This window comes from Rutidosis leptorrhynchoides, chromosome 8 (genome assembly GCF_046630445.1).
Source record: "Rutidosis leptorrhynchoides isolate AG116_Rl617_1_P2 chromosome 8, CSIRO_AGI_Rlap_v1, whole genome shotgun sequence".
Lineage (NCBI taxonomy): Eukaryota > Viridiplantae > Streptophyta > Magnoliopsida > Asterales > Asteraceae > Rutidosis > Rutidosis leptorrhynchoides.
This window is the reverse complement of record NC_092340.1, coordinates 35,917,091-35,989,179: the sequence shown is the minus strand read 5'-3', so window position 1 is coordinate 35,989,179 and position 72,089 is coordinate 35,917,091. Positions and strand designations below refer to the sequence as shown.

Here is a 72,089-nt window from a genome sequence, read left to right as displayed (position 1 = left end):
ATCGTTAGTCGTTACATGTAAGTGTTGTTTTGAAACCTTTAGGTTAACGATCTTGTTAAATGTTGTTAACCCAATGTTTATAATATCAAATGAGATTTTAAATTATTATATTATCATGATATTATCATGTATGAATATCTCTTAATATGATATATATACATTAAATGTCTTTACAACGATAATCGTTACATATATGTCTCGTTTAAAAATCATTAAGTTAGTAGTCTTGTTTTTACATATGTAGTTCATTGTTAATATACTTAATGATATGTTTAATTATCATAATATCATGTTAACTATATATATATATATCCATATATATGTCATCATATAGTTTTTACAAGTTTTAACGTTCGTGAATCACCGGTCAACTTGGGTGGTCAATTGTCTATATGAAACATATTTCAATTAATCAAGTCTTAACAAGTTTGATTGCTTAACATGTTGGAAACATTTAATCATGTAAATATCAATCTCAATTAATATATATAAACATGGATAAGTTCGGGTCACTACAATATATCTGTTCATCCTCCACTTCTCGGATTTTAAATAATGTACAGATCCTATTAAATGTACGAAGATGTTCATTTGGATCTTCCTTCGGCGCACCACTAAATTGGCATTGATTAGTTACCATGTGTAGGATTTGTCCTTTGATTTCATAATCTGGCGCATTAATGTCTGGTTGAGTAATCGCGTGACCTTGGCCAGTGTGTGACTACCCGGAAATTTTCGACCAAATTTAAACCTAACTTTTATATGTTTCCGACACGATAAGCAGAATTTGTAATGTTGAATCTCAAAAAGTTTGGAACTACATTCATGTAATCAATTACCCTTTGAACGTGTTCGACGATTCACGAACAATTATGTGTATATAGATATGTATATATAATATATAATAACTGAAAACATTAACAAAGTATTTGATATATATGATACTTTACATAAACGTATTTGTTTCGATATATTTATCAACAGAATTAAGAGATAATATCAAATGATTGAATTATCAGATACATTATGATATGATTACGGGCCAATGTTATGAGGTCCACTGTAATTTAAGAAATCTATTCTTTTTGACAATATTCGGAAAATGGTAAAGTGATCTATAAGTAAGAACGTGGAGTGTAAATAACTTAGGTGTTGGATATTGACAAGTTAAGTAACTCGACATTTTTCATTAAGATGATTTCATACGTTTATTAAACCTTTGGACTTTATCTCATGCTTCACCAACAGACTGTAATTTAAAAACTTGAAACCTATTATGAATATATATAATTCTACTTTTCTAAAATGTTTTATGATATAACGATTTAAATTAATATTAAATATATTTATACGCGTATTATACGTACATAGTTTTATACTTTTACTATACTTTAACTTTACCTTTACTTTACTTTTACTTTACTTTTACTTTACTTTAACTTTAATAATTCATACTTTAATAATTCACTTTAATAATTCATACTTTAATAATTCACTTTAATAATTCATACTTTAATAATTCACTTTAATAATTCATACTTTAATAATTCACTTTAATAATTCATACTTTAATAATTCACTTTAATAATTCATACTTTAATAATTCACTTTAATAATTCAAAAATCTATTATAAATAGAATTCAATAGGTTTCATTATTTCATAGAAACTTGAAAATATATTTCTCTAAACTCTCTCAATCGAATTACATATATATATATATTTACTTAGTATTATTTCAAGATATTATTAGTATACATAAAATACTACGACAGAGTTATATTCAGACGATTTCAAAATAAGTTTTCAAATGGGATAGAGCTAAGGAAATTATGGGTTATAGCTATGGAGGTTATGGGTATTGTTCAAGGGTATTGCTCGTGAGGTCAACCTAACGTTTATCATTTTCGTTGCGTCTACGTACTTTCCTGCAATATTGAATCACAATATTGATACGTGAGCATTCATATCTTATCTTTTATATATTAATAGTGTATCCCTGACTAGTGCTCGAGTATATATGATTATGCATGTTTGTATGCTTAGTTTCGTCGTTAAATAGTTTATGATAAATCACAAATTTAATACATATGCTACTGAGATAAGGTATATGATATGCATGTCGTTGAAAAGCTAAAGAAAAATTAATAGCTTTTCATTTAGAAATCGTGTGGGTTCAATGAACGGATTAAAAGATATGGTCAAATGAATTATTATTAATTTTAATATTTATTACTAAAAATTAATATTTTTATTGAAACTATCATTTTATTATTTTTATCATTATTATTATTATCAATATTATTTAATCAAATAAATATGCGTATAAAGATATTTTTACCACACGTAATATAATTACATTAATAATACATACCACTATATTTTTATGATATTAAGTGAATTTTATAAATTTTATTACTTGAGATATATAAAAGTATATTTTTATCATATATGAATTTAAATATAAATTTTTATTTATTAATAAATGACTTGTATTATTTAGTATAATAAGATCTGATAAATATATTTAAATATATAAAACGACTATATATAAGTTATATAATAAACATGTATAGATTTTGGAAGTCATTTTGGGTCAAGTTGACTTTTGTTGACTTTTGCATGTCGGTCTCGAGCATTAGGATCGTGATACACTACGACTTGACCTAAATTGTTAGACAGATATTGACCAACATATAAATATATATACTTAATATAGGTTCGTGAATCCGAGATAAACCCTGCACTTGTTCAGTGCCGTCATATACATAATTGCTACGAAATACAGTATTGTGAGTTTCATTTGCTCCCTTTTTAATTGCTTTTGCAATATATGTTTTTGGGCTGAGAATACATGCGCTGTTTTATAAATGTTTTACGAAATAGACACAAGTACTAAAACTAATTTTATGTGGGTTTAAACCAGAAATATACCCTTAGCTTGGTAACATTAAGCTACTTGTCTATGTACGGTAGGCGCGAATCCTAAAGATAGATCTATTGGGCCTGACAAACCCCATCCTGACTATGGGATGCTTTAGTACTTCGAGGTTATATTAAACACACCTGATCTGGTGTACTTCAGAGGGTAAAACATGAGCGTTAAGGCTTGTTACCGGGTGCTTACAACTTATAGAATACTTTTATACACTTGCGAGTGTACATATATTTATAAACAGAAATCTTGTGGTCTATTACTATTACGGAAATGATTGATTATGATAAACTAATGAACTCACCAACCTTTTGGTTGACACTTTAAAGCATGTTTATTCTCAGGTATTAAAGAAATCTTCCGCTGTGCGTTAGCTCATTTTAAGGATATTATTTGGAGTCATTCATGACATACTTTGAAAGACGTTGCATTCGAGTCGTTGAGTTCATCAAGATTAATATTAAGTCAATTATAGTTGGATGTAATATGAAATGGTATGCATGCCGTCAATTTTAGATGTAAAGAAAGTTTGTCTTTCAAAAACGAATGCAATGTTTGTAAAACGTATCATATAGAGGTCAAATACCTCGCGATGTAATCAACTATTGTGAATCGTTTATAATGTATATGAACGGGTCCTTTCAGTTGGTATTAGAGCGGTGGTCTTAGCGAACCAGGTCTTGCATTAGTGTGTCTAACTGATAGTTGTTAAGATGCATTAGTGAGTCTGGACTTCGACCGTGTCTGCATGTCAAAAGTTTTGCTTATCATTTTTAGTCGGAAATCATCTACTTACCATCCTTAGGAAATTACCTGCTTATCATTCTTAAGTCTAGACGCATTTTCCTACATTTATTGCATAATAATGTATAAACGAATTCTTATCTTAGCATATCTGTTACTGTGAACTTTGATTGACATCTTTCAAAGATTCCTCCGTAATTTATGGGATTTTGGTATTATATATACATATGTAAATTATGTATTGAAGAATACCAAATCTAAATTCTACAATCTATTTCATACCAAAAATTCTTTCCCTGATCATACAAGATGGATCCCTCAACCAGTTCGAGTTCCTCGGATTCCGACAGCTATGCCGATATGGATTTTCACATGAGCTCCGAAATCAGTGTGACCGGAATGGATCAACCAATTAGCCATCATCTATTTTGGATGAATTGGGGATGGGTTCGTAATCTACTTAACCATTGGAGACAAGAAGAAGGTGATCCCTTTCATCCACCACATTGCCCTCTTGGCAATGAACCTGAAGCACTTACCGGCAAACCTGTCCGAAACACCATTTTCTCTCTCATTTCCAGAGTATCTCGTCATGATTATATACTACACCAAATTCTAGATCTTACCTATCCACTCGTCCGAACCGACAATCACCCCGGTGTAATAGAAGAAGTCAACGAGCTTCGCGCTCGGGTAGTGGCTTTGGAGAATATGGTGCAAAGGTTACAAACACCAGTAGCAGCACCAGCAGCATAACCAGTACCACCATCAACAACATCAACAGTACCATTACCACCACCAACAACAACCGCATCGCAAACCTCAACTTCACAATCTGTCCCACGAGCATCGACGTCATACGCCATGTAGATACCAAGGAATACCACAACGATGAAGTATTGATTCATAACTTCATTAGAGAAACATTCTATGACGATTATGTAATTTCTAAAGTTTAGAAATTATCTATCCTAGCCTTAACGATAAATCAAATGAGTTTAATTTAATATTAACTCATTAAATCTATATTACATCTGAAGAAATATACACATATATATTTAAATAAAGACTGTAATAAAATTCTTTTGTATAAAATATTAATTGTGAATTTTTTTTAATGGGTAGGTAATACCCGAGAGATATATAAATTCACAATTAATATGTTATATTCTTCGAATCTGATTCAGCAAATCATCCATTATACTCCCTACTTTCACAACAATATACATTCTTTTATAGAAATAAAAACAACCATATTCATTCAAAATCTAATTACATATTCTGATTTTGAAATCTCAGAATTCGATTCAAGATATAACTGAAATCATCACTCTTAGATTTCTACATCTTTCAAAACTATACTTTGACTTCAAAACTGTCCTAGAACCTCATTTCTATTCATGGAACTCACAAAAATATTTGTATCATTCAAAATCTTAGAACATCATATGTATATTAACAATTACAATATGTGTTCAAACACTTCGAAATTCTTAAAGACATACGAGATGATGATCCAACCACATATTACCCACTGTCATGCACCTGAAAAGCTCTCGAAACAAAAGTTATAGTTTAACACGTATCCGTGTCAGATCCTTTGATATTTATTACCAAATATAATGTTTCAATCTCTTTCCAAAATAGACAGTTTTGTCATAGCTTCAACAAATCACCTTCATTTGTTTATACGAATAAACCTTATTATAACAATTACCCCTTCATCATTGTTACCGGGAACCTTTCATATCTCGCCACATTAGCAGTAAACTTATCAACAACTTCATTAACCTTCGACTTAAGCCTCTCCGAAAAGCCACTATACTTATTCATTAAAACCCCATCATGTACTCACCTACATCCTGCAACAATAATTGTCACACCAACTACTGGGAATTAGCAATCAGTATTTTGAATTTCGCAACAATTTTACCTCAAAAGTTATATGTATACATATAACGTCTATCTCCTAGACTTACATACTTCGAATGTGAATTTTCTGAAAAACATCCCAAACTATGAACTAGTTCTCCGAAATTGGAAAAATGCTGATGAAGCAGCAAAAACTGTAAACGACTTTAACAGTCAAAAGTTTGATGATAAAGAATAGTATGGTGGTAAAGCTGAGAAAAAGAGAAGGTTTGAAACTGGAAAACGGATTGAGCAGATCATGAAGGAGGCTGTGGACAAATCATAAAGACTAAACCTGCCTTCAAAGGATCCAAATGATTCAGTGTCTACTAAAATCGTTAGCAAACACCTTACTTCTTATTCTAAACCTTCACAGACAAATCTTCTTCATCATCCATCTATGTTAAGAATTCTAAGATATCGTCGTATCTTTTATTATAAATATCTTCGATATTCCTGAAGATATTTTCACAACTATTCTTATCCGAAATCTTCAATCTATTCGCAATATCTGCGTTACAACATAAAAAGAAACTGTGTTAGTTTCTAAATTATGAAGAAAAAAAAATTCGAATTTAAAATAGGAATGTTTTTGAAGTAGTGTTGGGAACTGAAGCATGAGTTAGTATAATATAATGACACTTGATCAATGTGATTATATTACAGTAAGTCATACTGAGTTTCTAAAGGAACGTGATGATTCACAGAACATACCGTCATCATGTACTATTTACATGACTCTTACATTCTACCCAATTTCCAAACATATTAAGAACATATCATCTTGATAGCTCTATATTTTCGGATATTCTGATAATTTGCCAAATCAAGATCGAGCCATTACGATTTTCTTCTTGGAACATTAACTATGTTCATCCAAAAATTCATATCTACAAATTCTGGACCATTATCCGCTTGACTTAAGGTCGGGAAGAGAAAACGAAAGCATGAAGCTCCGAAATATAATGGAGAATATAAAGCCCGATAACAACCCCGAAATTACAAACCTAGTATATCAATGCGTATAGCAATATAAAGACACGGGAGAATGAAAAACACAATAACCCCAAGGTAATGGTAGAAGAAAATAACTTCCTCCGGTGGTAGATGAAAAAGAAGAATGACAGATATGAAAGTTAAGAGTATATCAAGAATCAATACTGGATGAAGCATATTAATGAATGCTTTAAAGTATGAATTGGGGAGAAAGACTAGAAGGTGTGAGCTGTGGAAATAAAGAAACGAAGGGGGTGGATTTATAGTAAAATATCAGACAGAGAAATCGAGACAGATTATCGCATTTAATCAAATAAGATCCTGATTTCCTTAATCGCCCAAGAACCAATTCTTATTGCAAAGATTTTCTTTAAATTCCATGAATTCTAGAAATCAATCATAACTACGTCATCGGTTAAAATGAATATACGTTTACTCATTTCACTCTCTTGCGATAACTTCACTTATACTCTTCGCGTAATCAAATCGTTTTATCTAGATTACACAATGATGATAAAACTCTATTTATAAACTCATATTCGTCATGAAAACATTTTTAAAGTTAGCCATGACGACCTCGATCAAATTTCGGGACGAAATTTCTTTAACGGGTAGGTACTGTGACTACCCGGAAATTTCCGACCAAATTTAAACCTAACTTTTATATGTTTCCGACACGATAAGCAGAATTTGTAATGTTGAATCTCAAAAAGTTTGGAACTACATTCATGTAATCAATTACCCTTTGAACGTGTTCGACGATTCACGAACAATTATGTGTATATAGATATGTATATATAATATATAATAACTGAAAACATTAACAAAGTATTTGATATATATGATACTTTACATGAACGTATTTGTTTCGATATATTTATCAACAGAATTAAGAGATAATATCAAATGATTGAATTATCAGATACATTATGATATGATTACGGGCCAATGTTATGAGGTCCACTGTAATTTAAGAAATCTATTCTTTTTGACAATATTCGGAAAATGGTAAAGTGATCTATAAGTAAGAACGTGGAGTGTAAATAACTTAGGTGTTGGATATTGACAAGTTAAGTAACTCGACATTTTTCATTAAGATGATTTCATACGTTTATTAAACCTTTGGACTTTATCCCATGCTTCACCAACAGACTGTAATTTAAAAACTTGAAACCTATTATGAATATATATAATTCTACTTTTCTAAAATGTTTTATGATATAACGATTTAAATTAATATTAAATATATTTATACGCGTATTATACGTACATAGTTTTATACTTTTACTATACTTTAAATTTACCTTTACTTTACTTTTATTTTACTTTTACTTTACTTTAACTTTAATAATTCATACTTTAATAATTCACTTTAATAATTCATACTTTAATAATTCATACTTTAATAATTCACTTTAATAATTCATACTTTAATAATTCACTTTAATAATTCATACTTTAATAATTCACTTTAATAATTCATACTTTAATAATTCACTTTAATAATTCAAAAATCTATTATAAATAGAATTCAATAGGTTTCATTATTTCATAGAAACTTGAAAATATATTTCTCTAAACTCTCTCAATCGAATTACATATATATATTTACTTAGTATTATTTCAAGATATTATTAGTATACATAAAATACTACGACAGAGTTATATTCAGACGATTTCAAAATAAGTTTTCAAATGGGATAGAGCTAAGGAAATTATGGGTTATAGCTATGGAGGTTATGGGTATTGTTCAAGGGTATTGCTCGTGAGGTCAACCTAACGTTTATCATTTTCATTGCGTCTACGTACTTTCCTGCAATATTGAATCACAATATTGATACGTGAGCATTCATATCTTATCTTTTATATATTAATAGTGTATCCCTGACTAGTGCTCGAGTATATATGATTATGCATGTTTGTATGCTTAGTTTCGTCGTTAAATAGTTTATGATAAATCACAAATTTAATACATATGCTACTGAGATAAGGTATATGATATGCATGTCGTTGAAAAGCTAAAGAAAAATTAATAGCTTTTCATTTAGAAATCGTGTGGGTTCAATGAACGGATTAAAAGATATGGTCAAATGAATTATTATTAATTTTAATATTTATTACTAAAAATTAATATTTTTATTGAAACTATCATTTTATTATTTTTATCATTATTATTATTATCAATATTATTTAATCAAATAAATATGCGTATAAAGATATTTTTACCACACGTAATATAATTACATTAATAATACATACCACTATATTTTTATGATATTAAGTGAATTTTATAAATTTTATTACTTGAGATATATAAAAGTATATTTTTATCATATATGAATTTAAATATAAATTTTTATTTATTAATAAATGACTTGTATTATTTAGTATAATAAGATCTGATAAATATATTTAAATATATAAAACGACTATATATAAGTTATATAATAAACATGTATAGATTTTGGAAGTCATTTTGGGTCAAGTTGACTTTTGTTGACTTTTGCATGTCGGTCTCGAGCATTAGGATTGTGATACACTACGACTTGACATAAATTATTAGACAGATATTGACCAACATATAAATATATATACTTAATATAGGTTCGTGAATCCGAGACAAACCCTGCACTTGTTCAGTGCCGTCATATACATAATTGCTACGAAATACAGTATTGTGAGTTACATTTGCTCCCTTTTTAATTGCTTTTGCAATATATATTTTTGGGCTGAGAATACATGCGCTGTTTTATAAATGTTTTACGAAATAGACACAAGTACTAAAACTAATTTTATGTGGGTTTAAACCAGAAATATACCCTTAGCTTGGTAACATTAAGCTACTTGTCTATGTACGGTAGGCGCGAATCCTAAAGATAGATCTATTGGGCCTGACAAACCCCATCCTGACTATGGGATGCTTTAGTACTTCGAGGTTATATTAAACACACCTGATCTGGTGTACTTCAGAGGGTAAAAAATGAGCGTTAAGGCTTGTTACCGGGTGCCTACAACTTATAGAATACTTTTATACACTTGCGAGTGTACATATATTTATAAACAAAAATCTTGTGGTATATTACTATTACAGAAATGATTGATTATGATAAACTAATGAACTCACCAACCTTTTGGTTGACACTTTAAAGCATGTTTATTCTCAGGTATTAAAGAAATCTTCCGCTGTGCATTAGCTCATTTTAAGGATATTATTTGGAGTCATTCATGACATACTTTGAAAGACGTTGCATTCGAGTCGTTGTGTTCATCAAGATTAATATTAAGTCAATTATAGTTGGATGTAATATGAAATGGTATGCATGCCGTCAATTTTAGATGTAAAGAAAGTTTGTCTTTTAAAAACGAATGCAATGTTTGTAAAACGTATCATATAGAGGTCAAATACCTCGCGATGTAATCAACTATTGTGAATCGTTTATAATGTATATGAACGGGTCCTTTCACAGTGCGTTTAGCTCGCATTCGGTCTTCCATACTTAAAGGTTCTAGATTCTCCATGATTGAATTTATTGAATCTGAATCACTAAAGGATTCTGATTTGATGGTAGGTTCCTCAACAATCTCTGTTTGAATGATTGGTGGTTCTGGAGGAAAGATTAATGGTTCAGGATTTCTGAATTGTCCCTGAATATCCTCCGGATTCTCAATTGTGAGGTCGGGTTCAAAAAATGGATTATCGGAAATTTGAATTGGAGTACTTGGTTGACTGGATGACGATTCTAAAGAAAAATCAAACGGAGACAATATTTGCTAGATGTCTTGATCGTGTTACAGGTGGTGAACGTACAAAAGGTGGTGAACGTTTTGCTCGGTGCATTCACTGAATATCCTATTAGTTATAAAAGATAAAAATTATATAAGTTATCAAATTAATAGACTTTTCTGCTTTTGCTCACGTTTCGAATAGCCAATAGATGCAGCAGAGAGCCAGAACCCTTTAAATCGGAAGCTCACAACTCAGCCACTAACAAATTCAACTATTACTACTAAGCAGAAAATTTGGATGTCTATCAATTTAACCACTTAAAATAATTTTTCGTTGAAATTTAAAGAAATTTAGAGAGAAAAAATAGAAAATTCTATGTCCTAAAAACTAGAGCGGCGAAAAATAAGAAAGAAAAAGAGCGCGTCGAAAAACGTTGAAAAATAAAAGGTCGAAAAATAATAAAAAGAACGTAGCGCGTTGAAACTTAAAAGTCTAAAAACTAAAAATTAAAAGTTGCGTCTAAAATTATTAAAGCTTAAAAAAATACTATATCTCAAATGGCAATAACTTAAAAAGTACTAAAATATAAAAACGGCGTCGCAAAATTCTAAAGCACCTAAATCTTAGTCTAAAGAAAAAGCACTTAAGGGATTTTACGGCAAAGCCTAAAAATCTAGAAATAAAAATAACTATGGCAAAAACTATGACTTAAAAGTAAATACGAGCGAAAAATACAAATATTACGCTAAAACAAATAAAAAGATACAAAATATAAAAAAAATAATCTTAAAGTTGCAAAAACTACAATTTTTATAAAAATATTATTTTTATATTATTTATTTTATAAAACTATTAATTTTATATATTAATAAAACTAATTAAACTAAAAATACAAATTAATAATAAAAACTAAAACTAATTAATTTAAAATTAACCCTAATTAGGGTTTTAATAATAATAATAAATAATACTCTATAATTAATACAGATTTAGGTCAAATGTGGCGTGTCAGACAGGGCCATGCGATCGCATGGTCCTCACGTTAAAAATCCATGCGGTCGCATGGATAAGGGTTTCGGGTCAGGTTCTGGGCTGCTACAGTGTAGTGGCCCGAATGTTTTTTTTCTGTTTTAATTTTCTGTATTAAAATTTATAAAAAGTATAAATTAAATAAAACTTATATTTTTACAAACTAAAAATAGAAATAGAAATATTTTATAATTTTATATATATATATTTAACAAACTCTTAAAAATATATATATATATATTGTTATTTTTCTTTTTATATTTTTGTATTTTTTTTATTTTTTTAAAACGTATATTTTTAATAAAAACTTAATAAAATTCTAATAAAATCTTTTTTTTATATAGCATTGCGCTTCTGGCGTTTTAGTCTTGTCCCCGGCAGCGGCGCCAAAAATACTTGATGTTAAAGCGAAGGGGTATAAAATACTATTAATTTTACAAGGAAATACTATTAAATACTATACAATTTTACACAAGTGATTTATTTATTTATAGAGTGGATATACCTAAACTTTGCTACAACACTTATAGGCAGTGTACCTAATCGTACAGTAGTGTAGTTTTTAGTAAGTCCGGTTCGTTCCACAGGGATCTTTAGCCAAGCTTAACGCTATATTTTTAACTTATAATTGTAAAAATACAAAAATATATATAAGTAGTATTATTATTATAAAAGGGGTTTTTACCGTTTAATGACCGGTTTGTCGATTTTTAAAACTTTAGTCGCAGTTAAAACCTAATGTAAAATATTAAAAATAAATATAACTTAATTTTAAGCGTAAAGTAAATAATGATAATGAAATTGCGATAAATAAAAATGACGATAATTAAAGAGTACGATAATTAAAAGTGCAATTAAATACAATGACAGTAAATAAAAGTGCGATAATTAAAAGTGCAATTAAATATAAAATAAAGAAATTATGCTTATTTAAACTTCCGTAATCATGATGTTTGACGTGTTGATTTTAGTTTTATTACCATGGGTTAATTTTCCTTTGTCCTGGATTATTCAATATGTCCGTATGGTTTTTGTCCATAACAGTCCATCAGTCATAAATATAAAGTGCGAGTGTCCTCGTCAAATTATCCTTATATCCGAAGTCAAATATTCCAACTAATTGGGGACTTAAACTGTAACAAGGTCTTAATACTTTGTTTAATAATTACACCAGGATATCGACTGCGTGTAACCCAATGTTTTAATACTTTGTTAACAATTACGCCAAGTGTTCTTGTACATAATTCATCCCTGTTTTAATAAGTCTATTAACTATTAATTCATTCCCGTGTCTGGTTAAATGAACGATTATTCGTACATATAAATATCCCGCCCATCGTGTCCGATCGAGTGTATGTGGTTATTTATAGGTACGTCTAATTGTAAATCTTTATTTTAAATTAACAAACTATCATTTAGTTAAACAAATATAAAGTCCATTAATAGCCCATAGTCTAATTTCCACAAGTGTCGTTCTTTTGTCCAAACCCTAATTATGGTACAAAGTCCAATTACTCAATTTTAATATTTTAGCCCAACATCATGATTACTTCGTCTTAAATAAGCATAATAATAATTTAGCTACGAGACATTAAATTAAAAAGGTTGAACATAACTTACAATGATTAAAAATAGCTTAGCGTTACACGGACAGAATTTCGACTTACACCCTTACAACATTCGCTAACATACCCTTATTATTAGAATTTAAAATTAAAATTAAAATTATAATATAAATATAAATATATATATATACGTTGATAGATAGGAAGAGAAAAAAGATGATTTAATCGATCACCAAACTGCGAATTTATAGGCATGTGGCCTGATACTGTACACCATGCGATCGCATGGAATTATAGCCTTCAGGCCATGCGATCGCATGGCCCTTTTTCCAGCTCACAAGAGTTTGTTTCCTAGCTTGCCGACGGATTAATAAATAAATATAATATATAAATAATTTTAAGAGTTATTTAAATATTATATTATATTTATGTGCATAGTTGACTTCTAATTTTTAGTCCGTTGCATCGAGCGTTGAGAGTTGACTTTGGTCCCGATTCCGGATTTTCGAACGTCCTTACATACAATTTAATATCTTGTATTTTGCGTTTTGCGTCTTGTACTCTTGTAAATTTGAGACGTTTCTCACCAATAATTTGAACCACTTTGATTGTACTTTGTACTTTTGAGCTTTTTGGTCGTTTATGTCTTCAATTCGTCGAATCTGTCTTTTGTCTTCACCTTTTATTATTTAAACGAATATCACTTGTAAATAGAACAATTGCAACTAAAAGCTTGTCTTTCTTGAGGGATAATGCTATGAAATATATGTTCGTTTTTAGCATTATCAATTATCAATATTATTAGTATTATAAGTATTTTCATTTTTATTAACATTATTATTATTTTAACATTATCATTATTATTAAATTTCTTTATTTTATTAAATTTATTATTTTATATATAGTTATTAATATTTAATGTTATAAAATAATACAACTTAACATTATTGACTTTATTATTATCATGGTTTCTATTTCTGTAATTATTATTATTATAAATATTTACTATTATTATTATTATTATTAAAAGATAATACAACTTTTTATTTAATATTATTAATTTATCAATGAAATATTAAAACTATACTCAATACCTATAACTTAACAATATTACTATTTTTATATATAAAATGAATATATTTAATTTATTAAGGAAGCCTATAATTTTTTTTAGGGGTTATCACCAAAATGCCCAAATATTTTTTACCCCTTGCATCAGAGCCTAAAAAAAAAAAAAATTGACAAAATGCCCTCGCAAGGCGCAAGGCACCTTGCGACCTTGCGTGTTTGCGTCTTTTCTAAAAAAACTACGGTTAAATGACATTTTTCAACCTGTCACTCCACACTTTCATCCGATTCGCAAACACGCAAATAAAGTCACACAAGCGATACGCAACAACGCAAGCACAAACGCAAACCCTCTTCAATTACTACTACCAGATTCTCCTCCTTCATCATCTCCACCACCACCTAACCCCTCTTGCTACCACCGTGACTTCTTATACTAGCCTACAAGGGTTTCCACGAAGTATTAGGGTTTTCACGCAAAAGAAATCGGGTTTTCACGAAGTAATCAAGCAAATAATCAAGGAATCAAATTTGCAACGATGGCAAGCACCCAGGTTAGTGATTACTTTATTGTTTATGTGTGTGTTATCTGTTTATTTTATCTTCGATGCGAATTGTATAAATGTGCACACCAACTGCTCGATGAAATGTCTGTTCGAGGTGTATTTTTGTTTAACGAAGTACAACCGTTGTTTTATGACATGCAACTGTATTTTGAGTTATATGTTCGAGTGAAACATACATTAACTGCTCGTAGAATTAGGGAAATTGACCAGACGCAAGACCTAGTTTGCGTGCTTGCGTACGCAAAGCTAATGGACGCAAGGTTGGTACGTGTGTTTTTCGTTGTGGTTGGTGTTTTTCGTAGTTTCGTTGTGGTACGTGTGTTTCTGGGTTTCGTTGTGGTAGATTCATTCGTACTTTCTCAACAACATAAATATCAATCGGAGCATTTACAATTGCATATTGTAAGAACTCTTGAAAGTCTTCATAATCATCCGTAATATCAAAAACATGGTTATTATAAATGTATCTCATTGAAACAGGTGAATTGGGTGGCATTTGTATTTTTTTAAGAACATTTTTTAATAATATTCTCTGATTCATTAGTTTTACAGGTGCAACAGGTAGTTTTAGCCGAATTCTAAAACAATCTTCGGGTAAATACTTGGGAATGTTGTTAATATACTCAAAAGAACCCCCACAACATATATGAACAACAAATTTATCTTCATTAACACAATTCATAAATATTTAGGTAGTGAAAAAATGCTTGAAAATGTACCTTGTGTAGCCAATAATCACTGAAATTCTTTTGGAATGAGTTATTAGAAAATGATAAATTTCAAGTTCCCGGGACATTCTTTATATAGGATCGAAATTCTATCCATGAAAATCTAGAAAATCTAATGAAATCTTATCATGAAAATCCTTTCCTGATAAGATAAAGGCGCAAGGACGCAAGGACGCAAGGAGGATTGTGTAGTGACCCGAACTTTTCCATGTTTATATATATTAATTGAGATTGATATTTACATGATTAAATGTTTCCAACATGTTAAGCAATCAAACTTGTTAAGACTTGATTAATTGAAATATGTTTCATATAGACAATTGACCACCCAAGTTGACCGGTGATTCACGAACGTTAAAACTTGTAAAAACTATACGATAACATATATATGGTTATATATATAGTTAACATGTTTTTATTATAAGTATGTATCTCATTAGGTATTTTAACAATGAGTTATATACATAAAAATGAGACTATTAATTTAAGAAACTCGAAAACGATATATATAACGATTATCGTTATAACAACGTCTTACTAGGTACATATGAATCATATTAAGATATTGATACACTTGGTTAATTATGTTAAATGATAAGTAAATATATTATTAAGTGTATTAACAATGAAATACATATGTAAAAATAAGACTACTAACTTAATGATTTCGAAACGAGACATATATGTAACGATTATCGTTGTAACGACATTTAACTGTATATACATCATACTGAGATATATTATATATCATAATATCATGATAATATAACAATTTAACATCTCATTTGTTATAATAAACAATGGGTTAATAACATTCAACAAGATCATTAACCTAAAGGTTTCAAAACAACATTTACATGTAACGACTAACGATGACTTAACGACTCAGTTAAAATGTATATACATGTAGTGTTTTAATATGTATTCATACACTTTTGAAAGACTTCAAGACACTTATCAAAATACTTCTACTTAACAAAAATGCTTACAATTACATCCTCGTTCAGTTTCATCAACAATTCTACTCGTATGCACCCGTATTCGTACTCGTACAATACACAGCTTTTAGATGTATGTACTATTGGTATATACACTCCAATGATCAGCTCTTAGCAGCCCATGTGAGTCACCTAACACATGTGGGAACCATCATTTGGCAACTAGCATGAAATATCTCATAAAATTACAAAAATATGAGTAATCATTCATGACTTATTTACATGAAAACAAAATTACATATCCTTTATATCTAATCCATACACCAACGACCAAAAACACCTACAAACACTTTCATTCTTCAATTTTCTTCATCTAATTGATCTCTCTCAAGTTCTATCTTCAAGTTCTAAGTGTTCTTCATAAATTCCAAAAGTTCTAGTTTCATAAAATCAAGAATACTTTCAAGTTGCTAGCTCACTTCCAATCTTGTAAGGTGATCATCCAACCTCAAGAAATCTTTGTTTCTTACAGTAGGTTATCATTCTAATACAAGGTAATAATCATATTCAAACTTTGGTTCAATTTCTATAACTATAACAATCTTATTTCAAGTGATGATCTTACTTGAACTTGTTTTCGTGTCATGATTCTGCTTCAAGAACTTCGAGCCATCCAAGGATCCATTGAAGCTAGATCCATTTTTCTCTTTTCCAGTAGGTTTATCCAAGGAACTTAAGGTAGTAATGATGTTCATAACATCATTCGATTCATACATATAAAGCTATCTTATTCGAAGGTTTAAACTTGTAATCACTAGAACATAGTTTAGTTAATTCTAAACTTGTTCGCAAACAAAAGTTAATCCTTCTAACTTGACTTTTAAAATCAACTAAACACATGTTCTATATCTATATGATATGCTAACTTAATGATTTAAAACCTGGAAACACGAAAAACACCGTAAAACCGGATTTACGCCGTCGTAGTAACACCGCGGGCTGTTTTGGGTTAGTTAATTAAAAACTATGATAAACTTTGATTTAAAAGTTGTTATTCTGAGAAAATGATTTTTATTATGAACATGAAACTATATCCAAAAATTATGGTTAAACTCAAAGTGGAAGTATGTTTTCTAAAATGGTCATCTAGACGTCGTTCTTTCAACTGAAATGACTACCTTTACAAAAACGACTTGTAACTTATTTTCTCCGACTATAAACCTATACTTTTTCTGTTTAGATTCATAAAATAGAGTTCAATATGAAACCATAGCAATTTGATTCACTCAAAACGGATTTAAAATGAAGAAGTTATGGGTAAAACAAGATTGGATAATTTTTCTCATTTTAGCTACGTGAAAATTGGTAACAAATCTATTCCAACCATAACTTAATCAACTTGTATTGTATATTATGTAATCTTGAGATACCATAGACACGTATACAATGTTTCGACCTATCATGTCGACACATCTATATATATTTCGGAACAACCATAGACACTCTATATGTGAATGTTGGAGTTAGCTATACAGGGTTGAGGTTGATTCTAAAATATATATAGTTTGAGTTGTGATCAATAATGAGATACGTATACACTGGGTCGTGGATTGATTCAAGATAATATTTATCGATTTATTTCTGTACATCTAACTGTGGACAACTAGTTGTAGGTTACTAACGAGGACAGCTGACTTAATAAACTTAAAACATCAAAATATATTAAAAGTGTTGTAAATATATTTTGAACATACTTTGATATATATGTATATATTGTTATAGGTTCGTGAATCAACCAGTGGCCAAGTCTTACTTCCCGACGAAGTAAAAATCTGTGAAAGTGAGTTATAGTCCCACTTTTAAAATCTAATATTTTTGGGATGAGAATACATGCAGGTTTTATAAATGATTTACAAAATAGACACAAGTACGTGAAACTACATTCTATGGTTGAATTATCGAAATTGAATATGCCCCTTTTTATTAAGTCTGGTAATCTAAGAATTAGGGAACAGACACCCTAATTGACGCGAATCCTAAAGATAGATCTATTGGGCCTAACAAACCCCATCCAAAGTACCGGATGCTTTAGTACTTCGAAATTTATATCATATCCGAAGGGTGTCCCGGAATGATGGGGATATTCTTATATATGCATCTTGTTAATGTCGGTTACCAGGTGTTCACCATATGAATGATTTTTTATCTCTATGTATGGGATGTGTATTGAAATATGAAATCTTGTGGTCTATTGTTACGATTTGATATATATAGGTTAAACCTATAACTCACCAACATTTTTGTTGACGTTTAAAGCATGTTTATTCTCAGGTGAATATTAAGAGCTTCCGCTGTTGCATACTAAAATAAGGACAAGATTTGGAGTCCATGTTTGTATGATATTGTGTAAAAACTGCATTCAAGAAACTGATTTCGATGTAACATATTTGTATTGTAAACCATTATGTAATGGTCGTGTGTAAACAGGATATTTTAGATTATCATTATTTGATAATCTACGTAAAGCTTTTTAAACCTTTATTTATGAAATAAAGGTTATGGTTTGTTTTAAAAATGAATGCAGTCTTTGAAAAACGTCTCATATAGAGGTCAAAACCTCGCAACGAAATCAATTAATATGGAACGTTTTTAATCAATAAGGACGGGACATTTCAGTTGGTATCCGAGCGTTGGTCTTAGAGAACCGGAATTTTGCATTAGTGTGTCTTATCGAGTTTGTTAGGATGCATTAGTGAGTCTGGACTTCGACCGTGTTTACTTGAAAAATGATTGCTTAATAAATTTTGTTGGAAACTATATATTTTTAACATGTGAATATTATGTGATATATTAATCTCTTAACGCGTTTGATATTATGTGATAGATGTCTACCTCTAGAACAAGTTCCATTGACTCACCTAATAATAATGAAGAGTCAAATGTAAATTGGAATGATTCGTGGACTGATTCACAAGTTCCCGAAGAGGAACCGGAAGAAGAGTCGGAACCGGAAGAAGAATCGGAACCGGAAGAAGAATCGGAACCGGATGAAGAAATAGAACCGGTGGGGGAAATAATAAAATGGTTAAGTAAAAGAAAATCCTCAACCAACCGACCAAGGTTAATTATGGTCAATGGTGTTTCCGCCAAGGAAGCAAAATATTGGGAGGATTACCAATTCTCCGATGAATCGGATTCCGACGAGAATTCCGATGATGTTATAGAAATTACCCCAACTGAATTTAAAAAGGCAAAAGAAAATAATAAGGGAAAGGGCATAAAAATAGAGAAATCTAATTCCAACCCCGATGAACTTTATATGTATCGTCAACCCCCGAAGTCCTTAAGTTGTAACAATGACCCGGGAACCTCTAAACCACCAGGTTTTTCTAAACCAATGTGGATCACGACGGCTCGTATTAGGGGAACATCATATATCCCTAGAAACTTGGCAAAACGAACCAAAACCGAAGAAGAAGAAACAAGCGAGTCGGAATAAGATAGTTGTATTCGTGTGGTGTAATATATGTAATATAGTGTGCTTATGCTTTATGATATATGTAAAAATTGCTTGTATTAATAAGTATATTTTTTTTTTATGAATCTAACTCTTGTCTATTTTACAGTATAAAAACACAAAATGGATAGACAACCCAATATTTTAAGAGACCTACCCGGAGACATGATTGATGAAATCTTGTCTAGAGTCGGCCAGAATTCCTCGGCACAACTATTTAAGGCGAGATCAGTTTGTAAGACATTCGAAGAACGTTCCAAGAATGTCTTGGTTTATAAGAGACTTTCGTTTGAAAGATGGGGGATATCACATTGGGAAACCCATAAGTTACGATGTGTTTACTTTGACGCATATATTGCGGGGAACCCAAATGCTATTTTACGCAACGGGTTAAGAAATTATTTTGACTCAATATATCCGAATATTGGACTTCGTGATTTAGAAAAAGCGGCTAACATGTAACATAAAGAAGCATGTTATGCTTACGGATTAGTAATGTTCGCTTCTCACCAAAGTGAGAACAAGAACATCGGGCTACAACTATTAAACAAAACGTTTCCACAAGTGACGGAGTCGGTAATTGGGGTAAGAAATGAGGTTTTTAGATTATTACGGGACTGTTGGACATTACGTAACCCTCGTCCCTTTGACGATGTTACAACACGCTGTCTTATCAACGGCCATAACGGTTATGTTGCACAAGACCAAGGATGGGAAGTAGTCCTAGTAAAACCAGAATGCATGACTTGTTTCTGGACGTATGAATTACGTGTCTTTATTGCCTTTGCTGAACGACTTGTGTACTAGCTAGAATTATCTTCACAACTATCTTGTATCAAAGTTATTGTGTGCTATATTTCATGCTTTATGTAAAATAAGCGGTATTGTAAGTTTGTAAAATATTGTGTAAAAGTTTGAACGCGAAATATTATTATAATCAGTTTTTCATATAGAATTGAAGTAGTTGAATTGTATATTAGCTACTAAGTATGAACTTAACGGGTAAGTACTACCCGAATTTAAACTTATAAAATGCTAATATGAAGAAAAAGCTTTTATAAATGAGTTCATATTATGCTACGAAATACTATTAACTACTCTTAATATTCTGTATGATTAACTTGTTCCATTTGACTATTTTGAAGGAAATGGCACCGACTACTCGACACACCGTGAATATGAATGAAGAGGAATTCCGTACTTTTCTAGCTTCAAACATAGCCGCAGTACAGGCTGCGCTACATACCAACAATAACCTTGGATCTAGCAGTACAGGAAATCGTGTAGGATGCACCTACAAAGAATTCACTGCCTGTAAACCTTTGGAATTTGATGGAACCGAAGGACCGATCGGATTGAAACGGTGGACCGAGAAGGTCGAATCGGTGTTTGCCATAAGTAAGTGTACTGAAGAGGACAAAGTGAAGTACGCTACGCATATCTTCACAGGTTCTGCGTTAACATGGTGGAATACCTATCTAGAGCAAGTGGGACAAGACGATGCGTACGCACTACCGTGGTCAGCATTCAAGCACTTGATGAACGAGAAGTACCGTCCGAGAACCGAGGTCAATAAGCTCAAGACAGAACTTAGAGGGTTACGAACCCAAGGATTTGATATTACCACGTACGAAAGACGATTCACAGAATTGTGCCTATTGTGTCCGGGAGCATTCGAAGATGAGGAAGAGAAGATCGACGCATTTGTGAAAGGATTACCGGAAAGAATCCAAGAAGATATAAGTTCACACGAGCCCGCCTCCATACAACAGGCATGTAGAATGGCTCACAAACTCGTGAACCAGATTGAAGAAAGAATTAAAGAACAGACTGCTGAAGAGGCCAATGTGAAGCAAGTCAAAAGAAAGTGGGAGGAAAACGGTGATAAGAATCACCAATACAACAACAACAGCAATTACAACAATAATCGCAACAATTATCCCAACAATCGCAACATCAATCGCAACTACAACAAACGGCCCAACAACAACAACAATAATAACAACAGCAACTACAACAATCATCCCAACAACAATAATAACCGCAACAACAACAACAATCAGAAGCAGCTATGCCAAAGGTGTGAAAAGAATCACTCGGGGTCTGCACCAAATTTTGCAACAAGTGTAAAAGAAATGGTCATAGCGCGGCGAAGTGTGAGGTCTACGGACCAGGGGTTAATAGAACGAAAGGAACAAATGGTGTCGGAACGAGTAATGGCGGAGCAAGTAGTGTCGGAGCAAGTTATGCCAATGTAGTTTGTTATAAATGTGGAAAACCGGGCCACATTATTAGAAATTGCCCGAACCAGGAGAACACGAATGGACAAGGCCGTGGAAGAGTTTTCAATATTAATGCGGCAGAGGCACAGGAAGACCCGGAGCTTGTTACGGGTACGTTTCTTATTGACAATAAATCTGCTTACGTTTTATTTGATTCGGGTGCGGATATAAGCTATATGAGTAGAGATTTTTGTGCTAAATTAAGTTGTCCATTGACGCCTTTGGATAGTAAATTTTTACTCGAATTAGCAAATGATGAATTAATTTCAGCAGATAATATATGTCGGAATCGAGAAATTAAACTGGTTAGCGAAACATTTAAGATTGATTTGATACCAGTAGAGTTAGGGAGTTTTGATGTGATAATCGGTATGGACTGGTTGAAAGAAGTGAAAGCGGAGATCGTTTGTTACAAAAATGTAATTCGCATTATACGAGAAAAAAGAAAACCCTTAATGGTGTACGGAGAAAAGGGCAACACGAAGCTACATCTTATTAGTAATTTGAAGGCACAAAAACTAATAAGAAAAGGTTGCTATGCTGTTCTAGCACACGTCGAGAAAGTACAAACTGAAGAAAAGAGCATCAATGATGTTCCCGTCGCAAAAGAATTTCCTGATGTATTTCCGAAAGAATTACCGGGATTACCCCCACATCGATCCGTTAAATTTCAAATAGATCTTGTACCAGGAGCTGCACCAATAGCTCGTGCTCCTTACAGACTCGCACCCAGCGAGATGAAAGAACTACAAAGCCAATTACAAGAACTTTTAGAGCGTGGTTTCATTCGACCAAGCACATCACCGTGGGGAGCTCCTGTTTTGTTTGTCAAGAAGAAAGATGGTACATTCAGGTTGTGTATCGACTACCGAGAGTTGAACAAACTTACCATCAAAAATCGCTACCCACTACCGAGAATCGATGACTTATTTGATCAACTACAAGGCTCGTCTGTTTATTCAAAGATTGACTTACGTTCCGGGTATCATCAAATGCGGGTGAAAGAAGATGATATTCCAAAGACTGCTTTCAGAACACGTTACGGTCATTACGAGTTTATGGTCATGCCGTTTGGTTTAACTAATGCACCAGCTGTGTTCATGGACCTTATGAACCGAGTGTGTGGACCATACCTTGACAAGTTTGTCATTGTTTTCATTGATGACATACTTATTTACTCAAAGAATGACCAAGAACACGGTGAACATTTGAGAAAGGTGTTAGAAGTATTGAGGAAGGAAGAATTGTACGCTAAGTTTTCAAAGTGTGCATTTTGGTTGGAAGAAGTTCAATTCCTCGGTCACATAGTGAACAAAGAAGGTATTAAGGTGGATCCGGCAAAGATAGAAACTGTTGAAAAGTGGGAAACCCCGAAAACTCCGAAACACATACGCCAGTTTTTAGGACTAGCTGGTTATTACAGAAGGTTCATCCAAGACTTTTTCAGAATAGCAAAACCCTTGACTGCATTAACGCATAAAGGGAAGAAATTTGAATGGAATGATGAACAAGAGAAAGCGTTTCAGTTATTGAAGAAAAAGCTAACTACGGCACCTATATTGTCATTGCCTGAAGGGAATGATGATTTTGTGATTTATTGTGATGCATCAAAGCAAGGTCTCGGTTGTGTATTAATGCAACGAACGAAGGTGATTGCTTATGCGTCTAGACAATTGAAGATTCACGAACAAAATTATACGACGCATGATTTGGAATTAGGCGCGGTTGTTTTTGCATTAAAGACTTGGAGGCACTACTTATATGGGGTCAAAAGTATTATATATACCGACCACAAAAGTCTTCAACACATATTTAATCAGAAACAACTGAATATGAGGCAGCGTAGGTGGATTGAATTATTGAATGATTACGACTTTGAGATTCGTTACCACCCGGGGAAGGCAAATGTGGTAGCCGATGCCTTGATCAGGAAGGACAGAGAACCCATTCGAGTAAAATCTATGAATATAATGATTCATAATAACATTACTACTCAAATAAAGGAGGCGCAACAAGGAGTTTTAAAAGAGGGAAATTTAAAGGATGAAATACCCAAAGGATCGGAGAAGCATCTTAATATTCGGGAAGACGGAACCCGGTATAGGGCTGAAAGGATTTGGGTACCAAAATTTGGAGATATGAGAGAAATGGTACTTAGAGAAGCTCATAAAACCAGATACTCAATACATCCTGGAACGGGGAAGATGTACAAGGATCTCAAGAAACATTTTTGGTGGCCGGGTATGAAAGCCGATGTTGCTAAATACGTAGGAGAATGTTTGACGTGTTCTAAGGTCAAAGCTGAGCATCAGAAACCATCAGGTCTACTTCAACAACCCGAAATCCCGGAATAGAAATGGGAAAACATTACCATGGATTTCATCACTAAATTGCCAAGGACTGCAAGTGGTTTTGATACTATTTGGGTAATAGTTGATCGTCTCACCAAATCAGCACACTTCCTGCCAATAAGAGAAGATGACAAGATGGAGAAGTTAGCACGACTGTATTTGAAGGAAGTCGTCTCCAGACATGGAATACCAATCTCTATTATCTCTGATAGGGATGGTAGATTTATTTCAAGATTCTGGCAGACATTACAGCAAGCATTAGGAACTCGTCTAGACATGAGTACTGCCTATCATCCACAAACTGATGGGCAGAGCGAAAGGACGATACAAACGCTTGAAGACATGCTACGAGCATGTGTTATTGATTTCGGAAACAGTTGGGATCGACATCTACCGTTAGCAGAATTTTCCTACAACAACAGCTACCATTCAAGCATTGAGATAGCGCCGTTTGAAGCACTTTATGGTAGAAAGTGCAGGTCTCCGATTTGTTGGAGTGAAGTGGGGGATAGACAGATTACGGGTCCGGAGATTATACAAGAAACTACCGAGAAGATCATCCAAATTCAACAACGGTTGAAAACCGCCCAAAGTCGACAAAAGAGCTACGCTGACATTAAAAGAAAAGATATAGAATTTGAAATTGGAGAGATGGTCATGCTTAAAGTTGCACCTTGGAAAGGCGTTGTTCGATTTGGTAAACGAGGGAAATTAAATCCAAGGTATATTGGACCATTCAAGATTATTGATCGTGTCGGACCAGTAGCTTACCGACTTGAGTTACCTCAACAACTCGCGGCTGTACATAACACTTTCCACGTCTCGAATTTGAAGAAATGTTTTGCTAAAGAAGATCTCACTATTCCATTAGATGAAATCCAAATCAACGAAAAACTTCAATTCATCGAAGAACCCGTCGAAATAATGGATTGTGAGGTTAAAAGACTTAAGCAAAACAAGATACCAATTGTTAAGGTTCGATGGAATGCTCGTAGAGGACCCGAGTTCACCTGGGAGTGTGAAGATCAGATGAAGAAGAAATACCCGCATCTATTTCCAGAAGATTCGTGAACACCTTCAACAGTTTAAAATTTCGGGACGAAATTTATTTAACGGGTAGGTACTGTAGTGACCCGAACTTTTCCATGTTTATATATATTAATTGAGATTGATATTTACATGATTAAATGTTTCCAACATGTTAAGCAATCAAACTTGTTAAGACTTGATTAATTGAAATATGTTTCATATAGACAATTGACCACCCAAGTTGACCGGTGATTCACGAACGTTAAAACTTGTAAAAACTATACGATGACATATATATGGTTATATATATAGTTAACATGTTTTTATTATAAGTATGTATCTCATTAGGTATTTTAACAATGAGTTATATACATAAAAATGAGATTATTAATTTAAGAAACTCGAAAACGATATATATAACGATTATCGTTATAACAACGTCTTACTAGGTACATATGAATCATATTAAGATATTGATACACTTGGTTAATTATGTTAAATGATAAGTAAATATATTATTAAGTGTATTAACAATGAAATACATATGTAAAAATAAGACTACTAACTTAATGATTTCGAAACGAGACATATATGTAACGATTATCGTTGTAACGACATTTAACTGTATATACATCATACTGAGATATATTATATATCATAATATCATGATAATATAACAATTTAACATCTCATTTGTTATAATAAATAATGGTTTAACAACATTCAACAAGATCATTAACCTAAAGGTTTCAAAACAACATTTACATGTAACGACTAACGATGACTTAACGACTCAGTTAAAATGTATATACATGTAGTGTTTTAATATGTATTCATACACTTTTGAAAGACTTCAATACACTTATCAAAATACTTCTACTTAACAAAAATGCTTACAATTACATCCTCGTTCAGTTTCATCAACAATTCTACTCGTATGCACCCGTATTCGTACTCGTACAATACACAGCTTTTAGATGTATGTACTATTGGTATATACACTCCAATGATCAGCTCTTAGCAGCCCATGTGAGTCACATAACACATGTGGGAACCATCATTTGGCAACTAGCATGAAATATCTCATAAAATTACAAAAATATGAGTAATCATTCATGACTTATTTACATGAAAACAAAATTACATATCCTTTATATCTAATCCATACACCAACGACCAAAAACACCTACAAACACTTTCATTCTTCAATTTTCTTCATCTAATTGATCTCTCTCAAGTTCTATCTTCAAGTTCTAAGTGTTCTTCATAAATTCCAAAAGTTCTAGTTTCATAAAATCAAGAATACTTTCAAGTTGCTAGCTCACTTCCAATCTTGTAAGGTGATCATCCAACCTCAAGAAATCTTTGTTTCTTACAGTAGGTTATCATTCTAATACAAGGTAATAATCATATTCAAACTTTGGTTCAATTTCTATAACTATAACAATCTTATTTCAAGTGATGATCTTACTTGAACTTGTTTTCGTGTCATGATTCTGCTTCAAGAACTTCGAGCCATCCAAGGATCCATTGAAGCTAGATCCATTTTTCTCTTTTCCAGTAGGTTTATCCAAGGAAATTAAGGTAGTAATGATGTTCATAACATCATTCGATTCATACATATAAAGCTATCTTATTCGAAGGTTTAAACTTGTAATCACTAGAACATAGTTTAGTTAATTCTAAACTTGTTCGCAAACAAAAGTTAATCCTTCTAACTTGACTTTTAAAATCAACTAAACACATGTTCTATATCTATATGATATGCTAACTTAATGATTTAAAACCTGGAAACACGAAAAACACCGTAAAACCGGATTTACGCCGTCGTAGTAACACCGCGGGCTGTTTTGGGTTAGTTAATTAAAAACTATGATAAACTTTGATTTAAAAGTTGTTATTCTGAGAAAATGATTTTTATTATGAACATGAAACTATATCCAAAAATTATGGTTAAACTCAAAGTGGAAGTATGTTTTCTAAAATGGTCATCTAGACGTCGTTCTTTCGACTGAAATGACTACCTTTACAAAAACGACTTGTAACTTATTTTTTCGACTATAAACCTATACTTTTTCTGTTTAGATTCATAAAATAGAGTTCAATATGAAACCATAGCAATTTGATTCACTCAAAACGGATTTAAAATGAAGAAGTTATGGGTAAAACAAGATTGGATAATTTTTCTCATTTTAGCTACGTGAAAATTGGAAACAAATCTATTCCAACCATAACTTAATCAACTTGTATTGTATATTATGTAATCTTGAGATACCATAGACACGTATACAATGTTTCGACCTATCATGTCGACACATCTATATATATTTCGGAACAACCATAGACACTCTATATGTGAATGTTGGAGTTAGCTATACAGGGTTGAGGTTGATTCTAAAATATATATAGTTTGAGTTGTGATCAATACTGAGATACGTATACACTGGGTCGTGGATTGATTCAAGATAATATTTATCGATTTATTTCTGTACATCTAACTGTGGACAACTAGTTGTAGGTTACTAACGAGGACAGCTGACTTAATAAACTTAAAACATCAAAATATATTAAAAGTGTTGTAAATATATTTTGAACATACTTTGATATATATGTATATATTGTTATAGGTTCGTGAATCAACCAGTGGCCAAGTCTTACTTCCCGACGAAGTAAAAATCTGTGAAAGTGAGTTATAGTCCCACTTTTAAAATCTAATATTTTTGGGATGAGAATACATGCAGGTTTTATAAATGATTTACAAAATAGACACAAGTACGTGAAACTACATTCTATGGTTGAATTATCGAAATTGAATATGCCCCTTTTTATTAAGTCTGGTAATCTAAGAATTAGGGAACAGACACCCTAATTGACGCGAATCCTAAAGATAGATCTATTGGGCCTAACAAACCCCATCCAAAGTACCGGATGCTTTAGTACTTCGAAATTTATATCATATCCGAAGGGTGTTCCGGAATGATGGGGATATTCTTATATATGCATCTTGTTAATGTCGGTTACCAGGTGTTCACCATATGAATGATTTTTTATCTCTATGTATGGGATGTGTATTGAAATATGAAATCTTGTGGTCTATTGTTACGATTTGATATATATAGGTTAAACCTATAACTCACCAACATTTTTGTTGACGTTTAAAGCATGTTTATTCTCAGGTGAATATTAAGAGCTTCCGCTGTTGCATACTAAAATAAGGACAAGATTTGGAGTCCATGTTTGTATGATATTGTGTAAAAACTGCATTCAAGAAACTGATTTCGATGTAACATATTTGTATTGTAAACCATTATGTAATGGTCGTGTGTAAACAGGATATTTTAGATTATCATTATTTGATAATCTACGTAAAGCTTTTTAAACCTTTATTTATGAAATAAAGGTTATGGTTTGTTTTAAAAATGAATGCAGTCTTTAAAAAACGTCTCATATAGAGGTCAAAACCTCGCAACGAAATCAATTAATATGGAACGTTTTTAATCAATAAGAACGGGACATTTCAGATTGCGTACTTGCGCCAGTGTGTACGCAAGGTACCTTGCGCGGGCGTTTAAACATGTCATTTAACCGTGATAAAAATTAAAAGAATACGCAAGGACGCAAGAAGGCAAGGTCGCAAGGTACCTTGCGCCTTGCGAGGGCATTTTGTCATTTTTTTTTTTTTGGGCTCTGGTGCAAGGGGTAAAAAATATTTGGGCATTTTGGTGATAACCCCTTTTTTTATCACTAATTATATATAAATTTGTCCGATTACAATTATACGTGTTAATATATATACTTGATATAGGATAGTGAATCTGAGGCCAACCATGCATTGTTCAGTTCCGGCGTATGCATATTTTTACTACAAAATATCGTATAGTGAGTTTCATTTGCTCCCTTTTTAATTGCTTTTGCAATATATATTTTTGGGCTGAGAATACATGTGCTGCTTTTATGTTTGACGAAATAGACACAAGTACTTAAAATATATTCTACGTTGAGTTGTACCACTTTGCATATCTTCCTTAATAGCTTGGTAACTAATATTTACATGTTGGAAGAACATGTAAGCGCGAATCCTATTGATAGATCTATCGGGTTTGACCACCCCAACCGGGCTAGTCACTCTAGTATCGTAAACGGTTGTATAGTACTTCGTTTTTACTACACTTGGTACAGTGTAGGGAGATTTCATAATAAAGGGAATATGCCACATTAATTGTTAAGTGTGGTTACCGAAGCGCCCGACGTTGTAGTTTCAGTTATATCGGATTGTCGTTTTGAGTTTGCGTTCACATTACAAACGGTCCCTCAACTTCGACTATATTTACACAACAGCCCCTCAAATTTACACTTTTTCAGGGGTACAAAGTGTAAATATATAATTTTATTAAAATAAAAGAAACTAATTCCACCCGAATTTATAACTGGCCCTATTTTCTCGCTCGGTGCGAGTTAAATTTTTCATAGACCAACGTTCAACTCGAAAAAATCTTATGAACCCAACGGGACTAACTATACGCGAAACAGACACTTCTAAAAAAATGCTAAAGAAAACGACAACCCGTATCTTCCCGCACGCCACGAGTTAAATTATTTCGATGGCAGCGTTAGACTCAAAATAATTTTATGAACAAAATGAAACTAACCACATTCGAAACGGACACTTTTTAAAAAACCGCTCAACACAACGACAACCCGTATCTTTCTGTTCGCCGGGAGTTAAATTTTTCCGACAACACCGTTACACTCGAAAGAATTTATTGAACAAAACAAAACTAACTATGTTCGAAACGGATACTTTTTAAAAAACACTTAACACAACGACATCTAAAACGACGCTTAACACATGGGTCATGTTCTCCTCTTTAAATACATAACGCTACGTTAAATATGAATACGCAGACCGAAAGCCCCCGCCGCAACGCGCGGGCCGATCCGGACTAGTTTCATAGTTCATACTATAACACAGAAAAATCAAGTTGGACCGTGTTGAGCAAATGTAATTTATAAAATACTAAATATGTAAATTCAGTATAAGTTTAGGGACTAAATATGTAACATACTCACCTATTTACCGTGGTTTTAGAGCAGGCCCTACCGTTTGGTTATTTCTTTCTGCATCTGATCAAGCATTTTCAAGGTACGTTATTCAATTGCTTCCTTTTAATTTGTAATTTCTTATTTTCTAAGATCAACGTTTAAAGATGCGTTCTTTAAGATCTGATTCAATTAGTTCTGTAAACATCTTGATCGAGTTTGATCTGTTTACTTCTCGATACGCTCATAAATACACACTTGATTTTTAATCGAATTTGCTAACACCTGCAAATTTATAATTAATTAGTTCACGAATCTGCAAGCTTAGTTTCTAGATCTGTGACTCTTGTCATTTGTAACTGTATGAAAGAGTATTGCGTTATTTTGTTAAACGATGTAGAAGATGTAATACCTACAGATCGCATAGCGGAGTGGATATCGCGTTAGACTCCGAATCTAAAGGTCGTGGGTTCGAATCCCACTGTGATCATATACTCTTTTTTTTGTTTTGTTTTAAAACCCTATTTTCATTTTGTTGGCTCCTTTGTTTTTAGCTCCCTCGGTTTATGTCTTTATATTCTGATCTAGAGCTATCTGGGGTTATAAATAAAAGCTTTAACTAAATTAACTTGTATAGATCCTAATAATACAATGAACGAGATACATTTTAGGATCATTGCGCATAATGATGATGTGATTTTTGACAACCTGTTTCTTACTTGTGGCTGTGTTGTTGCAGATGATAACGGATAACGACTTGGGGTTCATTGCCAACTTCCTTGGAATATTCATATTCGCTCTCGTAATTGCTTATCATTATGTGTTGGCTGACCCTAAGTATGAAGGGAATTAGATGGTCCTTTTAGCGCAACCAAATATCGAATGTAGTTGTGGAGTTGTTAATTGTTATTAGAGGCTCATGAAATGTACTGTATATGACATTGAAAAGCAATTGGTTTATGACATTTGAGTTTTGGTATTTCTAGCTCTGATATGGTGCAATAACATTGTGCCTTTAAAGAAACATAAGCTTTTTTCGTATCTTTCTGTTGTTCAATGAGATCGAGAGAGAGCAACTTTAGACCGTTTAGTCATTTATTGCCCATCTCCCCTTGTGTTTTATCTCAAATAGAATAAAAAAAAACAAAAAAAAAAAAAAAAACATACTAAAATGAGGTTGTTTAAGCATATGTAAATTGTTTGAAGTCTCTTTTTAACGCTTACAACATATATGGTTGTTACATCTTTCCGTTGTTTAACGCTTTTTGTAAGTGGATAAAAACATGTTTGCATGTCGACCCAACCTCAACCAAACCATATCTTAACCCCATATTCAATTGTTTCGGTATTTTAATTTTTACTTTATATTGTGAAGTCAAGTACATACAATTGACGAAAGCAAAAACTATTCAATATCCTTGCAAGATCCTCTAGTCATTAATCTTGTAACGGATCAGTTTTACACATGAGTAGAAAATTCAACACAAGTGTTGCTACATCTCTGCACCATTAAAACCACCAACGGCCTTGAAATCATCCACAAAACACACCATGGTTTAATCACTTCCATTATTTGGAGCCTTTCTTTTCTGATTCAAAGTCTGGACACTTGTGTGGAGCCTACCAAAAGCTGACCTGCATTCCAATGCATAACCCATACATTAGAGTAAACCACAACAAAACTTATCGACATGGAACTATTCATCATGCGGGTATCATCTTTTCTTGGGTTGAAAATGCTGTGTTGGGTTGACCCAATGACCCATAAACACTTTTTTTTGTGTGGCTAGAATATAGAAAAGAATGATTCAGCACAAACATGTTTTGACATTTTTACCGTTCCCCAACCCACCCAAAGAACCCATCTTGCTACCTCTACTTTCTTCACACCTCCTCCCATCCAACCCTAGGCCATATACTGAAGTATTATTAACAATTGTGGCAGGGGGCTTAATTAAAAAAATAATAAATTAGTACGAGTAGTATTTAAAAGAATGAACATACTCACCCACACGTTGAACATTTCTCGTGATGCTTACAGAATATAGACAAACAAACTGAGCAAATGTATCCCATGTCAATTGTGTTTTTGTGACAAAAACACCTGCATAATTTAACACACAAGTTCATACTAGTGTGCGACTACATATTTTTCATATCACAAATACATACATATAAGAAACTTACGAAGCACGAAAATCTACACCAACAGGCTTAGGAAGTTGTAAGAAGCTGCGAGAATGCAAATCTGTTGCAAATACCGTCTGCATACAAACCATACATGCAAATTCAGGGGGAAAAAAGTAGATGAATATGCAATCTTATGATGGTGTACATACTGTTAAGTACTGGAACAGTCCATCGAGATATTGGGGCTTCAGATATACACCTCCGGTTATATAAGAGGCCTAACACTCGATACAAATCATAAACGCTCATCAGTTATATTGATAAAGTGATATATTATCAAAGTTGACATATGAACAGAGGTACCTGTTGCAAGAAAGCAGAATTTTGGGACCCAATGACACATGAATCTATAGGTACCTGTACAAGAAAGAAACTTGTGAATCTTTTTAACATTATTTTACCAGTTACAGACCTAACATACAAGATGGGACGATATCGGTCGAGTCAGGGACTATTTGGACGTCGACTAACATTGACTTTTAGTAATATATATACTTAACATATATATACTACACATAAATATAACAAACATAAGTATTGCAAACGTAAATATTTCAAACATAAATCTGAGTAAAAAAAATCAAGAATTTGACCTAGCTTTGACCAACCTTGATTTTGACTCACTTAGACCCAACTCATACCGACTTTGACCCGACTTATTAGATGTTTTTGGGCGAAACGGGACGGGTTAGTCATCAAATTGACTCCAGACGACTTCCGTTTACAAAAAGAATATTAAAATCGAAGCATGCATCTCACATACCATTGATCTCTGAGCAGAGAAAATTGAGTTCATGATAGCAACATATCTGCGAAATAAAACATTATTTTGAGTAACCGAACAAGGAAAGAAAAAAGAAAGTGAATAGACATACTGTCCAGGTCCATCTTGTGATCCATGCAAGCACAAAATCTGTCATCATTTATCAGCAATAAGATATGAATTGAATCCCCAATTAATTAAGATTCACATTGATATAATCACAGTAAATTACCCGAGGTTGAGGATGAAGCGACCCGGAACGAAATACTCGTTGTATGTCTAATCATCATTGTAATGTTAAACAATCATTTTACTCCACTAAACATGGATTAATAAAATATAAAATTTAAAGTATAAAACAGGATACAACAGAGTGCCATCGAAAGAGATCCTGAAAGCAATGAGGAACCGATCCCATCAACCGAGTCGTTTTTATTAAGCTTCTCATCCTTACACACAAACTCCTCGAGCTTCTGCAACAACGTCTCAGTTCTCTTGTTAGTTTGGCTTAATGAAGAAGAATCATAAATGTAATCACATGAATTTAAGCCAGTAGCTATCACCACTACTTGATTCAGTTGATTTAATAGAAGAATCGAGTTCAAGAATGAAATAAACTGCATATAAATAAAAATATAATAACACGTTCAATACTTAAGATAGAAAATGAGAGAAAAATCTATATGAAATGGAGTAATTTTGTTAATGTTTACTTGAGATAGATAAGTAGCAGTTGAACTCCAAACTAATGGATTTGTGTCAATTAATACCATCAGCAGGCTTACATCATCTGTAATAAAATTTGAATGAACAAATTTAACTGATGCATGAAAATAATATTTAGTATTTAATATTTAATATATTTGGAGTATAAACATGATTTACCTGCATACTGCTTGGCTGAAACAGGAGTCATACTTGGTTTGTGTGATTTGTATGACAGGGCTTTAAACTGAAAGGAAAAGTAGATGATTTTTTAAGTCATAAGTAAAATAATTCATATGATCTAAAAATGGTAGGTCATTTTTATACCTGGAAATTGGGTTGGGTTAGTTCGGGTTTGGGTCCGGTAAATATGGGTTCAGGTCCAAACGGATCAGATATTATGAACGGGTCCAATAGGTTTGGTCAAATCCAGGTCAAGTCAGGTCAGATACGATTGTACAAATTTTAACCAGCAAAAACAAAAGATAGAAAACGTAATTTCATTAATGCATTGTATTTCAAAACTCGAGAACAAATACTGAAAAAATATGCCATAACTCGACCCACCTAATTGTAATGTGGCCAATCACTAACTGTCTTGAATATGTGTGAGAAGAAAAGAAACTTGGGCACCACACTGACTAATGCAAGGCTCAAAATTGACACCCTACAAATGTATGATTTTAAAAGAAGAAAATGTAATGGATACCTAATATTGTGAACCAATCGCGCTTTATGCCTGAGTTTAAAGGTATAACTGGTGTCAATAATACTTCACATTGCCATTACATTAGATAATAAAACAATTTGTTACCTTGACAAAGCTATCTAAGATGTTAGTTAGTACTATTTGATTCTTAACATCAGGCTTCCAATTTGATACTTATAATTCAGTGATACATTTTAATAAACCCTAAAAAGAAGACGACTGCAATTCATTAAAATTTGTATGTGTTCAGGCACTTGTGGATACGAAACAAAATTTCAGCATCTTTTTAACCACCCGATAACAACACGTCATTTTGTGAACCCATAAAGCATTCTTTTTTTTTTTTTTTTAAAGCAGATGTATTTGTATATTTGTATATATTAATATGGAAGTAGCAATCTTTATTGCATTTTTACACCTATTAGCTTACGCACGTACATGGAACTCTCAAAGCTCTAAACCTAACTTATACAGGACATGTATTCATACAAAAAAGCTTCTTTTCCAGATTTCCAGACACACCTTGTTCCAATGAGTTGAATCATAAGCTCTCGGGTTTAATTGCCATACATGCGATCCTTAATTCCAATAAATTGTAATCCACTCGAAGCTCTTCACTTAGTAATACTATATAAAACTAGGCCTTGGATGAATGGAAACGAAGATATGATTACTCACAATTGTACCACTTAAAAAGCTATATAAGATTATGTACCTATATTGCCAAAATCTCCATGCACCCAATCTACAAGTATAACTATATCTTAAGATTAACTTTTAGTCATATAATAAACAACATTTCATCGTATTAGATTAGAAGTTACACATATTTTGAATTTATTCATTAAGGAATTTTATCAAACAGGTGGTATGCATATTGGATTTTAGGGATTTTGAAAAAGAAAAGAAATTAATCTGAACTTACGTCGCTACTGTTTGAAGAAGTGAGAGGATGAAAACGTTTTTTTTTCTTTGTTGTTGTTGTTGTTGTTGTTGTTCTCTTCAGTAACGAAGTCGGCTATGGAGCAGTGGCGGAACCAGGAATCTGTGTCACTGGGGGCAAAAAAATTACAACAAAAGCTACCAAAAAAATACTTCACCAAATATAATTATAAAAATTGTACGAGATATAAATAACAAATCGCACAAAATGTAACAAAAAAAAGCACTAAATCCTCAAAAAAATCGCATAAAATAAGCTCAAAACTACAGTTTCCTTTACGGTCACGCATCTTTTGAAAACGATGAATTACAGCTTCATCTTTAACATTGACGAGCGTTTTTCTTTCGACGCTCACGCATCTTTTGGGTCTTAATCTTTAACATTGACGAGCGTTTTTCTTTCTACGGTCACACATCTTTTGGGTAATTCGAATGACTAAAACTTGATAATATTTTAGAACAAATGATATCTTATATTATAAAGATTAATATTAAATATTAATATTAATATTAATATTAATATTAATATTAATATTAATATAGTAGAAACTTAAATCTTTTATCATGTTAATAGAATAATAAAAACAAAACAATATTATGTAGTGAATTAAATTAATTTGTATAAAAGTTAAACAGAAGTTAGATACACAATAATTTGTACAAACTCGGATAGAATATTATTTTTCTACTAGTATAACGTTATAACATAAAAATAAAATCAAAAGTACTAATTAAAATGTGAATTTATTATGATACCAAAGATTTAGATACAAATATTAACCATGTAGACTGTGGATTTTAGACATGTTAGTTCATGTATGGGCTACTATTATTACTATTGTAAAGTATGTACATCGTACTTTTTAGAAAAGAAATATATGTACATATTGACATTATCAAGGGCTAATATGTACAATCTTTAAATTTATAAGGATATAAGGTTAATATGTGTAAATAATGTACTGAGTAAAAAATTTCTCTTTTCTCTTTATCATCTCTTTCAAGTTTCACCCTCTACAAACTCTATTTCCACCTGCTCTTTTTCTTCAAGACCATTCAAGCTTTAAAATCACAGCTAACACACATATAATATGCATAAAATAGGTTGAAGTCACTGGGGGCATCTGCCCCCCTCTGCCCTATGCTAGTTCCGCCCCTGCTATGGAGGTTATCGTACTCAGGTCGAAGACTGTCCAACGTCAAAGTTACAACACTACAACACATGAGTAAATTTGTACCGGAAACGACAGAAACGATCGGAGAGTAAATGAGTTGCGTTTATGTGAGGGCGACGAAAGAAAGAAGATGTGTAGCGAAGACCGTACCGGTGCCGGCGACGTTGCAGAGGAAGTCGAAACGCGGGAAATGGTTTTATTTGATTGAGGGTTGTGTGTTTTTGAGATGTGTAAATTTAAATATCCATTTGTATGTCCATTTTTATTTTTTAATAATTAATTTTTATTTTTTCATTATTATTAATAAACTTTAAGTTTTTAAAATAAAATGAAATAGTAAATTAAAATTCATAAAATAAAAAATTAAATTTATTCATTAAATAAACTGGATTAGTTAATAAAATTCATAAAACTACATTTCTTATCGAATAGACTATAAATGTTTAACCAAATCGGATCGTAAGCATTCGTGCACTTCTCTATCACGTAGCTCCTTTGTTTTTCTGGCACGAGCGTCGTACCTTTCGATCTAAGTTCGTTGTATATTTTGAACCGGCTCATAAACCCAATCATTCTCAGCAAGGTTGTAACCATTGTAATCAAAATATGATGCACATATGCATAAGACGTCCTCATAAGCCCTTGCGTGTTGTTGTAGAGTATGCCAACCACCCTGTAGAATCCCAAAAATTCTTTCAACATCTTTGCAATCAGCAGCTTGTTTCATTTATAAGTAGGAACGTTTTTCATCAACGGCACTTGAAAATGACTTAACAAAATATGTTCACGTTGGATAAATCCTGTCTGCTAAATAGTATCATATTTTTGTACTCCACACCGTTTACATGGTAAGGGACGTCGGACATGTCTTCATTAAGCATTGAGTTGAACAAATCACTAGTGTTTAACAGATTTGAGTCGTCGTTTAAGCCCGCCACACCAAAATACGAATGCCAAATCCAATTATCATACGAAGCAACGGCTTCAAGTATTTATAGAAAAAAAATTAAGAACACTAGCCGTTGAGGTAGATGCATATGATGATGACGATGAACCCGAGATGATGAAAAATCTTAGATATGCCTTAAACAATCGATCATAATGAAGAACTAGAGATGAACTGGTAATGATCACCACAAAATAACCATTTGGAGAAAACACTCGTAACGGTAAAAAAAATATAAATAATCTTAATGAACAATATAAAAAATCCAAAAAAAAAAATGACAACAACACTAATGGGTGGTTTTAGTTTCTTAAGGTATAATCAACAATTCTTGATGACGTGAACAGATCGTTTGAGTGGATTTGATTTTGAGTTTGAAAAATAGTGCTCTTATTTGTATATGTATATGATACCAAGAAGACACTAATCATACATGTAATGACAATTTAATGTAATGACAATTTAGCATCAAGTATGATGACATCTTATTACGTGTTTTTATTTCAGGTTAAAAATTTTTAATTGTTTATAATAATACACTTTTTAAAAAATTTATATACTACAATGCTATTATTTTAGGTATACAATCTACAATTATTTTAGGTATACAATCTACAATTAAACAAAAGTGAAAATATATGAGATATTTGTAGCGTTAGCCTTGTATTAACCTTAATTGTAGCGTTAGCCTTGTATTAACCTTAATCTAACCTATCGCCCTGCCAATCTTGCCACGTGGATCAGTATACTAATACTTCTATTCCACTAGTCTCATGATAAAATGCCCCTGTTTACCCCAGTAGCAACAAATATAAATTGAACCACCACCAAGTTGCTAATGAAACCAATCTATAAAAATTTTGTTTATCAAAACCGTAACCAGAATAGCCAAAAACAGTGGTTTCAAGAACCAATTATGTTTTAAAGTTGTAAGATCAGACACCAGTGATAAGCCAACACTACCCAGTTGTGTCAACGGTGCGAATGAGGATACCCTTATCCGAACGTAAACCGGTGATAATAAACTGCTAAAAAGAAAACGATACATACCCATAAAAGTAATGCACCCACCCCAGCAACTTTTACATACTCCCCATTTATATTTAAGCTACTAGGACCCGCATACAGCTCAGTATTAGAAGATGTATTGTCGATACGATGATTTGTAATATCAATAATTGCCCTCTCCCCAACTGTTGCCACGTCATTTGTACATCTGGGGCACGAACACTTGCCACCAAGAAAATCTGGCAATTCTTCAAAGTATCTTGAAAGAACCTCTTGGTAGTTATCCCCCAAGATCATCAACTTCCGCTGGGTCCTAGGCGTCAAAACCTGAACGATTAAGAGAGATAAAGATACAGTTAGGGTCTCAGTCATTTAACACTATGACTTTGTCACAATTCTCATTCGATCAAATAAGACTTGTTTCTTCAATCTAGTATAAATTGCAACATTCCTATGTTGGAAATTGTGCTTATGTTAAAGGTCATAGATTTGAATATTGTCTTTGTAAATGTTTATGTATTTGCGTCAAAAAAATTTCCCTTATTATGTACTGATTATTTAGGTTCTTTATGTTCACCATATAGAGTGAATCATTTTACTATAAAGTTATACAAATCAAGTGTGTGATTTACTGATTTACATGGGACAGGTGACTTACTAGATATATTACAAAATATTAATGGGTCAAGTTCTTAATAAATATGGTATCTTTTTTCATAATATTTTTAAAAAATCCATTCTCATTGCAAGATATTTGCCATATATTTAAAAAAAACTTCTTATTTAAACAATAAAAGTGTTTGCGAGTCAACATGAACCACCAGTACTAAAGTTGACTCATTTTACCAGCCCACATTGGCACCTTTAATGAAAGTAATAATGTAGATAAAGCACGCAAGAAGTAAAGAGAACGGGTTTACTTGGAATAGAGTTTGAGTTATCATTCGCGCAATAGAGGGGAGTCGTACAACGAGTAAGCAACCAAGCCGGTTTGGGTAATGATCTTGAAGAAGTATAGCACAATGTCTGAATGTTTTAATAGGGAATCCAAAGGGCGATAGTCCCTCACAGTCCATCAAAACAGTAATCTGAGAATGCTCAGCGTCAAGCAAGTTTATAACTCCATATTCCACCTGAGACACTGATATACGTACAATATGGTTTCATATATCTCATTAGCACCAAACTGTTTAAAATATGACATATAGTTTCATATATCTCATTTGACATGTTTCCTTTCTGATTATATCTTTTATTAAAACTCATTTGATCCAATAAAAAACAGATGACCGGAATCAGCAAATCTATACGTAATTGGGTTGCAATTACCACCTACAATTTGAAAACAAGCATACATAGTTACGAGGAGAATTCACATACCAACTGCTCTTACAAACTGTGCTTGACCCCCTGAAGCCAATTCAGAGCCTGCAATTCCAACACGAATAAAAAGGCAAGGTCGTTGCATCCTATCAGATCCATGCCAAAAGACCAAATTGCCCCAATACTCAAGTTCTTGAGGTGAAAGAAGCGTGTATTTCTGCCTCCAGCGAATAGTCTTCTTAACTGATGATAAAAGCCTTGCAAAGTCACCTTCAGAGACAGCATAGAATCTACATAGCTCATCCTCATTCATCCTGATACAATCATCCAATATATGTCAACAATCATCTCACACGCAATGTATCGCGCATAGTTGTCCTACTCTTTTATATAATGTATATTAATATTAATATGACAATCTAAAATAACTTATGGTTCTTCGATACCAAGCATATGACAGACACATCATGGGCCAAGACAACAACAGTATAATATATTAAAATAAAGTGATGATACCTGTCTGGGATAGTAATACCCTGCTTATCAAGCTCTTCATAGAGTTCTACCAACCAATCTTCCATGCCAACACTCCTTGGAACCTTATTGACAGGCCTGCATGACCCACAGATTTAAAACATGTATAATAAGTACAAAATTGAGAGAATAAGAAGCTAGAATATAGTAACGACACCACAAGTCAAGCTCATAACCATTTCAAGATAGCCTAGTGGTTGGGGTCCTTATATCGTCACAAGAGAGGTCTCGGGTTCAAACCGGAAGGGTCATGAAAAATCCCGGTTGGGCCACTTACATCTGAGTGAAAATACTTACCCTCCCAAGAGTAGCCTGAACAAAGAAACCTTATCTGTTTAGCACAAGTCAAGCCCATATCAGTGATATCAGAGAGACAATTAATAAAACTAATCGGTCATGATACAAGCTTAGCCTGTTATTTAAATTTAGCTGAACTTTATACAAGTATACATTTATCTTATGCATCTTAAGCAACTACAATCTCAAAATAGGAAATAAGTGATACCTTCTATTTTGGGTGACCAATTGTGTCGACAGTTCTGTGAGCTCAGCACCCGAACCACTGAGGGTTCCTTTTGAAGATCCCGATTCATCGAATATTGTTGCCGCTGTGAGAAGCATCAACGGCTTTGACAACGCCTAACAAAAGAGACAAGAATATCAACTACCGTGAATAATATAGCAATTATTGAATGGCACCGCAAGGTAAATGTGGTAAACAAACCTGCATTCCTTTAACCAATCCAGTAAAAGGAGCCCATTTTTGGATCCATTTAAATGGCGGACAACATAGAATTTGAAGCGCCTGAATCCCACGCCAAATAACCGGACAATGTGCTGAAGAGAACCTTTTAACAATCTCAAGTGCTGCAGTTGTCAAAAGAAACGCAACGATATCACCAGCACCACCTGTAGCCACCACACTGACTTTCATTGAAGTAACACATTTTAGCGTTTTCCTTGATGATTTGTTTGCGAGTGGGCCTAGTAAACGGCTTTTAGGGATATTTTGAGTAGCGGTAATCCTCAGCTCTAACTTCTTATTTAATTTGAAAAAACGTAAAGTCTCCCCCATCACATCACATCCTATCCTTTATCAACGCAGAAACTACATAAACTGCCTACATAGCAAAATCGATACAAAGTAAATCATTAACACAAGTTCCCTTTCTTTAAATCATACACCAGACAGTTGATTATATCTTACTATAATTTACAGTATGAGTAATGTGTTACCCAAACAGAACCCTAGTAGTCATAGTCATCTTCATTTAATACATAATCTTAACTTAATTAATCTTATGACGTTCAAGTTAAGTCAATATATTCACTCTAACTAAAATAGATTCCAATAACTATTCACTCAAAAATCCACATACAAAAAAAAGTTAATAAAAATAAATAAATAAATTACGTCGTTAATCATAATTCACCATTGAAATGCAATTTCTTTATTAATCAATCTAACTAATATATATTGTTTCTTATAGATACATCACAATTAGACATTAACAACACTGTTATTTTGGAACAGTTACAAACATATAATCGAATTTTGGAGGATGATTTCCGAATTCCGATTAGAGGCATGATTATTAAAAAAGAAAAACGTACAACATCATGATAAAAATTAGCCGTTCCACATAAAATGATGATAGATATTATCCATAGGATCGATTGAGCTTTCAATCGATTGAATAATGAAAAATTATACATACAGACGAATGAATATGTATAGAGAAAAAGAAGTTACTCGATTAAAGGTCACGTATCCGTAAGAAACCGCGCTCTGTTACTCCGGAAGGTAAGACATGAATTCTGACTTCTTTTGAGGGAACCGGGTCGTAGCGATATATATATTTGGGATCCGACCCACTTAAAACAGTTTAGGCGTTCGGGCTCGGCTGCTTTTATTTATTTATTTATTTATTTATTTTTCGTGCGTGATTTCGTACGCTACTAAATTTTAGTCATACACCACCAAAAGTGCATTAAAACATTGTATTGTACAATATTGTAATACATATTTGGTGATGTATGACAAAATTTGGTAGTGTACAAATCAGCCCCTTATTTTTATTCTGCAGTTTCTAATAAAACCTAATATCAATTCTTTTTGTTTGTGATAATATATAATGATGAATGATGATATTGATTTTGAAGAACCAATGAAAAATTTGTTTAGATGTCTCTATTAATGATTTTATTGGAGGCTCAAATGTGGGTGTGAGTTACGGGTATAAGTCTTCGGGTCGGGATCGAGATGCTAAACTCGCTTCTAGTGACAACGGACATGGCTTGGATTGTGGTTTATAACCTCCCTTCACATGAACGCTCGATGGAAATGAGTCTTCAAACGTGTTAACATATTCCTTTACTTCACGTTCGGGGAAGAAAAATATTTGTGACAAGGTGGATGAAATTGTTGTTAACCAGGTCACCAAAACTCGCAAAGGATCTTCCAAGGCCTAAAAACACGCCTTTTCGTGAGTCGTATTCGGTTCTGGTTTCGTTGTTTTGTCTTTTTTTGTATTGTTATTGCTTGTTGTATTCTTTTTATGTTTGCGAATCTTTTTCTCTAATTTCTTTGTTTCTGGTTAAGTTCGTTTGTAGATAGCGGTAGCAAGGCGGTTAGTCAGTGGCGAATCTAGGTTCGAAACTCAATGAGATCATATACAATTTGAGTAGTACTTTATCATATATTTTTCCCAAAATATGATCCTTTTACTTAAAAAAAACTATTGTTTTTTAAAAATACAAAAACATATATTTAAATTTAATTGTGGTCTATTAAATTTTAGTAGTATTTTGTAGTAAACAATTAAAAAATAGTGGGTGAAAGGACCTCCCACTTGATTGAATGTAGTCTCGCCTCTACGGTTAGTATTGTTTTCTAGTTGTGAACTTACCCGTTCTCGTTTCTCCTTTTGTATTTTTGTTAGTGTCTTTCATCTTTCGATTAAGTATCCGTTTATAGTATTTGTTATATTAATAAGAAAAGAAGAGTTTTTTTTTTCAATATCATTAAGAGTTTTTTTTTATGATGGGGAGTCAAAGTCTTTTTATATCTTTTGTATACTGAGAAGAGGAGGTAATGCATTCTAAAATACTTAATTGTTGTTTGTTTTTTAAAATATTTTAAATTTATCTAAAGATTTGTGACTAAACTTATAAAAGAAAAAAAAATGTGGTATGCACGGCTGTATGCTTAATACAACAACAAAACTCAATACCACATGATTGGTGTAGGGGGAGGTAAGATGTAGACAATTCTTCCTCTATCCGAGAATAAAAACAAGTCATTTCTCCACTCATAGTGAAACACTCTCAAAAGTAGAGAAAGTCATCCCTATCTATTCGATGGATAAAGAGATTGTTTCTGAGTGGACATCCGGTCAATAAGGAGGAAATTTTTCTTAAAAAAATAGTAAAATAAAATTAAAAATAGAAATGAGACGTCATTAAAATAGTACAATCAAATTTCTACGGGTTTTAAATCCTGCTGGAATTCAATTTAGGCTCTAAATGGCAGTCAAGACGTCAATAAATCGACGCTTGCTGTTGACTCAAAAATAGAGCCGTAAAAGTTCTTTGTTTTTTTCCAAAAAAAAAAAAAAACACTCCGGTTAATTTTGTAAGGAAAAGAAAATAGAAATGCCACGTCAAGGCGTTTAAAAATTTGAAAGAAGCAATGAGCTCCAGAATGAACGAGAATCTTCCAAAATCACAGTCAAACTCGTCAAAACCTTTTTTTTTATTTTGGATTCCTTATTTCACCAATATAATCTGACGTACTTTAATAAATTTTACGAACTTTCTAGAACAACCAAACTGTATAAATAAAACCCTTGCCCTTGTCAACCTCCTCATATTATCGCTTAAAACTGTATACGATTTTCGCTCACAAAAATCTCTCTTCTCAATACTTTCCTATTTTCAAGTTCTCTATCGTAGTTTCTGATTAACTCGACGATATGGCCGGTAAAGGTGATGGACCAGCAATCGGAATTGATTTAGGGACGACGTACTCGTGCGTCGGAGTATGGCAGCACGATAGGGTTGAAATCATCGCTAATGATCAGGGAAACAGGACTACGCCGTCGTATGTTGCGTTTACGGATACTGAGCGTTTGATCGGTGACGCTGCTAAGAATCAAGTAGCTATGAATCCTGTTAACACCGTTTTTGGTAAGCGTTCTATACTTCACTCTTATAAATTAATGTTTTGATTAGATGTGTCATATGTAGACCTAAGTTATAGAAAACTTACATTGTGCATTAGTAATTTGTTAGACCACAGATATTGGTGATTGTGACGTGGAGTGGGTGAGGTGCACTTTTTGGGGAAAACTGTGACTGGGCCATGACATTTTGGGGGAGTTGTAATGGGAGGCTTTTGTAAGGGCGTTTGTGGGTGATGTGTCAAAATATGATTGGAGGTTGGGTTAAAAAGTGGTGAAAAAGGTAGAAAAGAATTAAAATAAAAAATAAAAAATCACAAACGCACATTTTTATGCTCGTGCTTTCTTGACAAACGCCCCAACACAAACGCCCACAAACGCCCCATTCCGGGCGTTTATGGGGCGTTTGTGGGCGGATTCAGGCAACAAACGCCTGCGTTATCTATGGTCTTATGATTCGTTAATGCCTAGTTTGTTTTGGATATAATTACGTAATGCTTAAGTGATCTATAATTTGTAATGTTTTGTATATCTTAACCTAGAATTTGATGAATTTTCGTAATTCGTTTGTGATTAAATTTAATTCATAAAACCTTGAAATATAATTTCTATAATTGATGACAAATTTGAGCATTCATTATATAACCTCTGTATGTAGTATGTACTCTATTTTGTATTTGTATTAGAGTCTACTTAATTATATAACCTGGAATGCCTAATCTCATGGATTGATAGACTACTTTTATTATTATTATTAATTATAATTATTAATTAGGAGTATTAATTATTACTCCGTATTAATCTTTAGTGTGCAACATATATGATGTAAAAAGGCATATATTTTATAACAATCCGGGTTTATGTTAATAACAATGGGACTTACATTAAGCTTTGTTTTAATTGTAGATGCAAAGCGGTTGATGGGTAGAAAGGTTAGTGATCCTTCAGTTCAAAGTGATATGAAGTTGTGGCCATTCAAGGTTATTTCTGGTCCTGCCGACAAACCACTAATTGGGGTTACATACAAAGGTGAAGAGAAACAATTTGCACCAGAAGAAATCTCTTCAATGGTTCTTATAAAGATGAGAGAAATTGCAGAAGCTTATCTTGGCACATCTATCAAGAACGCTGTAGTGACTGTCCCTGCTTACTTCAATGATTCCCAACGTCAAGCAACAAAGGATGCCGGTGCGATTGCTGGTCTTAATGTGATGCGTATTATCAACGAGCCTACGGCTGCAGCTATTGCATATGGTCTTGATAAGAAGGCGTCTTCTTCTGGCGAGAAGAACGTTCTTATTTTTGACCTTGGTGGTGGTACTTTTGATGTTTCTCTTCTTACCATTGAAGAGGGTATTTTCGAAGTGAAAGCTACAGCTGGTGATACTCATTTAGGGGGTGAAGATTTTGATAACAGGATGGTAAATCACTTTGTTCAGGAATTTAAGAGGAAGAACAAGAAAGATATTACTGGTAATCCAAGGGCTTTAAGGCGATTGAGAACCGCTTGTGAAAGAGCAAAGAGGACTTTGTCTTCTACCGCTCAAACAACGATCGAGATTGATTCGTTATTCGAAGGTATTGATTTCTATTCAACCATTACTCGTGCACGTTTTGAAGAGCTCAACATGGATCTGTTTAGAAAGTGTATGGAGCCTGTGGAGAAGTGTTTAAAAGATGCTAAAATGGACAAAGGCAGTGTTCATGATGTTGTTCTTGTTGGTGGATCTACTCGAATTCCAAAAGTACAACAGTTATTACAAGATTTCTTTAATGGAAAAGAGCTTTGTAAAAGCATTAATCCCGATGAAGCTGTTGCGTATGGTGCTGCTGTACAAGCTGCAATATTGACTGGTGAAGGCAACCAAAAGGTTCAAGACCTTTTGTTGTTAGACGTAACACCGTTGTCGCTTGGTTTGGAAACTGCTGGTGGAGTTATGACTGTTTTGATTCCAAGAAACACTACGATTCCTACTAAAAAGGAGCAAGTGTTTTCAACGTATTCTGACAATCAACCTGGTGTCATGATTCAAGTTTATGAAGGTGAGAGAGCAAGAACAAAAGACAACAACTTGCTTGGTAAATTTGAATTGTCGGGGATTCCACCCGCACCTCGAGGTGTACCACAAATCAATGTCTGTTTTGATATTGATGCGAATGGTATCTTGAATGTATCTGCTGAGGATAAAGTTGGTGGTCAGAAGAACAAGATTACGATTACAAATGATAAGGGGAGATTGTCTAAAGAAGACATTGAGAAGATGGTACAGGAAGCTGAGAAGTATAAGGCAGAAGATGAAGAGCATAAGAAGAAAGTGGAGGCGAAGAATGCACTTGAGAATTATGCTTACAACATGAGGAACACCATTAAAGATGATAAGGTAGCTTCACAGCTTCCTGCTGATGACAAGAAGGAGGTGGAGGATGCAGTTGATCAGGCTGTTCAATGGTTGGATTCGAATCAGCTTGCAGAGGCTGAGGAATTTGAAGACAAGATGAAGGAGCTCGAGGGTATTTGTAACCCTATAATTGCAAAGATGTACCAAAGTGGTGGTGGTGGTGGTGGTGTGCCAGATATGGGTGGTATGGGTGCAGATGGACCGGCTGCTGGCGGAAATGGTGCAGGTCCCAAAATTGAAGAAGTTGATTAATTTTTTCTCTTGCTTGTTGGGTTTATTTCTGGTCGGTTAATGGTTGTTTAAGACATTTAGCCTTTGATTATGCAATGTTTATTTGTTACTTTTATCCTTTTATGACATATCTATATGCAATAGTTTCTTTCTGATAATCATTAATGTTGATTCTGTTTCTGGTGGCTATTTCTAGTATTCTAAAAATTTTAAACTAAACTGTTATTTGAACAAATGCAAAGTTGTGTGCATGTTTGTGCACAATCTGTACATTGTGCAAGTGAATCTGCAAGATTAAGGAGTACTTCTAGGAGGTAGGTGATTCATATACACTCCATTTTGTTCATACGCATCATTGTATGCAACCAAAGTAGCTCTTCCATATTTGCTTGCATGACCATGTATGGAACTATCCAGATTGATCAAGTGAAGTTGAATGATGTTGGGTTTAGGGATCATCATATTTATAATATAGTATAACTAGAAAACAGGCCCGCGCGATGCCGCGGGGCCTTTGGGTTGCGTATTTATAGTTAACAGGGCGTATTATAGGTGTGTATATTTATTGAATATAGTTTGAGGTATTGAGCGTTTTTTTAGAAGTGTCCGTTTCGTATATAGTTAGTCCCGTTGGGTTCATAAGATTTTTCTGAGTTGAACGGTGGGTTCGAAAAAATTTAACGCGAGGCGAGCGGGAAAATATGTCCTGTTGAAAATAATGGTGAAGTTTGGTTAGGATTTTTAATCAAAATAATAAATTTACGTTTTACACGGACTAAACATGAAACTTGGATGAAGTTTGGGGGAATATGTTTTTTTTTGTGTTGTCGTTTGGACAACGTGGGTGGTCAAAACGGCCAAATTCCCCACGTACGCAAATATCTCTCTAATCTCTAATTAGAAAACAAATATGATGATATAGTTGTTTAAAAAATCCTACATGTAAAAATTCTAGCTATTAGATGAGAAAGTTAACTTTCAATCTCAGCCCTTTAAATTGATAATGACATCATTTAGGAAACTTAACAGCAGTTACAGTACATAATTACACTAATAACCTTAACCTTCACCTTAATTATATTAACCTTAAAGTTAACAGTTACGGAGTACAATTAGCAGTTACGGAGTACAATTAGCAATTACAGAGTACAATTAGCATCTCTCATATATTAGGCAAATTTCCTTTCCCTAATTTCACGAATGATCTTCAAATCCAGCGGAAAAAATCCATTTGATTGATCTATTGCTTATATTTTATCCCCAATATGGTGTTAAACGATTTATCCAAAATCGATGAAGCTAACGACGATGTGAGCGGACTACACAAGGTTTGTTTCACATTCTTTTTTGTTAATCAATTTTTCATAAAGTACATTAATTCTTCTCACATAACATCTGATTATGTGTTAATACATGTTCTCGAATTTCCAGATACTTCAAAAATCGTTGTTACTCAGGATTTTACATGCGGTGGACTAAGGTTTCTAATTTTCCTTTTTGTATAAAATGTCGTGAATAAAGTGGTGAAGCAATAGGTTTCTAATTTGGTTAGGTTGAGTTTTATATAGAGCTTACGATTGTTGATTTTCAATTATTGGTGATGGCATCTATTATTGGGAGTAACTCGATTGATTAATTTTGTTTCTGGCTTTTTTTTTTTTTTTTTTTTTTATTTATTTCCCTATTTGGATACTGTTAGTGTTTGATATGAGTAACTGGAATTTTAGTTTTTTGTTGATTGTTTTGCAGGGCTAAAGGACCAGTGTGTTCCGTTTGGGCCAATGGAAGGTACATATATATAGTTTGATTTGATTATGGAATTTATCATATGGATCATGAACTTTTGTTTGTTGGATTAATATACTAAATTACTGTTTATCTTTGTTGGATCTATTGTTGCATTGGTGTATATATTGGGTTCTTCAAGTAGATGAACGCTAATTGTGGATAATGTATGCTATTGTGAATATGTTTGGCTGGATCAACACTCCAACATTAACTTCACTCATGGAATCCGCTTGGGCCGAGTAAGAACACCTAAGATCGTCACTGTTTTCATTTTCCTATCCGATGTTGTCATCTAAATTACTATTTTGGCATGTTTATACAGTGACCCTCAAATTGCTCAAGTCTCCATCTGTGCAAATTATACTCCATACAATTATGTTATATTTAATTTTTTATGAGTTTTTGTAGGTTATTAAACAAATGGGTTTTGATGACTGCGCAATTTCATTGGATTATTGTAGCAAAAAGAGTTTCTGACTATAAATAAATTTAGAAGATTTAGCATATATTTTTGCTTTATACAAACTAATTGAGAATTATATAAAATTAATAATAATCAATAATCGAGGTGGCATGAGTTGTTCAACAGGTAAGGATTAAATGGGTTTAGTTTTTGGTGTGGATCAAGTTAGTGTGGGTTGGGTTTAGGTTACCGGGACTCTTTTTCTTTTGTTTGACATATCGATTTTTGGGAGGTTTATAGATCTTTGCAAGTAAATACTAACGATGTTCCAGCAATCTTTCTATGTTCTCTATTTATAAAACTCACACTCTTTTAGTAACTATAAGAACCTTTTGAGTGATTATGTATGTGCAATCCATCAATGTAACTGTTGAGCATCTTATTTGTGCAAACTATAGTTCTTTTTTCTAACTTTTTTTTTTTTTTTTTTGCATTTGTGAACTTGGGCCAATGCTATGAGAATGTAGTGTCAACTGGCAGCGACTTTACAGCTAACGGAGATTTATTCTTAAGGTTTTCGTTATCAATCCTTTTTTATAAGGTACACTTGATCGTCAATCTTGTGTAAATTAGAGGTCATGGAATTCGGCAGGGTGGATAACGTATCAAAACAAGTAATGTTTTAATGTGCATAAATGGGTTTTGGTCAGGTGCACCACAAATCATTTGCTTACAAGATGTGGAATGATTCATCTATTGTTGTATGATTCGAACATTATGTAAAGATAGTCTTATAACAGAACGTTATGTGAGATTGTGAACGGAAGAGATATGCTTCTGATTTTGCTGCTGGTGTAGACGAAAGTTTATACAACCATCTTTTGAATTACAGAATCTTGTCACCAGTCATTTGTTTTCCATATTCAACAAAAGGTAATTTCTTCTATTTTATGTTCTCTTAATCTTTAGTTGTATCTAACTATATAGAGGTAGCAAATGGGTTCACTTTGAAGCATAAATTTTTGTAAGGTTGAATGGGTCTGAGACTGTGTTGTCGGGATACATTATTATGTCCGAACTAAAGTCTTAACAAATAAGAAGCGTTTGGTGTTTATTCGGGTTATATAGGTTCTGTGTGTAGCGATCAGTTTGTATGGGTTTATAACTTCTGGTGGTAGCGCTAAATAGGTTCTTGTGTGCACTATTGTGTAGCGATCAGTTTGTATGTGTTATATAGGTTCTGTAGTGTAGCGGTCAGTTTGTATAGGTTCTGTGTGTACTACAGTGTACTTTCGTTGTATGGGTTATATAGGTTTTGTTATATGTTGGTATTGTTGTGAACTTGGTTTGTTTTGATATTTTAATTTTCCTAGCGAGACGGGTATCTTAGTTTTAATGTGGTTGTTTCTACCAGTATTTATGTATATTTTGATCCACGATTTAGTTTATAATAATCAAGTGTTTTTTTCTTATTGAATTTAGTATTTTGTAATGTCATTTCACTACTTGTTTGTATTGCACTTTATATAAATTGACTTGAAGATATTGAACTTGAAGTCTATACTTATGTTTATTTCACTTATCTTATTATCTTATTATACTTTATATGTTAACTTGTCTAATTATTTGTAGATATTGAAGTAGAAGTTATACATTTTTTTATCTTGACTTTCAATTCTATGTTTCTGGACACCAACCCCAGTTAGGAATGTAAGTATCCTTCCAATTTTAGCATACATGATGCAAATGACCCTAACTTCAAATTTAATAACATCTCCCATGTCTTGGGTGTTAAATAATTTTGGTATCTTAACCTGCAACTTTTGGAACATCTTTTAACTTTTAAAAGTTGCTACAGTACTTTATAATACATTAACATTTACTGTTATTCAAAGATAAAATACACACAGATATGATGCTCTGAACAAACATTTTTACTATATTTTTGAGGAAGACCGGTCCAATAACCAACACTTACAGCATTTGTTGTAAACTTAATGTGTCTTTTGCATCGTCTACAGGTCATCATGTTTTTCATTTACCGTTGCTTTGCCACAAATAGGGGCTGGTGCCATATCTATATTTTTGATTGATCGCATATCTTGATTAAAATTTTGAATCGTTTAAGATGTGTCACCAGCTTCGTTTATAGCATTGACTTTTGTTGCATATTACGTTATGACCCATTTTGTCAAACAATTACGGAGTACAACTTTTGGATGAAATAATTAACTACCTAGCAGCAAAACAATGGCAAAATTTTCATATTTTACATACTTAAGGTACATTCATATTCACGTTTTTGTTTTGGATCACTCTCTCTAATAAACATATGTGTCTCATTTATGTTTGTATGTTGATTTAGATAAATGTCTTAAGAAACAATCATCTATGTATAATTCCCGCCAAGTGGCGGGTTATAAACTAGTAGGGTAATAATAATAAAATTACTAATTACTATGTAAAAGTTGAGGGACTAAACATGTTATATACTCACTTATTTACCTTGGGTTTCATAACAGACCCTTGACTTTAGTTATTTCTTCAGTATCTGATCAAGAATTTTCAAGGTACGTGATTCAAGTTCTTCCTTGTAGTTTGTAGTTTTTTATTTTTATTTTCTAATCATGTAAAGGTATGTTCTTTAAGATCCCATTTTCTTTTCCACACTTGATTTGTAATCAAATTTGTTAATACCTGCAATTTCCAAGTGTCATTAGTGCACAATTTGCAATGATTGGGTCAAGACTGAGGTTGTGATGTAGGAATAACCATTTTTTCTATGGGTGTGTTTGGATGAAAGTAGCTGGAGCTGGAGCTTATGAGATAGAGCTGGAGCTGAAGCTTATTTTTTTAAGCTGGTAGCTGGAGTTTATTATTTTTTATAAGTGTTTGGTAAACTAGCTGGAGCTTATTTTTCAGTTCATAAGCTCTACTTTTTTTCATAAGCTACTAAAAGTAGTTTATTTTTTCAGAGCTTATGATTTTCATAAGCTCTACTTTTTTTCTCTACTAAACGAAGCTTATGACTTGGAGCTTATTAAAATCATAAGCTCAAGCTCCTATAAGCTTCCATAAGCTCCAACAAGCTCGTCACCCAAACACACCCTATATCTACATATGTAATGTAGTTTATAGATCTGTAAGTGATTTTCTTGGACCCATGTGGTGGATTCTTGGAGCTGTTTGAGGTTATATATTAAAACTCTAGCTAATTAAGTTGGCAGATCCTAAACATACAATGAATGTGACACACATTATATGATTTTTGACAGCCACTTTCTTACTTGTGGTTTTGTTGTCGCGGATGATAACAGATAACTTGGGCTCCATTACTAATTTCCTCGGAATATTCATATTCGCTCTAGTTATTGTTTATCATTATGTGTTGGCTGACCCTAAGTATGAAAGGAATTAGACTGTCCTTATAGTGCAAACCGATTATTAAATTGTTTATCATTACGTTGGAAACAATTGAGCTTATGACATTCAAGTTTTGGTATTTCTGGTTATGACATGGTGAAACTAACATTTGTGCTTCTAAATGAACATAGGTTCTCAGTGATACCAGCCTTTTTCATATCTTTCATTGTTTGATAATATCTTAAGAGAACAGTTTCAAAACTGTTTAATCATCAATTGCTCGGTTTGCATTGAGTTTTATCTCAGATAAAATAAAATAGCTAAAATGAGACTGTTTAACCATATCGATCTGAATTCTTTTGTTAATGCTTACAACCTATAAGATTTGTTATATCTAACAAATATGGTGTGTTGTTTATGTACTGCTGTATTAACTAACACAACAACACTAACGAATGCTTATTAACAGTGGACATATACAATTATACATGTTTGCACGTCCAACCCATATCATCCAAACTATTTTGTTACTAAAAGATACCTTTGTATCAACCTTAATCAAACCATCTGCACGCCCATCTTGCCACCTAGTTCTAATACTGCTATACAACTAGTCTCATGATCAAATGCTTGTTTGTACCCCCAGTAGTAAGTAGCAACATTAAAAATTGTCCCAGATTAAGTTACTAACGAAACCAATAATAAATATGAAATAAATTCCATAACCGATGATAATTCAACAAAAACACTCCCAATCCCGCCGAGGCGGGGTACGGGAAGGTAACATGTAGACATACCCCAACCCGATGGTAAACGGGTGATAATAAACTCGTAAAATGAAAATGATGCATACTCATAGAAGTAATGCACCCAACCCAGCAATCTTTACATACTCCTTATTAATACTTAAAGCTAGTACCAGCACTCAGATCAGGATGCTTATCCAAATCAATAAAAAAACATACCTTTTAATGGAAATCCTTATGCTTATAGAGTATTAGATGGTATATTTGGACATGGTCTTTGTAAGATATACATCAATGTTAATGCATTTGGGTCCAAAAGATTCCTAATTTTGCACTTCTAATTAAGGTTCTTTAGATTCGCCCTATAGAGTGGATCATTTTACTAAAAAAGTTATCGAACTCAAGAGTGGATCACATGGGACAGGTTATTAGGTCATAAATGAGTTAAGTTATCATGCATGCAGTCTCTTCTTTCATAAGATTAAAAAATTCCAATTCTCATTGAAAACAAAATCAGTGCATTTTTACAGAAACTTATTAAAACAGACAAGTGTGTTTGCAAGTCAACCCGACCCCACCTGTACCAAATTTTACTCATTTCACCCACCCACAATGCCACCTCCAAAAAAGATATGTAGATAAAGCACGGAATAAGTAAAGAGAACGGGCTTACTTGAAATAGAGTTTGAGTTATCATTAGCGCAATAGAGGGAAGTCGTACAACAAGTTAACACCCAAACTGGTTCGGGTAATGATCTTGAAGAAGTATAGCACAATGTCTGAATGTTTTAATAGAAAACCCAAAGCAAATAGTCACTCGCAGTTCATCAAAACAGTAATCTGAGAATGTTCAACATCAAGGAAGTTTACGACTCCATATTTCACCTGAGAGATGACTGTTATCAACCAATCTATAAGTAATTGGGTCACAATTGCTACGTGTAGTAATTACTTTTCATACACCAAGTCAGTTGAACACAGGTTACAAAATTATAAGAAATAATTACATACCAACTGCTCTAACAAACTGTGCTTGACCCCTTGAAGCCAACTCAGAGCCTGAAAATCCAACACGAAATATAAGACTGTTGTTGGATCCTATCAGATCCATTCCAAAAGGCCAAATTGCTCCATAGAATCTACAAAACTCGTCCTTATTCATCCTGAAAAGGCATCCAGTATATGACAATAATCATCTGACACGCAATAAATCACACAGTCATCCTACACATACCTTTATACAGAGTATAATGTATTACCTTATAAATCCAAACTACAAATATGTTATGATTCTTCAATACCAAGCATAAACCACATCATGGGCTAAAGAGAACGATAGTACAAATATATTATGATAAAACGTGATGGTACCTGTCTAGGATAGTAATACCCTGCTTACATATCACTTGCAGCAGATATACAATGCACCAAGAGTTAAAGACGACAGGTACTTAACTGGAAAATGTAATCGTTTAGATAAAAATAGGAAGAAGAAACTATATATGGCTATAAAACAAGCCAAGAGATTACATTCAGCCCATCTTTCCAGTACAAAACTGCCATAATTCAGGTAACAAATGTGACATCACAAACCTTCTTTAGTTATATGATGTTAATAAATCAAAACAATATATTCAAACAGAACATAGATCAGACGATGGCATTAAAAGCAACCATGATCTATTACATACTACTACCAAATTGTCCTACAAAAAAACAAACAAGGCAATTATACAGTTTCTTTTTCTTTTTCTTTTTTTAATTTAACAATTAACAACCAAAATGAAAATAAGAACAAAAGATTTCTATAGAATGCAACCTTCCACCTTCTAGAGTTTCAACTACTTACTCAGTCTCATGAAAAATTGCAGCATTTACTATTCAACATAGTACAGTAAATAGACATTTTTGCTGCAATTTTAATGTGACGAATGTAGCGTACATGGCCAGGTCAGCAAAAACAATGAAAACTCCAACAATTTCTTAAAGTAAAGCTTCCGTCAAGTCAACATACGGGCGTTCATATGGACGAAGACAAACACGAACCTCGTGTTCTTCTGGTCCTTCCCTATGTTTAGGAACAATAATCTCTAACATGGTCCCACTTTCATCACCATAAGCTTCCAATTTAGCATCTTCAGGTATTCGTGTAGGAAGAGATATTTCCCGAATGAATTCGCCAGGTGGACAATGTTCGGGTGAAGGATCAGTCAACTTAAAAGTCCTATCTTTTCTTTTTAAAATCGGCATACACCCTGTGCTTACACAAAAGATTTTTACAATCCCGTGTGATAGTGTGTTACGCCATGTCACTTTAACCCGTTGAAGATCAGCACATGGCAAACTAACCACAATCAAGAACCCTTCTTCATCTTCATAAATTGTTTTAGCACCTGTAACTGGCCCATACGCGTCTCTCATAACTCCAGAAAACTCGGTTAACCAATGTGGGTCCACATGATTAATATTAAGAACACCATCTGAGTTATCATCATCGTTACCATGTGGGAAAAAGTTTTTCTTTCGTTTACTATTACACCCAACCATAAGATCCATCCCGTTTATATTTCCATTTGCTTCACCATTTACATGCTCTGATATTGGAGTTGAAAGATTCAACCCCGAACCATTTAACAATCTTTTTGGCTGATGATTAATAATAGGAGGGCGTTCAATTTCAAAATCTGTACTAGGCAGATTCCTCCAAGAACCATAATCACTAGCATCTAAAGGGATAGAAAAGTTCAAATCCCTACCCGTAAGCTCCATCCATTTTTTCCTTTCGTCTTCATCTAAATTCATCAAATTTGGGGCTCGAACAACTTCAACACCATGAACACATTGAGGATTCGATAGTCCCCTATAATGTTTCCTTTGCATTCTGTGAGATCTAACAAACCCTTTTTCTGCACTAAACGGGAACGGTTTTTCACCTTGTCTAGAATGCCCATTCATATAACTTCTTAACTGCATCTTACCCAATGCGTTCTCGGGCCTCTCTTTAAAAGTCCACATATACATATTCTCCATATCATGTTGAACTAAGAACACATCCAACTTCAAATCTGACTTATCATACCCATTTTGCCGATTCCCTTTATTCTTTGACTTCTCATTCAACGCTGGTTTGAAGTAGAAATTAAAGAAAAACCATGCCCCCCACACGTTATCAAGCCGTTTAGCACATTTTTTACCAACCTTTGTCACATTAATATTCGTTTCAACCTCATAATGTTGAGGACCGAATCCAACATCCAACATATCACAAGTATCATTCCATGAAGATGGTGGAGGACTAGGCTCCGCCGAAAGCGGAAGGTTAATATCAGGTGGCAAGCTAAGATCCACGGCCCGATTCAGTTCCCTCTCCATCTCATCATGTACCGACAAACTTGAATCCATAGACAAAATCGTCGATAAATGATTATTATCCATGGATAGAGTTGTCAACAAATCTCCACCTAATTTTTCTTTAGCAGGCATTATTGAATTCGTATTTATATTTGTATAATTAGTATCTTCTTCGGTGGAATCGTTAGTCCCACCACAATCAACACTCAACAGCATGAGATGCACCTCTTCATATAATCACACGCTAAAACTATATCAATCAATTTTATCAAGATCCCCTTTTTCTAACCTCTAAAATCAATTCACAGCATAACCTATACAGCTAAGCCACCTCAAATTCATTTCAATTTCATTAAAATCAATACGAATTACATGAATAGATAAGCAATTGATTAGTAAATTCAAACAATTATCTTACAAAGGGAGAATTAACGAAACCCTAACCCTAGAAAAATCAATATATTGATACGAAATTAATGATAAAATTGAACGATACCTATGGAGACAACGCATTTCATCGCCCACTCCAAAATTTTGAAAAATATGATTTGAGGTAAATCGTTAACCCTAGAGAGAGAGAGAAGATGATAGATTTAGAGAGAGGAGTGATAACGGAAGGAAGGGAAGGAAACGGTGCCGTGTATGGGTTTGAGAGAGAAGGGGCCTACACCAGTTGAAACCGCGGGGTTTGTTTGTAACGAACGAAATAGACGCCGTTATAAACATACACTAACACCGTCTATTAGTCTCCACTTATGTGGGAGGATAATTGCATACGTATCATATATGTGTCTACTGTTTAGTTGCATTTATGTTCTTTTTTGATTTTTTTTTTCTTCTTCGCTACCGTTAAAGTTATAAATAAGTTATATACTTTTAGTTTTATTTAAATATAAAATACATATCTTAAAGTTACAAATATGTTAACATAAACAAAGTGTAACCGGTTACCTGCTAGACCGTTAAAACTAATTACGTATCTTTTTTTAACTGAAAAATCACATGAACAGTCCCTGTGGCTTGATCGTTTTGCGTATGCAGTCCCAAGGGCTAATGGACGTTAAAAGTCCGTTAAGTCAAATCACATGCCAATCATGTGTGGGTTTCTGATTTGAAGATCACATGCACAATCAAATCCATATTCCAAAACAACACCTGCACCTGCACCTGCACCTGCACCCGCACATCAAAGCTATATTCTAAAATCGTAAATTTAAAAACAAATGCAAAATACAACTCGTGGTTTCGATAAATCGGTGTACAATTTCAACAAATATCTCGCCATCGTTAATCACGGATTTTGAGCAAAATAATCCTTACTGGGTAATTGTAACATCCTCAGATCGGGCCTAGTAGAAAATGTTTATTTTGCCCTTATGTGATATTAAATGTTATTTTAATAACTATATGTTTATAATTATTTGATTATTTGGTTAAGATCAGTTTGTGAACAAATTACATGTTCAATTGTGAATTATATGAAATGTTCGTATGTTCACAAACATATATGCACATGTAGTGACCCGAACTTTTCCATGTTTATATATATTAAATGAAATTGATATTTACATGATTAAATGTTTCCAACATGTTAAGCAATCAAACTTGGTAAGACTTGATTATTTGAAATGAGTGTCATGTAGACAATTGACCACCCAAGTTGACCGGCGATTCACGAACGTTAAAACTTGTAAAAATCATATGATGATGATGATATATATATATATATATATATATATATATATATATATATATATATATATATATATATATATATATATATATATATATATATATATATATAACATGATATTATGATAAGTAAGTATATCACTAGGTATATTAACAATGAGTTATATACATAAAAATGAGACTACTAAGTTAAGAAACTCGAAACGATATATATAACGATTATCGTTATAACAACGTCTTACTAAATACATATGTATCATATTAAGATATTGTTACACTATATTTAACATGATAAAATGATAATTATATATATCATTAAGTATATTAACAATGAACTACATATGTAAAACAAGACTACTAACTTAAGAATTTCGAAACAATATATATACGTAACGATTATCGTTGTAATAGTATTTTAACATATATATATATATATGTATATATATATATATATGATGTTAAGATATATTCATACACCATGTTATCATGTTAACATAACAATTTAACATCTCATTTAAGTATAATAACAATGAATTAATTACATTTAACAAGATCGTTAACTTAAAGGTTTCAAAACAACACTTACATGTAACGACTAACGATGACTTAACGACTCAGTTAAAATGTATATACATGTAGTGTATTTAGATGTATTAGTACACTTTTGAAAGACTTCAAGACACATATCAAAGTACTTCTACTTAACAAAAATGCTTACAATTACATCCTCATTCATTTTCATCAACAATTCTACTTGTATGCACCCGTATTCGTACTCGTACAATACACAGCTTCTAGATGTATATACTATTGGTATATACACTTCAATGATCAGCTCCTTAGCAGCCCATGTGAGTCATTAAACATGTGGGAACCATCATTTGGCAACTAGCATGAAATATCTCACAAAATTACAAAAAATATTATAAATCATTCATGAATTATTTACATGAAAACAAACTTACACATCCTTTATATCTAATCCATATACCAACGACCAAAAACACCTACAAACACTTTCATTCTTCAATTTTCTTCATCTAATTGATCTCTCTCAAGTTCTATCTTCAAGTTCTAAGTGTTCTTCATATATTCTATAAGTTCTAGTTTCATAAAACCAAGAACACTTTCAAGTTGGCAAAATTACTTCCAAGCTTTCTAATCCATTCCAAGTAATCATCCAAGATCAAGAAACCTTTGTTACTTACAGTAGGTTATCTCTCTAATTCAAGGTAATACTCATATTCAAACTTTGATTCAATTTCTATAACTATAACAATCTTAATTCGAGCAGAAATCTTACTTGAACTTGTTTTCGTGTCATGATTCTACTTCAAGAACTTTCAAGTCATCCAAGAATCTTTTGAAGCTAGATCATTTCTTGTCACTTCCAGTAGGTTTACCTACTAAACTTAAGGTAGTAATGATGTTCATAACATCATTCGATTCATACATATAAAGCTATCTTATTCGAAGATTTAAACTTGTAATCACTAGAACATAGTTTAGTTAATTCTAAACTTGTTCGCAAATAAAGTTAATCCTTCTAACTTGACTTTTAAAATCAAATAAACACATGTTCTATATCTATATGATATGCTAACTTAATGATTTAAAACCTGGAAATACGAAGAACACCGTAAAATCGGACATACGCCGTCGTAGTGAAATCGGGGGCTGTTTTGGGTTAAAAATAAAAATAAAAAGTATCTTAATCTTTGAATTGGAAGTTTGTTTTATGGAAAAATGATATTACATATGAACATGATACTATATCCAAGAATCATGGTTAAACACAAAGTGGAAGTATGTTTTTCAAAATGGTCATCAAGATGTCGTTTTTTTGACGGAAATGACTACCTCTTTAAAAAATGACTTGTAACCTGTATTTTCGACTATAAACTTATACTTTTTCTGTTTAGTTTCATAAATTTTAGTTCATTATGAAACCATAGCAACTTGAATCACTCAAAACGGATTTGAAACGAAGAAATGACGGGTAAAACAAAATTGGATAAACTTGCTAGTTTTAGCTACGAAAATTTTGTAACAAATCTAGACTAAACATATCCTAACTAATTTATATTGTATTATACATATTATGTAATCTTGGGATACCATAGACACGTATACAATGTTTTGACATATCATATTGACCCATATATATATATATATATATATATTATTTGACATATCATATTGACCCACCTTCAATGCAGTAATGTTTGAGTTAGCTATACAGGGTTGATGTTGATTCCAAAAATATATATACTTTGAGTTGTGATCTATCCTGAGACGTGTATACACTGGGTCGTGGATTGATTCAAGATAATATATATTGATTTATTTTCTGTACATCTAACTGTGGACAACTAGTTGTAGGTTACTAACGAGGACTGCTAACTTAACAAACTTAAATCATAAAAACGTAATAAAAAATGTTGTGAATATATTTCGATCATACTTTGATATATATGTACACATTTGTTATAGGTTCGTGAATCGACCAGTGGCCAAGTCTTACTTTCGGCAAAGTAAAAATCTATGAAAGTGAGTTATAGTCCCACTTTTACAATCTAATTTTTTTTTTTGGGATGAGAATACATGCAGCTTTATAAATATTTTACAAAATAGACACAAGTACGCAAAACTACATTCTATGGTTGGATTATTAAACCGAATATCGCCCTTCAAGTCTGGTAACCTTAGAATTAGGAAAATGACCCCTAATTGACGCGAATCCTAAAGATAGATCTATTGGGCTTAACAACCCCCATTCAGGTTATTGATGGTTTAGTACTTCGAGATTATTATACATACGAGAGGTTCTGTTTTGGGGATATTATATGCATTAAGTTAACGTCGATTACCAGGTGTTCAACATATGAATGATTTTTATCTCTATGCAGTTTGCGAAATGCCTGATATGAGATGTGTTATAAAAATGAAATCTTGTGGTCTATTATTATGATTTGATAATATATAGGTTAAACCTATAACTCACCAACATTTTTGTTGACGTTTAAAGCATGTTTATTCTCAGGTGATTATTAAGAGCTTCCACTGTTGCATACTAAAATAAGGACAAGATTTGGAGTCCATGCTTGTATGATATTGTGTAAAAACTGCATTCAAGAAACTTATTTTTGATGTAATATATTCTTATTGTAAACCATTATGTAATGGTCGTGTGTAAATGGTATATTTTAGATTATCATTATTTGATAATCTACGTAATACTTTTTAAACCTTTATCGATAAAATAAAGGTTATTGTTGTTTTAAAAATGAATGCAGTCTTTGAAAAACGTCGCATATAGAGGTCAAAACCTCGCGACGAAATCAATTAATATGGAACGTTTATAATCAATATGAACGGGACATTTCAGTTGGTATCCGAGTGTTGGTCTTAGAGAACCAGAAATTTGCATTAGTGTGTCTTATCGAGTTCGTTAGGATGCATTAGTGAGTCTGAACTTCGACCGTGTTTACTTGAAAAACGATTGCTTGACATTTTTGTTGGAAACTATATATTGTTAACATGTAAATATTATGTGATATATTAATTTCTTAACGTGTTTGATATTGTGTGTTAGATGTCTACCTCTAGTACAAATTCCATCGACTCACCTAATAATAATGAAGAGTCGAATATAGTTTGGGAAGATTCACAAATTCTCGAGGAGGAACCGGAAGAGGAGGAACCGGAAGAGGAGGAACCGGAAGAGGAGGAACCAGAAGAAGAGGAACCGGAAGAAGAGGTTCCGGAGGAGGAAATATTAGGAACCATAGAAAAACAGATAAATAAAAGAAAATCCTCAAACAATGGACCAAAGTTAAAAATGGTCAATGGTGTTTCCGTCGAGGAAGAAAAATATTGGGAAGATTACTAATTTTCCCATGAATCGGATCCCGATGAGGATTCCGACGATGTTATAGAAATTACCTCGACCCAATTTGAAAAGGCAAAAGAATATAATAAGGGAAAGGGCATCAAAATAGAGAAACCTGATTCCAACACCGATGAACTTTATATGTATCGTCAACACCCGTATTTCTTAAGTTGTAACAATAACCCGGGAACCTCTAAGCCACCAGGTGTAACAACCCGAAAATTTCCAACCAAATTTAAACTTTATCTTTATATTATTTCGACACGATAAGCAATATTTGTTAAGTTAAATTTCAAGAATTTTAAACTATGTTCATACATTCATTATAACCTCGACCAAGTTCCAACGATTCACGAACCATTAAACGAATATGATTATATATGTATATGTGTATATATATTATAACTTGAAACGTAAACAAAATATTAGATTAAATACTTTATATGATTGTATCTGTTTCAAAATGTTTATCAATGGAATTAGAAGATAAGATTAAATGATTGAATTATCAGATATATTGAATTATGATTACAAGTCTCTGTTGAAAGGCCCACGTTGATTTGAGAAATCTTTTCATTTTAACAATATTCGGAAAATGGTAAAGTGATTTATAAATATGAACAAATTGTCAATCATTGAGAACTAGACAAAGGATAGTGGAAGATTGAATCTCATAAAGACTCGATTGATCTATTTAGTTTCAAACGTACAAAAACGTTTTCAGTTTAAAAAGAACTTTATTATTAAAACGTATATAACTTTTATAAATATCTAGAACCACTTTTAACAACTCATTACTTAACTAGTGTGATAAAGATAACGATATTTATATTTTATTTTATTAAATATATATAATGATTTAAATTAATATTATATATATTTATACGCGTATTATACGTATTATGTAGTTTTATACTTTTACTATACTTAAACTTTATCTTTACTTTATTTTTACTTTACTTTAACTTTAATAATTCACTTTAATAATTCATACTTTAATAATTCACTTTAATAATTCATACTTTAATAATTCACTTTAATAATTCATACTTTAATAATTCACTTTAATAATTCATACTTTAATAATTCACTTTAATAATTCAAAAATCTATTATAAATAGAATTCAATAGGTTTCATTATTTCATAGAAACTTAAAAATATTTTTCTCTAAACTCTCTCAATCGATTTACATATATATATTTACTCCGTATTATTTCAAGATATTATTAGTATACATAAAATATTACGACGGAGTGCTGTCCGAGGGATTTCGAAGTTGTTTTTTTAAGTGGGATAGGATTAAGGAAATTATGGGTTATAGCTATGGAGGTGATTGAGTATGGTTCATGGGTATGCTCGTGAGGTCAATATAGTGTTTATCATCTCCGTTGCGTTTATGTACCTTTCCTGCAATATTGAATCTCAATATTGATATGTGAGTACTCATAATTTAATTTTTACATACTAATAATGTATCCCTGACTAGTGCTCGAGTATATAGGATTATGCATGCTTGTACTTTTGATATTGCCATTAGATAGGTTATGTTGATTCCTGAATTAGTTACATATACGATTAAGATAAGGTATAAGATATGCATGTCGTTGGAAAGCTAGCGAAAAATAGTTGAATGTTGGTTTAAGAATCACTTGAATCCAAGTAACGGTTAGAAAGTTATGAAATAAACAAATTGCATAATTAATTTCGTAATTAAAATTGCTGATGATAATTAGTGAACTAATTTTCTGGGTTATAAAAAGTGGTTATTTGGATTCTACTCGTCGAGTAGATGAATTTTCATATAAAGCACGTCTCGTTTCGTTGAACGGTTGTCAAGTTATGGACAAAAGAAGTTTTGCAAATTTTGATGAAATGTCGAAACGGGAACTGAAATTCTCGCTGATCTGCGTTGTTTCATATATAAAAAAAATACCACTGAATTCTTTGCTGTAAGGTCTAACAAACGACTCTGGCCGTTTGTCAATTCGAGTCTCGACGATTTTTCTAAAAATCATCAAAGTTGACGGTTTGGTCACATTTTAAAATTCTAAAAAGAGCTGAAACTTTTTTATTTAAAAATGTCAGTTTTGTATCAGTTGTCATGGTCGGTCTGATATGTGTTTACTCTTGCCAAAAATCATGTTATATCTTTGTGGTAACGAGAATTTGCAGGCTTTGACCGTTTGTCAATACGAGTTTTGAGGAATTTTCTAAAAATCTCCAAAGTAGGCTACTCGGTCACTTTTGTAAATTTATTAAAGCTGAAAAATTAACTTTGAAACGCCGAAAACGCGTTGGCAACTACGAGTTGTCTAGGTTTAGTTTACTTCTGTAATATTTATGCTTAATCTTTTTGGTAATGTGTAACTTTTATCTTTGGCCGTTTATCAATCGGAGTTCCGATAATTTTTTCTAAAAATAGCTGAAGTGACCCGTTTAGTCATGTTTGATAGAAAATCATTTTTGTATAAGTTATTATATATTTGCATGCGACCTCATTTTTACTTTGACCTTTGACTTTTGACTTTAACCTTTGACTTTTGACTTTGAACTTTGACTTTTCCTGTTAACTTTTCAGTTAACTTTTTGTGTTGATTTTCTCTAAAAAAAAAAAAACCTAAAATACTATTTTATGATTATGAAACCATTTGTGTTACGTTGTTTCACACGTCACCTTTTACTAGAATCTTAATTGAGCATGAGTAATATAACATGTTACTATACTGTAGAGTCAGACTCGAGCTATAGGATAGGATTACACTATGACCTGACCTAAATTGCTATACAAATATTGACCAACATATAAATATATATAATTAATATAGGTTCGTGAATCCGAGGCCAACCTTGCACTTGTTCAATGACGTTATATGTATTTTTACTACGAAATACAGTATGGTGAGTTTCATTTGCCTTTTTACCCTTTATATTTTTGGGACTGAGAATACATGCGCTTTTATAAATGTTTGACGAAATAGACACAAGTAATTGAAACTACATTCTATGGTTGAATTATCGAAATCGAATATGCCCCTTTTTATTAAAGTCTGGTAATCTAAGAATTAGGGAACAGACACCCTAATTGACGCGAATCCTAAAGATAGATCTATTGGGCCTAACAAACCCCATCCAAAGTACCGGATGCTTTAGTACTTCGAAATTATATCATGTCCGAAGGAGGATCCCGGAATGATAGGGGATATTCTTATATGTATCTAGTTAATGTCGGTTACCAGGTGTTCACCATATGAATGATTATTTTTGTCTCTATGCATGGGACGTATATTTATGAGAATTGGAAATGAAATTCTTGTGGTCTATTAAAATGATGGAAATAAATGATTATGATAAACTAATGAACTCACCAACCTTTTGGTTGACACTTTAAAGCATGTTTATTCTCAGGTGTTAAAGAAATCTTCCGCTGTGCATTTGCTCATTTTAAAGATATTACTTGGAGTCTTTCATAGCATATTTCGAAGAACGTTGCATTCGAGTCATTGAGTTCATCAAAGATTATTATTAAATCAATTTATAGTTAGATAGTGGATATTATGAAATGGTATGCATGCCTGTCAATTTTTGATGTAAAGAAAGATTGTCTTTTAAAAACGAATGCAATGTTTGTAAAATGTATCATATAGAGGTCAAATACCTCGCAATGTAATCAACTATTGTGAATCGTTTATAATGTATATGAACGGGTCCTTTCAGTTGGTATCAGAGCGGTGGTCTTAGCGAACCAGGTCTGCATTAGTGTGTCTAACTGATAAGTCGTTAGGATGCATTAGTGAGTCTGGACTTCGACCGTGTCTGCATGTCAAAAGTTTTGCTTATCATTTCTAGTCGGAAATCATCTGCTTATCATCCATAGGAAATTACCTGCTTATCATTATTAGTCTAGACACGTCTTGCTACATTAATTGCATGAGTAGTGTATAGACAAAATTCATATCTTAGCGTATCTGCTAAATCATATCTTATCGTATCTGTTACTTTAAACTTTGCCTGACATATCCCGCAAATTCCTCCGTAATTTATGAAATCTTTTGATCTCTATATATAGATATCCTATGTAAATAGAATACCACCCGATAGCCGAAAAATCATTTTATATCGAAAATCCTTTATCCAATCGTACGAAATGGAATTTGTCATCAGTTCAAGTCACTCGGATTCCGAAATGGAATCTCACTCAAGCTCCGAAAGCAGTGTGACCGGAATGGATCAACCAATCAGTCATCACCTATTCTGGATGAATTGGGGATGGGTTCGTAGCCTCCTCAATCATTGGAAACAAGAAGAAGGCGATCCTTTCCATCCACCACATTGCCCTCTTGGCGAAGAACCTGAAGCACTTACCGACGAACCTGTTCGAGACACCATTTTCTCTCTCATTTCCAGGGTATCTCATCACGATTATATACTACATCAAATTCTAGATTTTATTTATCCGCTCGTTCCGACAGACAATCATCCTGGTATAATAGAAGAAGTCAAAGAACTTCGCGCTCGGGTAGTGGCTTTGGAGAATATGGTGCAGAGATTACAAACACCATCAGCAGCATCAGCAGCATAACCAGTAACACCATCATCAACGCCAATAGTACCATTACCACCCCAACCACAACCACGTCGTAAACCTCAACTTTACACTCTGTCCCATGAGCACCAATGTCATACGCCCAGTAGATACCAAGGAATACCAACAACAATAACCGACGAAGTATTAATTCATAACTTCATTGGAGAAACATTCTGCGCAGATTATGTAATCTCTAAAGTCTTAGAGATTATCTAATCCAGCCCTAACCATAAATCAGTTAAGCGAACCAAAATGATAGAAGGAAGAGTAGAAACCCTGACAAAAATGGTGTGTGATTAACAAGCTAAACTTGTTTTACCAACAGTATCAACAGTACCGTCAGCGTCACCAGCATCATCAGTACAGTCAACATCAGAATCAACAACACCTATAACATCACAAACTCCGTCAGCTCAAGAATCACTATGGACATCATTACGAATCAATAACCCGTATATTGTATCAACGAGTTATGAAGAATTAACTCATTCCCTTTGAAGAAATTATATGTATATTTTATATATTTTGAAATAAAAATAAATCTTTCCGTGCTAAGCTATTGTGTGTGAATCTTAACTACTCGGTTAATTCATATTACAAATATGCAATAATGTACGTCCTTCGGCCGCAACTTAACCAGCGTTAACTACAATCTCTGTCGCAATTCAACAAATTCCAATTCATAATAAATCAAGTATATATTTGATTTTACACTTTCATCATCGATGTACCCGAAACTTTTCAGATAACATCATTCGTACTTTGCGAAATTCACAAGAATTCCACGAACCGAACATCATACATCAACAAATAACGAAGTATTGATTCATAATTTCAATGTCATTAAAGAAATACTGCGTAAAAGTTATGTACTTTTTAAAGCCTTTTGTAACATCCCGTTTTTCTTCATACATGTATGAGGTACTTGATTGATCTTTAGAATGTTCATACTTGGTTGTATAATAGTATAAAGATGATTGTACGATGAGTGCATGAAGTGTACCAAGCGTACACGTGTTGCTTGTTCGAATGTTGAAGAAAACTGGACGTTGTTTGAGTTACATGATGTGTACGTACCTTTTCGATCCCAAATAAAGTTTGAGTTGACATTTCAAAACCTTACCATTAGAAAGGAAATCTTATTACGTTTCCAACGATATTTGATTCATCGAAAACGGAGTTACGGTCAAAAAGTTATGGCCAAAACAAGTTTGCTGAAGTTCGGATGAAACAGGCAATTGTCACGGCGCGACAAATTGCTCCGCGGCGCGACAAATGCCTATGTTGAAGGTCAGAAAGCTTGAAAAACATGTTCTAAAATCACCCTTTGGGCCACGGCGCGACAAACTGCTCCGCGGCGCGACAATAGGCACGTTCTGGTACTTTTCAGCCTTTTAATGAGTTAAATGAGGGGCAAAGTTGGTATTTCACTTATGGACGGATTTGTGGCTGTAATATCAGTTTTAGATCCACTTTTGGATCATTTTGACATCCATTCAAACACTCCCAATCTTAGAGAGAGAGATGAGTTTCTAGAGAGAGGAAGCTTGAGTTATGATGAAGATGGTGATTTTTGCCCAAATTGGAAGCGGGTTTTGGTTCTCCTTGGTGTTTCTAGCTACTAGAGCTCGTTTTGGTGCTTGAGGTAAACCCTAATACGAATTGTAGTGTTTGATTTCTTGTTTGAGTTAGGGTTTGTGTTAGTTAGAGTTATAAACCCATTTTATTGTGAAATTTGGGGGTTTTGGGTAAAATTCATGTAAGTAAGCCTAGATGGGTGACTTAGGGTTTCGATTGATTAAATTGTAAGTTTGGATCTTGCGTGTGTTGGTTAAACCTTAGAACACTTGTGTTGACTTGGTTTTTGGGTGTAAACCCTAATTTAGGTCAAAACGGGTCAAATGGGCATTTCGGAACAAGTAAGCTCGATTCGTTGTCAAATTAAGTTTTAAATCAAGTTTTGGTAAATCAAGTAGGTAAATACTCGATTTAAGTGTTAGTGGTTGTCTTGGAAATATAATCACTAGTCGTTAGTGATTTTGGGGCGTTTTATGACTTTGGTCAAAATGAGCAATTTGAATTGGGTCAAAATTGAGGATGACACTAATTTGGATTAGTTGGATGTTAAACACTTTTGTTGAGTGTTAAATGATGCTTTTCATGTAATTACTCGCGAGAAGTGATTTTAGGTTAAAATTTGGTGTTTTAGCAATAAAGTCAAACTTGGTCAACCATGGAATGGGTTTTGTGTAAAATACGAGCTAGTATGCGTTTAAAGGTTAAAGTTGACATAATTGGGTATTTCGAGAACGCGGGAACTAGTCTCGTTAGTTTTGGACCTTCGGGTAGCGTTAAAAGTGCAAAAGGGTATATTTTGCACTTGTTGTTCATTTGGGCGGGTCGAGAGTCCAAATGGGGTTGTATGTTGATTATGTGTATGCCTATATGTGTATTATAGGTAAAATCTTGCTCGGTTGCGTGTGGTGAAGATTTCGTGCATGGTTTGTAATGCTCGAGTTCACGAGGTGAGTGGAATAATTATGCGTATGTGTATATAATGTATTTATTTGTGTTGCATGAATGTGGTATTGTCGCGGTGTTTAAGACACCACATTCTAGGTAACGAGTAGTATTGTCGCGGTGCTTAAGACACTACTCATGGTATGATTGACGAGTAGTATTGTCGCGGTGTTTAAGACACTACTCATTGTATGATTGACGTGTGGTATTGTCGCGGTGTTTAAGACACCACAGTGTCATGGGAGTGGAATTGTCGCGGTGTTTAAGACACCACTCATTGTTTTGAATGAAGTGTGGATTCGTCGCGGTGTTTAAGACGCCACATTGTCGTAAGGGTGAGTTAGTCGCGGTGTTCAAGACATCACCCGGGGGACTAGTGATTACGCGGTGTGTAAGTAACACTAGTGGATGTTATGAACTCCAACGGTCTTGTAAGTACCGTTTCCCTTGTTCGAATTGGTTAACCAAGGTTATGTGAATTATGTATTGAAGTATTTAATTATGAATCGTATGCTATTGTATTATTAGCTACTTGTGGAATGTGGATATTGGTATATGCATATTATTGTTGCATGATTGTCGAATTATTGATCCCGCGTATGAGGTTGTGTAAGTGATGCAAGTAAGTAGATTATATATGTGTATGTATAATTATTGCATTCACTAAGCGTTAAGCTTACCCCTCTCGTTGTTTACCTTTTTACAGGTATTGTGATTATGAAGCTAGCTAGTTGTAGACTAGATGTTTAGCAGCGCTTGGGCTCGACGGGGTAGCTTTTGGATATTTGGACGCAGATGGGGGATTTGGTAGTCCCCGAGATTATGCTCTTGGTATTGGGTTGGGTTATTGAGTCTTAACCCGTATTTCTTGTGATCGGGTCATTATTACAACTGATTTTGTAAAGTGTAATTTGTGTGCCAAGGGTCATGATAGATTGTTAAACGTATCCTTATGATGTTATGTTTCGATTAAAACAGAGTTGAAAATGTATTATATTAATGGGACCTAACTAAATAAAAAAAAAAATGTACTCTGTTTTTGGTTAAATGGATTTGGGTTGTTACACCTTTAGGGATTATTCAATTCTAGTTTCAACCGTAAATCAAATGAGTTTAATTTAACATTAACTCATTAAATCTATGTTACATCTGAAGAAAATATACATATATACATTTTCATAAAGACTGTAATAAAATTCTTTTGTACAAAATATTAATTGTGAAATTTTTTTTAACGGGTAGGTAATACCCGAGAGATATATAAATTCACAATTAATATATTACATTCTTCGAATCTGATTCAGCAAATCATCCATTATACTCCCTACTTTCACAACAATATACATTCTTTTATAGAAATCAAAACAACCATACTCATTCAAAATTTAATTACATATTCTGATTTTGAAATCTCAAAATTCAACTTGAGATATGACCAAAATCATCACTCTTAGATCCTTACATCTTTCACAAGCTATATTTTGACTTCAAAACTGTGCTAGAACATCAAATGTATGTTAACGATTACAATCTGTGTTCAAACCCTTTGAAAATCTCTGAAGACACTTCAAATAATGAGCAATCGAGATGATGATCCAACCACATATTACCCACAGTTATGTACTTAAAAAGCTCTCGAAACCAAAGTCATAATTCAACACATATCTGTGTCAGATCTTTTGGCATTTATTAGCAAAAATAACCTTGCAATTCCTTTGCAAAGTAGCAAATTATATCACAGCTCCAGCAAGACAACTTCGATTTTTTCATTCGGAGTAGCCTTATCATAATTTTGATATATGTGATTACCCTTTTGTTACCGGAGAACCTTTCATATTCCACCACATTAGCAATAAACTTACCAACAACTTCACTGATCTTGGGCATTCCGAAGAATCTTTATATTTATCGAAACCTCATCATTTACTCATCTGCCTCTTGTAACGAGAATTGCCATACGAATCATTGGGAATTAGCAATTAGTATTTTGAAATCTCACAGCATGTTGACGCCAACAGTTATACATAACGTCTATTTCCAAGGCTTACATACTTCGAATGTGAAGTTTCTGAAAAACACCCTAAACTGCGAACTATTTCTCCGAAGTTTGGAAAATGCTGATGAAGCAGCAAAAACTGTAAACGACCTTAACAGTCAAAAGTTTGATAATAAAGGATAGTGTGTTGGAAAAGCTTAGAAAAATAGAAGGTTTGGAAC

General features: G+C 33.0%; 6 protein-coding genes and 1 non-coding gene across 7 annotated transcripts; 4 read left to right on the top strand and 3 right to left on the bottom strand.

The window, feature by feature from the left end:
- Positions 1–30,842: 30,842 nt before the first annotated feature.
- Positions 30,843–30,915, top strand: TRNAR-CCG (transfer RNA arginine (anticodon CCG)). Its single transcript has one exon. It is a non-coding gene; the product is annotated as a tRNA-Arg (tRNA).
- A 249-nt stretch (positions 30,916–31,164) lies between these two features.
- Positions 31,165–31,290, top strand: LOC139864794 (dolichyl-diphosphooligosaccharide--protein glycosyltransferase subunit 4A-like). Its single transcript, XM_071853365.1, has one exon. The coding sequence runs from the start codon at positions 31,165–31,167 to the stop codon at positions 31,276–31,278; it is 114 nt and encodes a 37-aa protein (XP_071709466.1). The 3' UTR covers positions 31,279–31,290.
- Positions 31,291–31,981: 691 nt separating this feature from the next.
- On the bottom strand, positions 31,982–34,294 carry LOC139863304 (general transcription and DNA repair factor IIH subunit TFB4-like). Its single transcript, XM_071851937.1, has 11 exons — positions 34,264–34,294; positions 34,092–34,168; positions 33,746–33,995; positions 33,611–33,657; positions 33,491–33,528; positions 33,379–33,424; positions 32,919–32,972; positions 32,765–32,833; positions 32,613–32,689; positions 32,434–32,529; positions 31,982–32,060 (listed from the first exon to the last, which is right to left on the bottom strand). The coding sequence occupies exons 1-11, from the start codon at positions 34,292–34,294 to the stop codon at positions 31,982–31,984; spliced, it is 864 nt and encodes a 287-aa protein (XP_071708038.1).
- A 4,437-nt stretch (positions 34,295–38,731) lies between these two features.
- LOC139863303 (uncharacterized) lies at positions 38,732–42,581 on the bottom strand. The gene is made up of 7 exons (XM_071851936.1): positions 42,474–42,581; positions 41,445–41,841; positions 41,226–41,359; positions 40,703–40,798; positions 40,244–40,500; positions 39,784–40,004; positions 38,732–39,190 (listed from the first exon to the last, which is right to left on the bottom strand). Exons 2-7 carry the CDS (start codon positions 41,793–41,795, stop codon positions 38,852–38,854), a joined length of 1,398 nt encoding a protein of 465 aa, XP_071708037.1. The 5' UTR covers positions 41,796–41,841; positions 42,474–42,581; the 3' UTR covers positions 38,732–38,851.
- A 2,035-nt stretch (positions 42,582–44,616) lies between these two features.
- On the top strand, positions 44,617–47,601 carry LOC139862676 (heat shock cognate 70 kDa protein 2-like). The gene is made up of 2 exons (XM_071851300.1): positions 44,617–44,908; positions 45,808–47,601. Exons 1-2 carry the CDS (start codon positions 44,695–44,697, stop codon positions 47,550–47,552), a joined length of 1,959 nt encoding a protein of 652 aa, XP_071707401.1. The 5' UTR covers positions 44,617–44,694; the 3' UTR covers positions 47,553–47,601.
- A 5,428-nt stretch (positions 47,602–53,029) lies between these two features.
- On the top strand, positions 53,030–53,140 carry LOC139864878 (dolichyl-diphosphooligosaccharide--protein glycosyltransferase subunit 4A-like). The gene has a single exon (XM_071853442.1). It carries the CDS (start codon positions 53,030–53,032, stop codon positions 53,138–53,140), a length of 111 nt encoding a protein of 36 aa, XP_071709543.1.
- A 1,986-nt stretch (positions 53,141–55,126) lies between these two features.
- LOC139861743 (uncharacterized) lies at positions 55,127–57,800 on the bottom strand. The gene has a single exon (XM_071850239.1). The coding sequence runs from the start codon at positions 57,396–57,398 to the stop codon at positions 55,815–55,817; it is 1,584 nt and encodes a 527-aa protein (XP_071706340.1). The 5' UTR covers positions 57,399–57,800; the 3' UTR covers positions 55,127–55,814.
- Between the last annotated feature and the right edge of the window lie 14,289 nt (positions 57,801–72,089).

What these genes read in the sequence shown, in the direction of transcription:
- LOC139864878 (XM_071853442.1), top strand. Translation starts at nt 53,030, where the DNA reads ATGATAACAGATAACTTGGGCTCCATTACTAATTTCCTCGGAATATTC.
- LOC139863303 (XM_071851936.1), bottom strand. Translation starts at nt 41,795, where the DNA reads ATGGGGGAGACTTTACGTTTTTTCAAATTAAATAAGAAGTTAGAGCTG. An exon ending in GATTGGTTAAAGGAATGCAG is followed by an intron (nt 41,360 to 41,444) that starts GTTTGTTTACCA and finishes CTCTTTTGTTAG; the next exon opens with GCGTTGTCAAAGCCGTTGAT. An exon ending in TAACTCAAACTCTATTCCAA is followed by an intron (nt 39,191 to 39,783) that starts GTAAACCCGTTC and finishes TTAATCGTTCAG; the next exon opens with GTTTTGACGCCTAGGACCCA.
- LOC139861743 (XM_071850239.1), bottom strand. Translation starts at nt 57,398, where the DNA reads ATGCTGTTGAGTGTTGATTGTGGTGGGACTAACGATTCCACCGAAGAA.
- LOC139863304 (XM_071851937.1), bottom strand. Translation starts at nt 34,294, where the DNA reads ATGACTCCTGTTTCAGCCAAGCAGTATGCAG. An exon ending in CGCTTCATCCTCAACCTCGG is followed by an intron (nt 33,529 to 33,610) that starts GTAATTTACTGT and finishes AAATGATGACAG; the next exon opens with ATTTTGTGCTTGCATGGATC. An exon ending in GACTGTTCCAGTACTTAACA is followed by an intron (nt 32,690 to 32,764) that starts GTATGTACACCA and finishes GTTTGTATGCAG; the next exon opens with ACGGTATTTGCAACAGATTT.
- LOC139862676 (XM_071851300.1), top strand. Translation starts at nt 44,695, where the DNA reads ATGGCCGGTAAAGGTGATGGACCAGCAATCGGAATTGATTTAGGGACG. An exon ending in TCCTGTTAACACCGTTTTTG is followed by an intron (nt 44,909 to 45,807) that starts GTAAGCGTTCTA and finishes TTTTAATTGTAG; the next exon opens with ATGCAAAGCGGTTGATGGGT.
- LOC139864794 (XM_071853365.1), top strand. Translation starts at nt 31,165, where the DNA reads ATGATAACGGATAACGACTTGGGGTTCATTGCCAACTTCCTTGGAATA.